Below are 72,089 nucleotides of genomic sequence, written 5' to 3' on the forward strand. Positions count from 1 at the left end.
GAATTTAAAGATGGAGATGGAAGAAATTTACCTTGCCATATTTAATTATTTTTTTCTGAATACTTTTTGCAACAGCTGAAATACAATTTTTTCACAACCCTAATTTTATGTGAACTATATTGACAAAAGCCAAATCAATTAGACCAGGTGAACTTCACCGTGATTAATAAAGGTTCTGGGTCTGTGTAGTCTTTGTTGTATATTGCATTATGTTAGTGTGAGGATTTCACACTAATGAAGACTAGTTCCTCTGCAATTGTTGATTTTCTCTTTTCTCAAAGACCTGACCATGCAAACCTTACTCTCACGAGTAGTACCATAGAAATCATTGCAACTATTTATGTGAATGAGGATGGCAAAAACTGGCCCTTATATTTAGTGGCCAGATTCTGCCAACTTTACTCCTTTGTGTTTGTATCTTCTTCCATATTTAAATCAACAGAACTGCTTGTAAAGTCAGATGCTACTCAAGATGAGTAAAGATGACAGTATCTGGCCCTGTATGATTTACTTCTTCAAACACCTTATAGAGACGAACCTATGTACTGGCCCTGATTCAGCAAACCATTTAAACACATGCTTCAGTTGTATTGAAATTAAGGGATTTAAGCATATGCTTAAGAGTTTTATGCAGTCAGGGACATAGTGAACAAAACCTGTTTATATGGAAAATATAGTTGGATGAAAGCCCCCCATAATTTCAATGCATTGAAATATGCATAGTACAGTTCGATTTATAGTAGACCTCTGCTTCAAGAGCAGTTGATCTGCCAAGGGGAAACAAAATAATTCCACTATATAAAAGGCTTTCCACTGTGCTGTTAAATTCAGCTATAAATTATTAAATCCCACAGCGATTTTTTTAGATCAAAGCAACTTTGTACTTTCATTATTTAGCCACTATTACAGAGGAAACAAATCACCAAATATCCTGCAAGGAAGATCTGAAAATATGATCTTTCATAGTAATTCCAATCTCCTAGTTTCCTCCTTTATTTTTTTGTACTGCTTCCAAACCCTCCTCTGATGGGCTACACTCAGCAACTGAGTTAACATTTCAAATACAAATACTTAAGGTGTGCTTCAAATGCATTCCATGCAACTGTGGGATGCTTTATCAACGCATGCTGGGGAGACGGTATGGGAGAGGAATGGGTTTTGTATTTATTTTTAATAACTTTGTACATGTATTGTGTAATTACAGATAACTATTTCCATATTTTTTAAGACATGCTGCAGCTTTAAGAGAGAGATCTGCAGAAACATACTGTAATGTAACCATCTTATTGGTTGACAAAAATAGAATTGCAGGGTTGCTTAACATCTCAGGCTCTAGGCTCCAAAGACCTTCTGATGGGAGAAAATTTTCAGCAGGGGTATCTTAGTGGCATGTATTAGCAACACTGCTAGTGCAAATAACATGCAACATTTATGCACGGTGTGAATGTTTAGGAGGGCTGAAAGGAGAATGTTGCAAAGAACATGGAAGCCACCCAACAACAGGAATAAGCTCAGGATTCCATTTCATGCACAGCTGCTCTTGGGGAAAGTAAATGGGTAGGCAGCCTCCATCTTACTCCTGCACAGCCATACCCAAGGGCCCAGTAGGGGTGAAAGGAGTGCTATTTAATTCCCACTATTCCCCTCGCACATGCATGCAGTGCAAATCACAATCTAGTTGTAACGCTGGGACTTGCCTGCAACTGATTGCACCCAGTAGAGAACTCCACAGATGTTACCTGACAACTTTTTCAGTATGGGGTCAGATTGTGCCACTCCTATTCATACCGAAAGATTCTTTACATCCAATGGGGCAACCCACAGAGTGAGTTGCTTCTCAATGTGAGTAAGGGAAGCGGAATTGGGCCCTTACTGCAAAACACTTAATCACCAGGGGCTAGACTGCAGCTATGCAACCTTCCCATTGTAAGGAATGCGGCTACTTTAGGAGTCAGAGTAGCAGCCAGGTTTCAGAGTAGCAGCCGTGTTAGTCTGTATTTGCAAAAAGAAAAGGAGTACTTGTGGCACCTTAGAGACTAACAAATTTATTTGAGCATACGCTTTCGTGAGCAACAGCTCACTTCATCAGATGCATTCAGTGGAAAATACAGTGGGGAGATTTATATACATAGAAATATAAATCTCCCCACTGTATTTTCCACTGAATGCAGCCAATGAAGTGAGCTGTAGCTCACGAAAGCTTATGCTCAAATAAATTTGTTAGTCTCTAAGGTGCCACAAGTACTCCTTTTCTTTTTACTTTAGGAGTGTAGTAAGTGCTAATGACTTTTATCAGTACCAGCTTATTACTGCCCTTGCTGGTTCAGCAGTGCTGGCTACGGCACTGAGAATGGGTGGAGACAAGGCTCTGCCCACTCCACATCCTTCTCTATCCAAGAAGGTCTTGCAAGGAGTAGAGGGAAGTCTTATGCCCCCTGATGTCCCGAAATAGCCACCTAAACTGAAACCTTGCCCTAGGATGCCTGGCACACTGCAAGAGTATGCTATTTCCAGTCACCCTGATGCTCTGCCTCAATAACACAGAGCAATGATGATGATGATAAGCCATTAATTTAAAAATTACAGATGTGATCCTGTAACTTGCAAGAATGGTGAGAAGTCCCCCTGAAGCCACTGGAGTTACACCTGAGTAATGATTTGCAAGACCAGGCTCTGTGTTTATTCGGGGTACCAAATGTGGGAAGCATAGAAGAAATAAGATGTGTAGCATTTCAGAATGCAAAACCTGGGTGTGTTGGCATTAACAGGATCAGTAGCAAAAATATGGCTGCAGACTGCCCTTATATCTCCAGAGTTTTTATTTGCTTGAATAGCATATAGCCATTTGGCTTATTGAGAATCATTCATAGAACATTTAATTAAACTTCTGAGAACAAATAGCAAGCTCAAATTCCACTTTTTGTAATCAAGAGGGTGGTAATTATTTATAATTCCATGAAGATTGCTTCCATGTATACTTCACAGCAATTATTGGTTGTATTCATAATTCATTAATGCTGAAGACTGAACATAAAACAGGAATCCATATATTGACATCACTCTGATAAATTAACCATTTTAAAACAAACAGTTGTGCATGCAGCATTGAACCGAGCACCCAGCATTAAAACATAGCATCAGAATTTCAAGCTTACAAGGTCTGGCAATCAAAGAACAGGCCATTATGTAGCAACCTAACTTCATGTTGCAAAGAGAGCCATTGCTTCAGATCCCCTTGTGCTTCAGGAAATAAAGCAATCTCTAACTGTTAGAGATCAGAATAAGAGCAATGTAGGAGGGAGATTATCCCTGCCTATTGTGGCATTCTTACACCTTCATCTAAAGCATCTAGTATTGGCCACTGTCAGAGAGAAACTGCAGAACTAGATGGATGACAGTTCTGATCCAGCCTGGCAAGTCCTATGTTCCTAGATGAAAATGTTTCTCACAATCATGTGGGAAAAAAAATCTCCTTAAAACCCAAAATTGAAATCTCTCTTGATGGGCTCTTTTTTATACAGTTTTTTCCAAGTGGGAAGAACTCTTCATAAAGGACAAGCATCATACAGGGTGCAACATTTAAGGATTGACCATTGTAGTGAGAGATCAGCTGAGCTGAAGTGGGAAGAGTCAGTGAGCCATACTGAGAAGTTGTGCACATGGCCGTAGAAACTCTTGGCCAGACTCCTTTAGATTTCCTCGCACACAGCAGCATGTGAGTGAGGGTAAGTTGGTGCCACACATATCAATGCATGAGAAAAAACTAAAGTTGGGGTAATGTGATTTAACTTGCACCTTCTTACATGCTTCCAACACTCTCTTCTGCACCTTGGTGTACCAGTGATGCCAACTTAGGCTCCAGCTCAGCTCAGTGGACCATATTTCTGCCCTGTCAGCATCATCAGCTTTGACCCCCATTAGCTTCACATCTACTTACCAACATATAACATCACATCTCTGTCACAGGGCATGAACAGCACTGCCTGGCCTGATTTCATGGTCTCCTAGTCACAAACACACACAGTCTGTTTCTTTTTCACCACGAACCCCGCAGTTTCTAAACATTACAGGACATCGCACAGGTCTACAGCAAACAAAGCCTTTCGCACAGCTTTCTCTCCTCCACCAGCTCCCCCACTTCTTTTGTTTTGTTTTCTTTTTCTTTTCTTTATGGTGAAGCAGACTTGACTGAGTAGTATATAGCCGCAACCAACTACAATTCCTCAGTACTGAGTGGTTTATATTCTCTTGCTCTGCCCTGTGTCTTTCAGATAATGTAACAATGTCTTTTAACAACACCCCATTTCCCCAATGTTTTTTACTAAATAACATAATGTAATTTGTATTATCTTAAGAAGTTTGAATTCTTTAGAATGCTTCCCTCTTTCTTTATCAAAGCCCTTCCATACCCACAAAAGGTAAAGAATTGTTTCTTCCACCTTAAGGAGCGCACATTCTCCATCTTTGTGTCTAGCTATTCAAAAAATATTTTTGTTTGCGCTACAATAGCCAGTTAGTATTCTAAACAAAGGCATTTCATAAGTCCTATCCAGGCCCCAAAGTATGCTGTTGTCTTTAACTCTAGGGCACTATTCAAAAAATCATCTTCCTCTTTTCTCATTAATCCAAATGTATTGCCATTCTTTACTTACATTTTTCTGTAGGAGGCTTTTGAATTTCTGTTTACTCAAAAGTATTTCTATGTCAAGCCTTCCATTTCTTCCAGTGTTTTTAGCGACTTTGTCCACCATTTCATTCTCTGATATCCCAATATGCCCTGGGAACCCAGCTATGGCTATAGCTTCAATATAACATACAGTTTCTTGGCACTTCAGTACCAGGCAGCTGACAACAAACTGGAAGAAAATCAAATAAGAACAAAATAAAATAATTAAGGAGCTAGAGTGTTGGATTTATGGGGATGGAGTGGAGTACTTAAATATATACAGCTTGCATAAATTATTACAGAGGAAGTTAAAATGGTTTTTAAGTAGTTGAAAGGTGGGGATGCTAATAGAGGAAGGGAAATTGTTTAATGTGGTCTCAGGAGATAATAACTTGGGATAATGGGATGTAATTAACAAGAGAGATTTAAGATGAACAAGAAAATATTCCCAACATTGGCTATAGAATATCTTCCAACCTGGAAGCCTTGTTGCTTGAGGCCTTTAAATGTAGGCAGGCCCCAGCACCCGAGGATGTGCTTTTGAGAACAATTCTTCATTGACAGGAAGAGAGAGTGGACAACACAGCTCAAGAGATTCTCTCATCTCTAATTCTTTTGGTCACACAGACTCAACTTTCTCCATAACTAAGTACTCCACAAGGTCGATGGGGGTTTAAAGAAGACATGCCAAACCCACTAAAAAAAAAACGCAGAAATTGGGCTTGTTTTTAGCTTAATTGCCTTGTGAGTTGCTTGTTGGCTAATTTTTGGCTTGTTGCTTGTTGTAGCTTGTTGCTTCTTTTTTTTTATCGGCTCAGGAACGGAGGGATAAGTAGGGGCAAGGGGCAAAGGGGGCAGAGAGTCAGGGGTGCACAGTGGGCCCACCACAGTCTCAGACTGCACGCCCGGGGGATATAGTCACATAGAGTGTTGGGGGTCTTTGGGACTGGCTTAGTTTGGCCTTGTTTTGAAATGGGATTAGCATGATTTTTGGCTTATTGTGAAAGTCAGGGTGCTTATTTACCACGTGAAAGTTGGCAACTCTGGTTTCAAGTCCAGCACAACGCAATACATACTAATCTCTGTTTTCCTTCATATGCATTCCTTCCCTTCTACAGCTATATCTACATTGTTGCTGGGACACACGCAAATACGATATTACAACTTAAGTGATATAACATACCACAGCAATGACTGCATGAAGTCAATGGGTCAAGGCTCAATTTATTTTCCATATAATCTCTTGGCTCCTATAATTCAATATTTTCTCCATCTGATGCATAATCTGTACATACTGGTTTTTAATTATTGTTCCTAAGAGGAAAACCCATTGTCAGACTCAGGGAAATGACCTTATATTCCAAGAGTCCTTGCAACCATATTGTTAAACTACCCACATTTGTTTATAACCCCTATTCTGACAGATTTCTGTTTATATTAGAGCATGGCTCAAGCTGCAAGATTTCTTTTTGGATTTCAAATACCTCAATATTTACAGATGTTTGGAAATGGGTGATTGGCTCAGCCCATTATAAAGATAGAGGCATTTGCAAAATTTGTATCTGTGTTCAACTTTCAAATATCCCCAAAGTTTGAGATGCCTGGCTCCATAGCTTTAAAATTCCACATGTTCTTCAGGAAGAGGAATCCAATTTACAGGAACTCACTGTTCTTTAATGGAATTCGCCTTGCAGGGCAAGACACCACCTGAAGGACAGTGGGAGTTTTAAGCCTCAAGGGCCTACTTTTTCCAATCCTTTATATCAGTTTTACACAAGTGGAATTTCTTTGACATCAAAGCTTTACATCAGTGAGAGAGGAAGGGTGGTCTTGTGGTTGAGGCATTGGACTAGAACTCAAGAGATCTGGCTCTGCCACAGATGTTCCTTTTTGACACTGGAAAATCACATCTGGAAAATGCATCCGATGAAGTGAGCTGTAGCTCACGAAAGCTTATTTTGTAATAAATTTGTTAGTCTCTAAGGTGCCACAAGTACTCCTTTTCTTTTTGCGAATACAGACTAACACGGCTGCTACTCTGAAACCTGGAAAATCACTCAGTCCCAGATCTTCAAAAGCATTAAGGACCCTAACTCCCATTGATTTCAATGGAAGTTATGTGCTTAACAACTTTTGGGGATCTGGGCTAGTATCTCTGTGCTTCAGATCCTCATCTGTAAAATGGGGATAAAGATTCTCCCCAAGATCACTCCAGTATCATCAGGTTAAATCTATTTATCTTTGTGAAGAGCTCAGATCCTACCGAGACCAGCACTATAGAAGTGTCTAGCTAGATAAGACTATATCTTACATTTTGTTACAAGCTTAAGTGTGGCATGAGCAACCTCTGAAACCTGGGGTAAACTTGCTCTTCTAGCTCCAAAAATTCAACTTGGAAGCACAAATAAAATAGACATTTATTTTCTTTGGGTACTTTTCCTATTTGTATTACTTCAAAAAGACTTTGATTTTAATAGTATGAGTCAAGTAAAAGATCACTTCAGTATAGGCCCTAAATGATCTCTGCTGCTCATTTGGAAAAAAAAAAAGTTGACATTTCGTATTTCTCACTTTGACAAGTGGCTCTGGCATGTCCCCAGCAACTGCACTTCAAAGACGTCTCATATGAATTTTTCTCATGTGCCTACATGTGTGGTATTTACGTGACAGATATTTTTCTACTGGCATGTGGGTAAACGTGCATTTTAAATGCCTCTATAAACATCAATTTACAAGGCGGATCAGAAGACTTCACTAAGTAAATAATATACATTTAACAAATATATATACAATGTATATACTCTGTTTACCAGATAGCTCAGATATGGCTCTTCTGGAGTGGTTCCAGTCTCTTACATGCTCTGTATGTTGGACATGTGTTTGTGTAATTTAAATAAGTAAAAACCCTAGCAATATACCCACAACATAAATTGTCTAAATATGTATTGTTCCTATGGAGCAGGATAGCAACAAAATTATACATTTTAAAAACAATTTGCAAGTATGCATTTAACTGATAGGCTGGTTCCAAGAAATGTAGAGCATCTAGTTGGAAATGTGTTTGAACAACTTATAGGTATCCACAAATGTCTTATAGATCCATAGGGAAAGAGTCAGTTCTGTGCTTTTAAGAAGTACAATACAGAAAGTGTAACTCACCTTTGCCCCTCCCAGTCCTGCACCAGCAGGCTGCAGAACCCTACAGCCCAATTTAGACATTTCTGAAGGCCTGTCTAAATTATAGCAGCCTCCTCAGGCTATTCTATGGGCCATGGCACTGCTGGGAACCTCCAAAGCATTGCAGACCCAACCTTGACATATGTCTACCTTCTTCAGCACCACATGTCTACACACTCCATATGCCAGGGATCCTCAGCTGGCACCTTACTGCCTGCACCAATGTAATACATCTCCAGCCCAAACTGGGGCATTTAAGGCCCTATACACTGTTCCAATCCTTTTACTCTGAATGTAGGGGCTGGAGAGGCAGGGAAGAGCTCCAATAAATTTTAGGGTCCGAAGGGATTATTATAATCATCTAGATTATTCATAACACGGGCATAGAATTTCTTCCAAAATACATAAAACCTTGTGATTAAACTATAGCCTATCTTCCAGAGACACAAGGTGAGTGAGGTAATAGGATTTGCTGGACTAACTTCTTTAGAAAATATCCAATCTTGATTTATAAGCTCCCCATGATGGGAATTTACCACAGCCCTTGGTAAGCTGTTCTAAAGGATGGTTTATGGTTTAAAATAATTATGATTTAAGCATAGAATAGGAAGTCATTGTCAGCACCAGGATTAGAATTTACTATATCTTTGCTATGATGATCATTTCTGGGGAAATGCCTTAAATTCCTTCTTAAGGGCCATGTTTCGATTTTGGCTATTTAGGTATAACTTGAGTTTCTTCAGATTTACAGCAGTGTAAACAAGTGTAGAATTTCACCCAGATTGTGTGTTAGAGTAAATCCATATAGTAAATGGTGAGAACATGCACAATAAATTCCCAAAGAGACAGCAGGTTTGTTTGCTATAATTAAAGATTTGCGTTAGCAATGTTCATTTGTGAAGCCAGTGCTCATGAACGGCATCCAGTTGCCAGCTTGAGACTGATGTCCTATTTATCTATAGGCAACTCCCTAGTCAAAGTAAAAAAAAAATAATAATTATGACCCCCTAACATATACTGTAGAAGTAAAAAAAAAAAAAAATATCAATGATAATAATGCTAAGTTTCTAGAATTAGTTTGTGTTTCAAACTGTTGAGAAAGAACACTTGACCTTGAAGGGTAAGGCTGTGTGGGAGTGAAATTTTCTTTCCTATAGATTGTATTTACATTTTCACTGCCTCATGATGCCCATGATTGCCTTAGGTGGCCCTCTACAGGAGATGGGACCCAGCAATGGAGAAACACTGATCATTAGCATAGGCAGCATCAATGCATCTCAATACTGCCATTAAATTGTGTCTTCACCTGACTTCGAGTTTTGCAGTTACCATACCCATTCAGTTCTCACTCCCCCTACTGTCAACAAGAGAGTCACTTGTAATCATAGTTTTTGTCTTGAGTACAGCGAGGTGGGAAATGTTTTTCTCTTTCTGTGAAAATTTTTGAGATATCCCAAAATTTTCCCTTACTGAATCAGGACAAAAAGTTGAACTATTAAAAATTTTCACAGATTGAATATTCTGGGTTTGGGTCTGTCAAAATGTTTTGATTATTTCAAATATTTTATTTTGATTCTGACTTTTTAAAAAAAATAAAAACCTTTTTTTAGTCTAAATTTACTAACATTTCAAACCATAAAGTCATTTTGACTAAAAAAAAAAACCCTGAAAATTTTGGGTTTGAAAATGCTGAACAGGACTTTTGTCAATTTCAAAACTTTTTTTTCCAAAAATTCATCTCGTCAGGAGACTCAAAACTGATACTGCTTCAAGAACAGTTTTTTGGTTTCCATTAAGGTGGGGGTTTTTTTGGCAAAAAAAGGTTAATCAAAAAATTCCCAACCCAGTCTAGTGATAGGAGTACCTGTCCATTAAGGACTAGAAAGTTTGGACCATCAAACCATTTCATGATCTATCAACAATCATCAAAAGCTGACCACCTTAGTTAACACTTGTGTGGCCTTCAGTTGGATAAGTCACCTAATGGCAAAGAATTCTTTATCTCATGATCACTTTCTTCAGTCATCCAGTGTAGCAGACAAGATCCTTAACTGGTGTAAATTGGCTTAGCTGGTCAGTTGTATTGAAGTCTATGGAACTATAGTTTACACTAGCTGAGGATCTCATTATATGGGGCTAAATACCTCCATGCCACATATCTTTTTAATAATAGTAAATGTGACCTTTTATTTCTTTGGAACAGCTTAGGTTTCTTGTCTGCTTAGAACACTCATCATTCTTAGCACTTCGCCGTCAATTTGGAATCATGGACAGCACAGCAGAATAGCACATCAATAGCTATTCTGAATTCTTACTTAAGGCAGGTTTCAGAGTAGCAGCCGTGTTAGTCTGTATTCTCAAAAAGAAAAGGAGTACTTGTGGCACCTTAGAGACTAACAAATTTATTAGAGCATAAGCTTTCGTGAGCTACAGCTCACTTCATCGGATGCATTTGGTGGAAAAAACAGAGTAGAGATTTATATACACACACACAGAGAACATGAAACAATGGGTTTATCATACACACTGTAAGGAGAGTGATCACTTAAGATAAGCCATCACCAACAGCAGGGGGGGGAAGGAGGAAAACCTTTCATGGTGACAAGCAGGTAGGCTAATTCCAGCAGTTAACAAGAATATCAGAGGAACAGTGGGGGGGGGGAGGGAGAAATACCATGGGGAAATAGTTTTACTTTGTGTAATGACTCATCCATTCCCAGTCTCTATTCAAGCCTAAGTTAATTGTATCCAGTTTGCAAATTAATTCCAATTCAGCAGTCTCTCGTTGGAGTCTGTTTTTGAAGCTTTTTGTTGAAGTATAGCCACTCTTAGGTCTGTGATCGAGTGACCAGAGAGATTGAAGTGTTCTCCAACTGGTTTTTGAATGTTATAATTCTTGACGTCTGATTTGTGTCCATTCATTCTTTTACGTAGAGACTGTCCAGTTTGGCCAATGTACATGGCAGAGGGGCATTGCTGGCACATGATGGCATATATCACATTGGTAGATGCGCAGGTGAAGGAGCCTCTGATAGTGTGGCTGATGTGATTAGGCCCTATGATGGTATCCCCTGAATAGATATGTGGACAGAGTTGGCAACGGGCTTTGTTGCAAGGATAGGTTCCTGGGTTAGTGGTTCTGTTGTGTGGTGGGTGGTTGCTGGTGAGTATTTGCTTCAGATTGGGGGGCTGTCTGTAAGCAAGGACTGGTCTGTCTCCCAAGATCTGAGAGAGCGATGGCTCGTCCTTCAGGATAGGTTGTAGATCCTTGATGATGCGTTGGAGGGGTTTTAGTTGGGGGCTGAAGGTGATGGCTAGTGGCGTTCTGTTGTTTTCTTTGTTGGGCCTGTCCTGTAGTAGGTGACTTCTGGGTACTCTTCTGGCTCTGTCAATCTGTTTCTTCACTTCAGCAGGTGGGTACTGTAGTTGTAGGAATGCATGATAGAGATCTTGTAGGTGTTTGTCTCTGTCTGAGGGGTTGGAGCAAATGCGGTTATATCGTAGCGCTTGGCTGTAGACAATGGATCGAGTGGTATGATCTGGATGAAAGCTAGAGGCATGTAGGTAGGAATAGCGGTCAGTAGGTTTCCGATATAGGGTGGTGTTTATGTGACCATCGCTTATTAGCACCGTAGTGTCCAGGAAGTGGATCTCTTGTGTGGACTGGTCCAGGCTGAGGTTGATGGTGGGATGGAAATTGTTGAAATCATGGTGGAATTCCTCAAGAGCTTCTTTTCCATGGGTCCAGATGATGAAGATGTCATCAATGTAGCGCAAGTAGAGTAGGGGCATTAGGGAACGAGAGCTGAGGAAGCGTTGTTCTAAGTCAGCCATAAAAATGTTGAGCCAGGACCTGGGGTATTCTATCTGCTACCCAAGATCCATAAACCTGGAAATCCTGGATGCCCCATCATCTCAGGCATTGGCACCCTGACAGCAGGATTGTCTGGCTATGTAGACTCCCTCCTCAGGCCCTTCGTTACCAGCACTCCCAGCTATCTTCGAGACACCACCGATTTCCTGAGGAAACTACAGTCCATTGGTGATCTTCCTAAAAACACCATCCTAGCCACTATGGATGTAGAAGCCCTCTACACCAACATTCCACACAAAGATGGACTACAAGCCGTCAGGAACAGTATCCCCGATACTGTCACGGCTAACCTGGTGGCAGAACTTTGTGACTTTGTCCTGACCCATAACTATTTCACATTTGGTGACAATGTATACCTTCAAATCAGCGGCACTGCGATGGGTACCCGCATGGCCCAACAGTATGCCAACTTTTTTATGGCTGACTTAGAACAACGCTTCCTCAGCTCTCGTTCCCTAATGCCCCTACTCTACTTGCGCTACATTGATGACATCTTCATCATCTGGACCCATGGAAAAGAAGCTCTTGAGGAATTCCACCATGATTTCAACAATTTCCATCCCACCATCAACCTCAGCCTGGACCAGTCCACACAAGAGATCCACTTCCTGGACACTACGGTGCTAATAAGCGATGGTCACATAAACACCACCCTATATCGGAAACCTACTGACCGCTATTCCTACCTACATGCCTCTAGCTTTCATCCAGATCATACCACTCGATCCATTGTCTACAGCCAAGCGCTACGATATAACCGCATTTGCTCCAACCCCTCAGACAGAGACAAACACCTACAAGATCTCTATCATGCATTCCTACAACTACAGTACCCACCTGCTGAAGTGAAGAAACAGATTGACAGAGCCAGAAGAGTACCCAGAAGTCACCTACTACAGGACAGGCCCAACAAAGAAAACAACAGAACGCCACTAGCCATCACCTTCAGCCCCCAACTAAAACCCCTCCAACGCATCATCAAGGATCTACAACCTATCCTGAAGGACGAGCCATCGCTCTCTCAGATCTTGGGAGACAGACCAGTCCTTGCTTACAGACAGCCCCCCAATCTGAAGCAAATACTCACCAGCAACCACCCACCACACAACAGAACCACTAACCCAGGAACCTATCCTTGCAACAAAGCCCGTTGCCAACTCTGTCCACATATCTATTCAGGGGATACCATCATAGGGCCTAATCACATCAGCCACACTATCAGAGGCTCCTTCACCTGCGCATCTACCAATGTGATATATGCCATCATGTGCCAGCAATGCCCCTCTGCCATGTACATTGGCCAAACTGGACAGTCTCTACGTAAAAGAATGAATGGACACAAATCAGACGTCAAGAATTATAACATTCAAAAACCAGTTGGAGAACACTTCAATCTCTCTGGTCACTCGATCACAGACCTAAGAGTGGCTATACTTCAACAAAAAAGCTTCAAAAACAGACTCCAACGAGAGACTGCTGAATTGGAATTAATTTGCAAACTGGATACAATTAACTTAGGCTTGAATAGAGACTGGGAATGGATGAGTCATTACACAAAGTAAAACTATTTCCCCATGGTATTTCTCCCTCCCACCCCCCACTGTTCCTCTGATATTCTTGTTAACTGCTGGAATTAGCCTACCTGCTTGTCACCATGAAAGGTTTTCCTCCTTCCCCCCCCCTGCTGTTGGTGATGGCTTATCTTAAGTGATCACTCTCCTTACAGTGTGTATGATAAACCCATTGTTTCATGTTCTCTGTGTGTGTGTATATAAATCTCTACTCTGTTTTTTCCACCAAATGCATCCGATGAAGTGAGCTGTAGCTCACGAAAGCTTATGCTCTAATAAATTTGTTAGTCTCTAAGGTGCCACAAGTACTCCTTTTCTTTTTACTTAAGGCAGTAGTTGATAGGTTATATTTGCACCAGGAGCTATGTAGAAGGAAAGGAGGTCAATTTACTTAATACAGAATTCCTCTATTTGACAAAGTATTTGCATAGACCTTGAATTCCTACCCTTGCAAGACGCTACAGCTGGATTTTCTAGAGAAATTCTCTAAATACTAAAAGTGGAAATTATAATAGTATTCACTTTCGTTCTCCTCTTAGAAATCCAGTGCTAGTTTTTACAATAAGACAGTTATGCGCGCATACACAAACACACACAATTAATACATTTCGAATTTCTTTATGAATAGCACTCCAAAGATAAACCTTTCAGCACAGCAGTTACAATGCACCCTAGCTAGACTAACAGCAGTAACTAGAGATTTGTTATTTTCATTTAAAATGAAGAATATAACACAGGGCCCAAACCCAAATATATATTTATTTATAATACTTTACAAATTAAATACAGGGATTGGGACATCTGACAGAGATCTTCTGCTTTTACGTAGGCTCACCCTGGATGTTATCTTGACAATTAAATAAAACATTTAGCTGTACCACATAATCAGTTGTTTCAGCATCCACATTACTGAGCACATACACAACTTCAAATAAGACAGAAAAAGAACTTGAGATTTAATGTAGCTGTTTGGCTCACACACTGTCTTTGGTTCAATGATGTTCAACTGAATTCATGAAGACATTTGGCCTCCAGTCTGTGATTCCTCCTTTATGGTGTTTTTCCAGTCTCAATCCCATTGACTTCTGTAAAATTCCAGGAAACTGTATTGAGATTCAACCCACAGATTCAGTCTAGGTTGCTCCAGGCAGCACTATCTTCTCCAGTAGGACTGGGCTGGATCTGACTGGTGCAGAACTCACTATGGATTTGCCACGGGCTTCTAGCTCTTAACTGGTCATGGTGAGGGGGGCAGTGTATTTGTGTACATGCAGGAATGTTTACCCTTAATGAAGCTTCCCATACCTGCTTCAAAATAGCTACTGAGCATGGTTAACAACTTCCTGCCCTCCCTCTCAAAGAGCAACTACTTCTCTGCAGTCACTCAAGTCACTACACTGCCATCTTGTCTGGGAATGTTTCAATATCAACCCTGAGCAAGTAGAAACAGCAGCTTTAATTACAGCAATAAGCCGTTTTTGCCTGAACACCATGAAATAAGAAAAAAGAAAAGGGGGTTACACAAACTCAATAAGCTTGTGTGTGTGTGAAAGGGAGTAACATTCTTTCTTATATGTGATGTGCTTTTTAGTTAACCCCTTGTGGGAGTCTCTCTAATGTGCAAAGATATACAGTTAAGTGTGTTGTTATATTTAAACCTAAAAACCCTCAGCATTATAATAATGCTTTCTGTGCCCAAAGCATCTTAAACAGCCAATCTTATGAAGTAGGTGTTTTGATCCCCATTTTACAAATAGGGAAACTGAGGCACAGACTTGTAAACCCTTTACATAGACATGCTGATGAACAGTGAGTGATCTGAGGTCATAGAGAAAGTTACTGTCAGGCTAGGCTAAAATTTGGATCTAATGATGCTAAGGCTTGTACACCTGTGGACCATACAGCACTTGACCATACGTTTTCCACCACAAACTCACTTGTAATTTAAAAAAAAAAGAAAAAGAAACAATATAGTATTCATGGTGCAAAGAGTTAAGAAAGCAGAATATTTTAAGGAAAAAAGGTCATGTTTTCATATTGCCACAATAGGCCAATTTGTAATAAATGCCATCTGGATTACTGGAAAAATATACAATCATAGAATCCCAACAATGGCCAGATAGAGATAGTGGACTATCAGGTGTTACTGAAAACACAGTTTAACCATCAGAATCTAATTTTGATCTCAGATATGATATCAAGGCACATATTGACATGCACAGTAGCTGCTGTTCAACACTACAGAATGGTGCCCCTGATATTAGAACATGCCTTCAGGGTGGAAGGCATTTTGCCCATTTCCACAAATGTTTGCATTTCTTCCCAACAATTTATTTTACAGATAAGTGCTCGGACACATCCCTTCTCTAGATAATGATGGAACATTCTTGTAAGTAAAAGTTGGCACATTTAAAATATGAGTTTAATTATTCACAAATGGCTCCATACTAGTTAGAAACGGAACAGAAAACTACATTCTGTTTGCATGGTGAAAATAACGTTTTTTAAAGAAAATCAGGCTGGATAGTTATTATAGTGCTAATTAACCCATGTGTTTTTGAAATACTGTGTTAGATCATGTATATATTTCTCCATAGCAGAGCACTAAAGATTTATATGGAATCCAGACCTGCAAGCTGTTATATATATTAAGTTCAAGTGTATCTAGCATGGCCAATGCATGTTGTAGCTTTACACGTTTAAAAAAAAAATCTACTATGTTACCTAGGAGTGAGAAATACTTTCTGTTTTAAAGTTGTTACACAAATGGAAATCTGTGGCTGGTTTCAGACCTCAGCCTAACATTCAACTTTTTACAAGGCTTCCACTGAATTGACACTGGCCATTCAATTGAGTGTACTTTATTGTTTAATTTATGCTGCCATTAATTGTGTGGTGTCGTATTTGCCATTGGCCATCTTTGTGAGAGGCATAAGCCGATGCAGTCAATGGCATTGCAGCAGCTTACATTTGGCCCTATGTTACGGCAATAAAGTCTACCCTAGATGTGGGTTCAATCAAAGACTGCTGGCCAAAATATATATTTTTCTAGGACTGATGCTAAAAAAATAAGGAAGCTCCAGTCTGGAAATGTTTTTATTTCTGCATATGTTTGGCACATATTTCCTATTACTTTTTCTATCCCCCTGGACTAACAGTGCACAGCATCTAAGAACATACCATTAAAACAACTCAGCATATTTTAGACCTCTAATGTGTAGACACTGGAAGAAATGCTCGTAAAAGTGTTTTCACATTGTATGTACTCAGTGTCTCCTTCTTTGAATGCATGTTTTAGGATGGCAATTTTTGTCTGAACCACATTCAGAAAGCCAGCTTCTGCTGTTATTTACAATTGTGCAAGTCCACTGATTTCAGTGGGGTTATTTGGATTTAAAGCAGGATTTGGCCCTTAAAATTTCAGAATACTAAAGGCAAAATACATCTAATAGGATATGTCTCCTTCCATCTCCCATGAGATTACTTCTAAGGAAGAGAACATAGTCTAGGGGGGCAACACACAAGTCAAGGGGTGAAATCTGGATCTACTGACTTCAAAGAGACTAGAATTTCACTCAGGGAGTCCCAGACAGTATCCTTTGCTACTGACCTTGGGACAGGTCAGCAGAGTAAAAATCAAAATCAAGCTTTTAAGTTTGAAGAAGTTGAGCTAAATTTTCACCCCCATTCTTTTTTCCAGGGAGGATCAGAAGCAGAAACACCAAAATAGCTAAAGATGTTGTTCTCATAGCAATTACAGCCTAACTGGAAACAAGGAGGCTGATATTGTCAGATTTTCCAGGCTAGTTTTGCAGACTTGATAGTAGGTAAGAATGTCCTCTGAACAACACCGAGGGTCAGATCCTTGGCTTGCATAAACTGGTATAATTCCGTTGATGTCAATAAAGCAACACTGATTTACCCAAGCTGAGGATCTGGCCCATTTCTGAAATGTTTGGAGACACCCTATCTATAGTGATTAGAGTATATGCAAATTGTCTGCCATATTTGGTAAGATGATCGGCACATATGTAAAACATATTGAGTTAAATTCTGCTTTCTGATTAATACATGCAGTTCCCACAGAAATAGCTGCCATTGATTCTAATGGGAGTTGTGCACATTGTCTTTGAAATCCCACATATCTGCCGTTAAAAAAAAAAAAAAAATAAAGGTCAAACTGGAGATGGGACCTGATATAAATCCTGCAGGCAGCCTCCTCCCCCTCATTAGATGCTCTTCTTGTTTCAAGTTTTTCTGGGTAATGTGACAGGCAAATCAATCTTGCTAGGACAATACTGTCCAGAATGTCATAACACAAGATGGAGATGGCAATTTACTGTCAACATATGCAGAACAACCGCAGCAACCCAAAGCACTTAGACACTTGTATTTTATTGCCAGGAACTTACATATGGATGTAATTAAGTAGCTTATCTCTAGTGTAAAACCTCACATCATACAAATAAAATCCATGAGGAAATCATATTGAACCCATTTGATTACTAACCAGGATTGAATGATGAAAAATAGACTGTTTTGCCTTCAGATTGGTTGTTGAGACATATTAATGATGCACTTACAGTCAAGTTTCCCAGCTGGGGCTCATCCAAAGCCCACTGAAGCCAATGAAAAAATGCCTATTGATTTTGATGGGCTTTAGAAAAAGACTCTGTTCTGTTGATCATGTACTGCAGAAAAGAATATATTATATGAATTCCATATGAAGATGTGAACTCCAACAGGTGAAATAAACATTTTGTTTTCCCAATAGTTTGCAGATCCATTTGTTTCAGGATACGTGTTCTGTGACACAAGACTGGAGGTGATGCAACAGAATCTGACAAGTTGCATCAATATTGACAGCTAGAAAAAGGCTTCTATAAAAATGAGAAATCTATAAGATCAACAGCTCACCCAGAATAGGGAACTTCTTTCTCAGGAAAAATATGAAATTAGATAAATAAAGGTGTTCTATGACCTTAGGAGCTCCCTACCACAGGGGAAAAGATGCCAGGCAAACACAGTGAAAAGTAAAACAAAGAAACAAACAAAAACAACCAACCAAAAACAAAAAAAGCCTGGCAGACTATTTTGATATCAACTGCTGGTGAAAACGATTAAAAAACATCCTGAAAGTCCAATGTTCAGACATAAGTGAAGAGAAAGGAGTCCAAACGCTTGATAAAATTGAATTAGATTTCCAGTCATGAAAGAAGAGGTGCTAGAGCTTGGAGACTCACATGGGGTGTATAAACCCAACACTGGAAAGAAAGGGGTTAAAGAGCTGCTCTGGGCCCATGTGGCTCCACCCTGCCACATCTGCAAAGCTTGCACAGGCTGGAAGAGGAGCTTAAAAGGGGAGCAGAGTAGGTCAGGAGCAGACAGGTGGTGGAGTTGAGTTGAGTTATGTTCTGAGCTCCTAGGAAGGAACACAGCAGGAGCTCTTGCTGCCTGAAGTCTGGTGGTAGTGACCTTGCCAAATGGACAAAGAAGGGACCTGTGACTCTCTGAAGGTCAGAGGCTTTATCTTTGTGTCCAGTTCTTTGAGATCCTGTTGGGAAGAGAGCAGACTGGTAGGAAGTGATCCAGGGAGGCTGCTGCATAGCACTCTGGGGTGTAGGACTTAGCTGCTTACCACTGGGCCCTGGATCAGAACCTGGGGGAGAGGGTGGGCCAGGGCTCCCTTATCTACTCCTAAAGAGGAGCTGATTACGCAATGTTATCTCTGGTGTGGAGACTCTAGCAGAGGGCAGGCCAATTCCACACTCAGACAGTAAGGCTGGAAGAGGCCACCAAGATCATCTAATCTGACCTCACCCACCCATTCCTGAGATCCCCTGCCTAGCCCCAAAGCCATCTCTTTTGTTGGACTCCTTTCATATACCTTGTGACATGTGGGCTTGAACATGTGACCTGGCTGGAGGGCTGAGTCACTGACGGCACAGATCTTTGCAGGGCTAGAGCAGCTCTAAAAAGGGTAGTGCCTTGAAGGAAAAAAGCCTTCCATGTCCTTGTCTGATCATGGGCAGTGTTGGCAGTGAACATTTCCCCTTCACAGAGACCTAATGGGACTTTATATCATATGCTGAACTCAAGATGTAATTGGGAAGCAAGGCTGGATTGATGTTTTTAACAGTGGCAGCAAAGGAGAAAGATGAGTGAACAAAATGGCACCTCTATAAATAATGCCCTTAGTGATTCAAATGGGAACCCAGAACAGACTTCCAAAGTTAGCTGAACATCTTGAAAAAGTTTGGCTAATAGATTCTGATAGCATTTGTCCACTGTCCCATGGAAAGTCTATAGAAAAACTTAGAATAGCACCCAAATTTCCTGAAAGCTACTCCTCCGCCTTCATCACAAGACCAGCCTTCCTAATCTCTTTTTCCAACTTTACTTTGTAGCTGAACCATTGCACAATTGCATTACCCCAAGCTCCTCTCTACATTATTGATCTGAGTTCTATGGGATTGCTGCACCTGACAGAGCTTCAGCAACCTGTAAACTGCTCTAATTAGGTTGGGGACCATTTTGGTTCCCAGACTGTCCAGGATAAGGGAAAGGTTCTTAGAGCCATCTTTACCCCACACCTCAGTTACAATGAGTCCAAACTGAGCACGGCTCAGAAGCTAACACACAGGGGCAGATCCTTAGCTAATATGAATTATTGAATCTCTGACTTCCATGGATCAACACCAGTTTAAACCAGCTGAGGATCTGGCCCATTTTTAGTTTAGCTGCCGTACATTATGTGTAGTTTAATTGCCATCTGTGCTATATCAATGGTAATCCATAACTTCCATATGTTTTAGATGAGTTCTTTTTGGCTAGCCAGTGAGATAGCAGCACAGAGCCTGCCAGAGTGCTAACTGTGGTTTGCACTGCACCTATATTTCTGATTGTACTCATGATTCTCTCTCAGATCTGTTTTGCATTCACTTTCTTCTAATTCTTCATTGCTCCAAAAATACTAAGTGCAAAAGTCAATCTTCAATTACTGGATTCCAGCACAGTTTGGGACATTTTCTGACTGCTTCCAAGTAGCTTTCGTGACTACCATTGCAGAGTTCAGCAACAGAAAAGCCATGGTATAATCCAGGAATCTTTTGCTGCATGTTTACTGTTAAACTAACTTATTGTCATTCTGGCAACTATTTTCCCCTCCTGAGATTGCTGCCTCAAACACTGGAGAAGGAATCAGAGGTTTGGTAAGAGTACAGTGCATAAAGTTCTTCAGCCCATTGATCTTTACCACCAAGATGCATTACAGATGAAAATGTTGCTACAGCTATAGTTATGTCTGCCTGGGTGTAATTCATTTTATGCTATGCATCCATTTTAATAAGGCACACTAGATTTACCTTGGAATTAACACGACTCTTGCTACAAATTATCACTTAATGTTCTGCAAGGTGCTGTGCAAACATATTCAAAACACATAAGCATGAGCACCATTTTACAGATAGAAAACAGACTCAGGGTCTGATTCACATTTGCTCTGTCACTGCAAAGTTAATGCAAAATGCTGAAAAAATCAGAACAATGGAGTTTTACACCCAGGTTACATTGATGCAGATGGTTACACGAGATGCAGGGCAATAGTTAATCAGGCCTAAAGAGATTAAATAATTTGTACAAGGACACACAGCAAGTCAAAGGTGCAGGGAATATCAAAATCAAGGAGTACCCCTATTCTCCAGCATGCCGACTCATATTATGAACAAATTGCAATCATTCAGCTGAAAGTCTGGGTACGTGAAATTAAAGGAGGGTAATGTAATTAATGTAAATAAAATTTGGGCTTATGAAAATAGATCCTGTCAAACTAACTTGTTACCTTTTTTGATGACATTACAAGTTAATGGATAAAGGTAATAATGTTAATGTAATATACTTAGATTTCTGCAAGGCATTTGACATGGTACCACACATTTTGATTACAAATCTAGAATGATATAAAATTAACATGGTAAACATTAAATGGATCGAAAGCTGGCTAACTGATACATTTTGAGACCTATCTGTAAACAGGGAATTGTCATCATAGAATCATAGAACATCAGGTTTGGAAGGGACCACAGGAGGTCATCTAGTCCAACCCCCTGCTCAAAGCAGGACCAATCCCCAACTAAATCATCCCAGCCAGGGCTTTGTCAAGACTGACCTTAAAAACTTCTAAGGAAGGAGATTCCACCACCTCCCTAAGTAACGCATTCCAATGATTCACCACCCTCCTAGTGAAAAAGTTTTTCCTAATATCCAACCTAAACCTCCCCCGCTGCAACTTGAGACCATTACTCCTTGTTCTGTCATCTGCTACCACTGAGAACAGTCTAGATCCATCTTCTTTGGAACCCCCTTTTAGGTACTTGAAAGCAGCTATCAAATCCCCCTTCATTCTTCTCTTCCGCAGACTTCCCAGTTCCCTCAGCCTCTCCTCATAAGTCATGTGTTCCAGTCCCCTAATCATTTTTGTTGCCCGCCGCTGGATATTTTCCAATTTTTCCACATCCTTCTTGTAGTGTGGGGCCCAAAACTGGACACAGTACTCCAGATGAGGCCTCACCAATGTTGAATAGAGGGGAACGATCACGTCCCTCGATCTGCTGGCAATGCCCCTACTTATACAGCCCAAAATGCCATTGGCTTTCTTGGCAACAATGGCACACTGTTGACTCATATCCAGCTTCTCGTCCACTGTAACCCCTACGTCCTTTTCTGCAGAACTGCTGCCTAGCCATTCGGTCCCTAGTCTGTAGCAGTGCATGGGATTCTTCCGTCCTAAGTGTAGGACTCTGCACTTGTCCTTGTTGAACCTCATCAGATTTCTTTTGGCCCAATCCCCTAATTTGTCTACGTCCCTCTGTATCCTATCCCTACCCTCCAGCGTATCTACCACTCCTCCCAGTTTAGTGTCATCTGCAAACTTGCTGAGGGTGCAATCCCCACCACCCTCCAGATCATTTATGAAGATATTGAACAAAACCGGCCCAAGAACCGACCCTTGGGGCACTCCACTTGAAACCAGCTGCCAACTAGACATGGAGCCATTGATCACTACCTGTTGAGCCTGACAATCTAGCCAGGTTCCTATGCACCTTATAGTTCATTCATCCAGCCCATACTTCTTTAACTTGCTGGTAAGAATACTGTGGGAGACAGTGTCAAAAGCTTTGCTAAAGTCAAGGAATAACACATCCACTGCTTCCCCTCATCCACAGAGTCAGTTATCTCGTCATAGAAGGCAATTAGATTAGTCAGGCATGACTTGCCCTTGATGAATCCATGCTGACTGTTCCTGATCACGTTCCTCTCCTCTAAGTGCTTCAGAATTGATTCCTTGAATCGAATGGGTGTGTCTGGTGGGGCCCCATTGGGATAAGTTCCTGGCCCTACACTATTTAACATTTTTATCAGTGAGCTGGAAGAAAACATAAAATCATCACTGATTAATTTTGCAGATGACACAAAAATTGGGGAGTGACAAACGATAAATAGGACAGGTCTCTGATTCAAAGTGATCTGGATTGCTTGTAAACTGGGTACAAGCACTCAATATGCATTTTAATATCGCTAAATGTAAATGTATGCATCTAGGAACAAAGAATGCAGGGTGAGGTGCTGTGGGAAGCAGTGACTGAAAAAGATTTGAAGGTTTTGCTGTATAATCAGCTAAACATGAGATCCCAGTGTGACATTGTGTGGCCAAAAAGGCTGATGCGATCATAGGATGCACAAATGAGAATCTTGAGTGGAAGAAGAGGTTATTTTACACCTATATTTGGCACTGGTCTGGTTGCTTCTGGAATACTGAGTTCAGTTCTGGTGTCCATAATTCAGAAAGGAAGTTGATAAATTGGAGGGGGTTCAGAGATGAGTCATGGGAATGATTGAAGGATTAGAAAACCTGCCTTATAGTGACTGAAGGAACTCAATCTATTTAGCTTAACAAAGGGAAAGTTAAGGGGTGACTTGATTACAGTTTATAAATACTTACATGGGGAACAAATATTTAATAATGAGTACTGTAGTTTAGTAGAGAATGGTATAAGATGAGCCAATTGCTGGAAATTGAAGTGAGACAAATTCAGACTGGAAATAAGGCATATATTTTTAATGGTAAGTGTAATTAACCATCGGAACGAGTGGTGGTGGATTCCTCATCACTGAGAATTGTTAAATCAAGATTGGATGCTTTTCTAAAAGATCTGCTCTTGGAATTATTTTGGGGGAGTTCTCTGGCCTGTTTTATATGGAAGATCAGACTAGATAATCCAATGGTCCCTTCTGGTCTTGGAATCTATGAAGCTATTAAAACATCTGGCCTGATTTTTAAAAGTACTGCACTTCTGGGAGACCTGCAGGATGCCTAACATTTCTAAGAATCAGGCCACTTACTTAGCTGCATAAATATGGACGTCAGTGTCCAAATGTTGGTATCAAGTTTTGAAAATCTTGGCCATCCTGTATGAACTGATGAATCACCTCTTTAATTGGCCTGCGGGGCGTAATCATGAGTCTTGTGTCCTAAGACAACAAGTTGTAACAGGGTATATGATACTGTGCAATCACTGTGGCTTGTAGGAGAAGTAGGTTTATAGAAGATGTTTCCTCTTTAATGGGTGGGAAAACAATAGAGATTTAGAGAGATTAAGGACTGACGTTATGCAATTAGAGATATCATTGCTAGCCCCAAGTGCCAAATGCCTATAGTTTAAAGAAAATAATTGTATGATGAATAGGGAGGCCTATTTCTATGGCTGTTTGTTTACATCAATTAAGTGTCTATTTGAAAATCAATACCAGCCCTTGTAAATAAATTATCCAAAATTGTCAACCATTCTTAATAAATAACTGGAACATGGCAGATCTGACAGCACATGTAAGCATTATCATAACTTTATTTTAATAGACTGCTGATTTAGCAGATGTTATCAGATTATCGTTCAGCCTTTTTCCATCTCATTTAAATCCCTTATTCTCCAATGCGTCATTGGAGGGAGAGATTTGGTGGGATAACTCACATGACTGGAGTACTGTCATGGATGGATATAAACTGTTCAGGAAGGACAGGCAGGGCAGAAAAGGTGGGGGAATTGCATTGTATGTAAGAGAGCAGTATGACTGCTCAGAGCTCCACAGAAAAACCTGACATAATGACACGTTTCAGAGTAGCAGCCGTATTAGTCTGTATTCACAAAAAGAAAAGGAGTACTTGTGGCATTTTAGAGACTAACAAATTTATTTGAGCATAAGCTTTCATGAGCTACAGCTCACTTCATTGGATGCATTCAGTGGAAAATACAGTGGGGAGATTTATATACACACACAGAGAACATGAAACAATGGGTTTTATCATATACACTGTAAGGAGAGTGATCACTTAGATAAGCCATCACCAGCGGGAGGGGGGAGGAGGAAAACCTTTCATGGTGACAAGCAAGGTGGGCCATTTCCAGCAGTTAACAAGAACATCTGAGGAACAGTGGGGGGTGGGGTGGGGTGGGGTGGGGGGGAGAAATAACATGGGGAAATAGTTTTACTTTGTGTAATGACTCATCCACTCCCAATCTCTATTCAAGCCTAAGTTAATTGTATCCAGTTTGCAAATTAATTCCAATTCAGCAGTCTCTCGCTGGAGTCTGTTTTTGAAGTTTTTTTGTTGAAGGATAGCCACTCTCAGGTCTCTAATCGAGTGACCGGAGAGATTTGAAGTGTTCTCTGATTGGTTTTTGAATGTTATAATTCTTGACGTCTGATTTGTGTCCATTTATTCTTTTACGTAGAGACTGTCCAGTTTGACCAATGTACATGGCAGAGGGGCATTGCTGGCGCATGATGGCATATATCACATTGGTAGATGCGCAGGTGAACGAGCCTCTGATAGTGTGGCTGATGTGATTAGGCCCTATGATGGTGTCCCCTGAATAGATATGTGGACAGAGTTGGCAACGGGCTCTGTTGCAAGGATAGGTTCCTGGGTTAGTGGTTCTGTTGTGTGGTGTGTGGTTGCTGGTGAGTATTTGCTTTAGATTGGGGGGCTGTCTGTAAGCAAGGACTGGCCTGTCTCCCAAGATCTGTGAGAGTGATGGGTCGTCCTTCAGAATAGGTTGTAGATCCTTGAGGATGCGTTGGAGAGGTTTTAGTTGGGGGCTGAAGGTAATGGCTAGTGGCGTTCTGTTATTTTCTTTGTTGGGCCTGTCCTGTAGTAGGTGACTTCTGGGTACTCTTCTGGCTTTGTCAATCTGTTTCTTCACTTCACACTGCTGAATTAGTAGGGGAAGCAAACGTGGATGGGAACCTGGGAGGCAGTGACCATGAGATGGTCGAGTTCAGGATCCTAACACTAGGAAGAAAGGAGAGTAGCAGAATATGGACCCTGGACTTCAGAAAAGCAGACTTTGACTTCCTCAGGAAACTGATGGGCAGGATCCCTTGGGAGAATAACATGAGGGGAAAAGGAGTCCAGGAGAGCTGGTTGTATTTTAAAGAATCCTTATTGAGGTTGCAGGAACACACCATCCTGGTGTGTAGAAAGAATAGTAAATATGGCAGGCGACCAGTTTGGCTTAACAGTGAAATCCTTGCTGATCTTCAAAACAAAAAAGAAGCTTACAAGAAGTGGAAGATTGGACAAATGACCAGGAAGGAGTATAAAAATATTGCTCAGGCATGCAGGAGTGAAATCAGGAAGGCCAAATCACAACTGGAGTTGCAACTAGCAAGAGATGTTAAGAGTAACAAGAAGGGTTTCTACAGGTATGTTAGCAACAAGAAGAAGGTCAGGGAAAGTGTGGGCCCCTTACTGAATGGGGAGGCAACCTAGTGACAGAGGATGTGGAAAAAGCTGATGTACTAAGTGCTTTTTTTGCCTGTCTTCATGAACAAGATTAGCTCCCAGACTACTGCACTGGGCACCACAGCATGGGAGGAGGTGACCAGCCCTCTGTGGAGAAAGAAGTGGTTCGGGACTATTTAGAAAAGCTGGACGAGCACAATCCATGGGGTTGGATGTGCTGCATCCGAGAATGCTAAAGGAGTTGGCAGATGTGATTGCAGAGCCATTGGCCATTATCTTTGAAAACTCATGGTGAACGGAGGAGGTCCCAGATGACTGGAAAAGGGCTAATGTAGTACCCATCTTTAAAAAAAGGGAAGAAGGAGGATCCAGGGAACTACAAGCCAGTCAGTCTCACCTCAGTCCCTGGAAAAATCATGGAGCAGGTCCTCAAGAAATCAAGCACTTGAAGGAGAAGAAAGTGATCAGGAACAGTCAATGTGGATTCACCAAGTGCAAGTCATGCCTGACTAACCTAATTGCCTTCTATGATGAGATAACTGGCTCTGTGGATCAGGGGAAAGCAGTGGATGTGTTATTCCTTGACTTTAGCAAAACTTTTGACACCGTCTCCCACAGTATTCTTGCCAGCAAATTAAAAAAGTATGGGCTGGATGAATGGACTATAAGGTGCATAGAAAACTGGCTACATCATCGGGTTCAACAGGTAATGATCAATGGCTCCTCATCTAGTTGGCAGCCAGTGTCAAGCAGAGTGCCCCAAAGGGTCGGTCCTCGGCCGGTTTTGTTCAATATCTTCATTAATGATCTGGAGGATGGCGTGGATTGCACCCTCAGCAAGTTTGCAGATGACACTAAACTGGGAGGAGTGGTAGATACACTGGAGGGGAGGGATAGGATACAGAGGGATCTAGACAAATTAGGGGATTGGGCCAAAAGAAATCTGATGAGGTTCAACAAGGACAAGTGCAGAGTCCTGCACTTAGGACGGAAGAATCCCAGGCACTGCTACAGACTAGGGACCGAATGGCTAAGCAGCAGTTCCTCAGAAAAGACCTAGGGGTTACAGTGGATGAGAAGCTGGATATGAGTCAACAGTGTGCCGTTGTTGCCAAGAAGGCTAATGGCTTTTTGGGCTGTATAAGTAGGAACATTGCCAGCAGATCGAGGGACGTGATCATTCCCCTCTATTCGGCATTGTTGAGGCCTCATCTGGAGTACTGTGTCCAGTTTGGGGCCCCACATTACAAGAAGGATATGGAAAAGTTGGAAACAGTCCAACAGAGGGCAACAAAAATGATTAGGGGGGCTGGAACACATGATTTATGATTTAGGAGAGGCTGAGAGAACTGGGATTATTTAGTCTGCAGAAGAGAAGAATGAGGGGGGATTTGATAGCTGCTTTCAACTACCTGAAAGGGGGTTCCAAAGAAGATGGATCTAGACTGTTCTCAGTGGTAGCAGATGACAGAACAAGGAGTAATGGTCTCAAGTTGCAGTGAGGGAGGTTTAGGTTGGATATTAGGAAAAACTTTTTCACTAGGAGGCTGGTGAAGCACTGGAATGGGTTATCTAGGAGGTGGGTGGAATCTCCTTCCTTAGAGGTTTTTAGAGTCAGGCTTGACAAAGCCCTGGCTGGGATGATTTAGTTGGGGATTGGTCCTGCTTTGAACAAGGGATTGGACTAGATGACCTCCTGAGGTCCCTTTCAACCCTGATATTCTATAATTCTGTGCACAAACCCATATACCTGTTTTACTTTCGGTTAATTAGACCTTCCTATGCTGATACCAATGCAGAGGCTCATGTGTTCTTCTAGTTTTTTACATAGATAGTTCAAAAATGTATTCACTTTTTATTTTATTTTAATTTATTATCCTGTAAACTGTGGCAGAGGGTAGCTCCTTTTAACCTAAAGCCATAGAAATGTGATACTCCATACAGTCTATTTAATAATCTTGAATTTTGCAAGTGACATTAGCCAGGTATTGATAATTTCAAGTGACTTTTATCCTTCCCTTTATTATTAATAAAAACCACTTGGAAACCTTGAAATTAAAATGTTTCTTTCTGAATTCTTTCCATTCGTGTCTCTCTTACACACACACACAAACACACACACACACACACACACACAGATTTATAATTTGACAGAGGGGCTGCTGGCACCAATTGCTTGTATTCCTTCGGGGGGGGGGGAGAAGGGAAGAGAAATAAACCTTTACAAATCCTTGGATATTGCAAACAGGTTTAAAAAACAAAAAATCAGTCACATTTTGAGCTAGGAGCCTTGACAGTACAGCTTACCACATTCATATTCAACATCCTATAATTCTGTTTGTTATACTTTTGCCGTTGGCTAGATAAAGGTGTGAGAGAGTTGCTAATAACGACCATCACCTTTTATTTATTTTTAAGACTGCATCTCTACTTAGGTTTGTATGCTTTTGATTTTCAAGACATAATATTATCGGTCAAGCTGTAATGTCCATGATAAAGGGGCCTGTTGCCAGAGAGAGATGGAAAGAAAGATATCTAAAAAGCCTGTGACTTTATTTTTCTCATCTTTTTCACCCTTGTTGTCTTCATTAGTCTCTGTTGCTTTGTTGGTGCTGATGAGCATCTCTCTCTCATTCTCTCTCACATGGCAAGATTCACTGGTATACTTCGGCTTCATCAAGCACCTGGAAAAATGGTTTGTCTGGTCAATCAGCTACTGTACATCTCTGGAGAAGTGCAAAGAAGTTAGAGGCTACTAGCAAACTTGGCCCGTTGTTGAGATATCAATGTAAGTGGTCTAACCTTATGATTTACTCCTAATGTATAATTATAATTTCATATTCAGAGCCAGAGGTAGATCAATGCATTTCTTGTCAGGTGATTGCAAGGAAATAACAGAGTTCTCTGGCTGCAAATATGTCAATAACAAATGGATAAACTAAACAGTAATAAGTCACCAGACCAGATGGTATTCACCCAAGAGTTCTGAAGGAACTCAAATGTGAAATTGCAGAACTGCTAACTGTATTCTGTAACCTATAATTTTAAATGCCAATTTTTAAAAAGGGCTCCAGAGGTGATCCTGGCAATTACAGGCCGGTAAGCCTGACTTCAGTACTGGGAAAACTGGTTGAAACTATAGTAAAGAACAAAATTGTCAGACACATAGATGACCATAATTTGTTGGGGAAGAGTCAACATGGTTTTTGTAAAGGAAAATCATGCCTCACCAAACTTTTAGAATTGTTTGAGGGGGTCAACAAGCATGTGGAGAAAGGGGATCCAGTGGATATAGTGTACTGGGATTTTCAGAAAGCCTTCAAGAAGGTCCCTTACCAAAGTGTCTCAAGCAAAATAAGCTGTCATGCATAAGACGGAAGGTTCTTTCATGGACTGGTAACTGGTTAAAAGATAGGTTTCAGAGTAGCAGCCATGTTAGTCTGTATTCGCAAAAAAGAAAAGGAGTACTTGTGGCACCTTAGAGACTAACAAATTTATTTGAGCATAAGCTTTCCACCGAATGCATCTGATGAAGTGAGCTGTAGCTCACGAAAGCATATGCTCAAATAAATTTGTTAGTCTCTAAGGTGCCACAAGTACTCCTTTTCTTTTTTGGTTAAAAGATAGGAAACCAAGGGTAGGAATAAATGGTCAGTTTTCAGAATGGAGAGAGGTATATAGTGGTGTCCTAGAGGGGTCTGTATTGGGCCCAGTCCTATTCAATATATTCATAAATGAACTGGGAAAAGGAGGAAACTGTGAGGTAGCAAAATTTGCAGATGATACAAAATTGTTCAAGATAGTTAAGTTCCAGGCAGACTGCGAAGAGCTACAAAAGGATCTCTCAAAACTGGGTAGGTGGGCAACAAAATGGCAGATGAAATACAATGTTGATAAATGCAAAGTAATGCACATTGCAAAACATAATTTCAACTATACATACAAAATGATGGGGGTCTAAATTGGTTGTTGTCACTCAAGAAAGAGATCTTGGAGTCATTGTGGATAGTTCTCTGAAAACACCCACTCAGTGTGCAGCGGCAGTCAAAAAAACAAACAGTATGTTGGGAATCATTAAAAAGGTATAGATAATAAGACAGAAAATATCATATTGCCTCTATATAAATCTATGTTTTGCCCACATCTTGACTACTGTGTGCAGATGTGGTAGCCCCATCTCAAAAAAGATATATTGGAATTTTGAACATCAAAAGATGGGTAAGGAATTGGTTAAAGGGGAGACTGCAACGGGTCCTACTGAAAGGAGAACTGTCAGGTTGGAGGGAGGTTACCAGTGGAGTTCCTCAGGGATTGGTTTTGGGACCAATCTTATTTAATCTTTTTATTACTGATCTTGGCACAAAAAGTGGGAGTGTGCTAATAAAGTTTGCAGATGATACAAAGCTGGGAGGTATTGCCAATTCAGAGAAGGATCGGGATATTATACTGGAGGATCTGGATGACCTTGTAAACTGGAGTAATAGTAATAGGATGAAATTTAATAGTGAGAAGCGTAAGATTATGCATTTAGGGATTAATAACAAGAATTTTAGTTATAAGTTGGGGACGCATCAATTAGAAGTAACGGAAGAGGAGAAGGACCTTGGAGTATTGGTTGATCATAGGATGACTATGAGCTGCCAATGTGATATGGCTGTGAAAAAAGCTAATGCGGTTTTGGGATGCATCAGGAGAGGCATTTCCAGTAGGGAAAAGGAGGTTTTAATACCATTATACGAGGCACTGGTGAGACCTCACCTAGAATACTGTGTGCAGTTCTAGTCTCCCATGTTTAAAAAGGATGAATTCAAACTGGAGCAGGTACAGAGAAGGGCTACTAGGATGATCCGAGGAATGGAAAACTTGTCTTATGAAAGGAGACTTAAGGAGCTTGGCTTGTTTAGCCTAACTAAAAGAAGGTTGAGGGGAGATATGATTGCTCTCTATAAATATATTGGAGGGATAAATACAGGAGAGGGAGAGGAATTATTTAAGCTCAGCACCAATGTGGACACAAGAACAAATGGGTATAAACTGGCCACCAGGAAGTTTAGACTTGAAATTAGACGAAGGTTTCTAACCATCAGAGGAGTGAAGTTTTGGAATAGCCTCCCAAGGGAAGCAGTGGGGGCAAAAGATCTATCTGGTTTTAAGATTCTACTCGATAAGTTTATGGAGGAGATGGTATGATGGGATAATGGGATTTTGGTAAGTAATTGATCTTTAAATATTCAGGGTAAATAGGACTAATCCCCTGAGATGGAATATTAGATGGATGGGATCTGAGTTACTACAGAAAATTCTTTCCTGGGTATCTGGCTGGTGAATCTTGCCCATATGCTCAGGGTTTAGCTGATCACCATATTTGGGGTCGGGAAGGAATTTTCCTCCAGGGCAAATTGGAGAGGCCCTGGAGGTTTTTCACCTTCCTCTGTAGCATGGGGCATGGGTGACTGGAGGGAGGCTTCTCTGCTCCTTGAAGTCTTTAAACCATGATTTAAGGACTTCAATAGCTCAGACATAGGTGAGGTTTTTGTAGGAGTGGGTGGGTGAGATTCTGTGGCCTGCGCTGTGCAGGAGGTTGGACTAGATGATCAGAATGGTCCCTTCTGACCTTAGTATCTATGAATCTATGGAATTGGAAAAGGTTCAGAAAAGGGCAACAAAAATGATTAGGGGTATGGAACAGCTGCCATATGAGGAGAGATTAATAAGATTGGGACTTTTCAGCTTGGAAAAGAGATGACTAAAGGGGGATATGATAGAGGTCTATAAAATCATGACTAGTGTGGAGAAAGTAAATAAGGAAGTGTTATTTACTCCTTCTCATAACACAAGAACTAGGAGTCACCAAATGAAATTAATAGGCAGCACGTTTAAAACAAACAAAAGGTAGTATTTTTTCACACAATGCACAGTCAACCTGTGGAACTCCTTGCCAGAGGATGTTGTGAAGGCCAAGTCTATAACAGGATTCAAAAAAGAACTAAACAAGTTCATGGAAGAAAGGTCCATCAATGGCTATTAGCCAGGATGGGCAGGGATGGTGTCCCTAGCCTGTTTGCCATAAGCTGGGAATGGGCAACAGGGGATGGATCACTTGTTGATTACCTGTTCTGTTCATTCCCTCTGGGGGACCTGGCATTGGCCACTGTCAGAAGACAGGACACTGGGCTTGATGGACCTTTGGTCTGACCCAGTATGGCCATTCTTATGTCCAAGCTCACTATCCTGACAGTGAGACTGATACCACCATACAGCAAGTACAATATAGGACCAAAAGGGAAAACTCACTCAGCTAAAATGAACCAATTTTCCTTCGTCATTTTGTGCTCCATGAAGCAGGGGGGAGGAGGGGGATGCTTTTTTCAATCTTTTAATGGAAGAACAAAACCCTTGTTGCAATATCTCCGCTCAGTTTAGCTGTCACTGTTGTAGGCTGAGAGAATAGGATCCATTTTCAAAGTGGTCAGTGGTGAGCTAGCTGTACTGCTCCTATTGATCTTAAGGGTCTGACTGCCACGTATGCTGAGTAATAACTTGTGTCATAAGTAGTGCCATTGAAATCATTACTTATGGACAATCATGGTCAGATCCTCGCTGGGATAATGGAGCTATTGCAATTTGATCTGGCACCAATTGTAGAGTAAGGCACTGTGCAGCAGAAATAGGTGTGGCAGACCCTAAGTCCTGCATAACTCTATTAAAAGTTCACTGTAATGAACTTGCATTAGAATATATGTAACTAATAAGAACCTTATAAACAAGTAATAAAACCAGGCATGAGGCATCCAAAACCTCAAGGCCAATAATGTCACAGAATAAACAGGATTAGAGTAGAGAGGAGGGCATGTGAATTAAGTCCTGGCAAAGAGCTGTTGATGTGGCCATATCATGGGAATCAGTCTTTATAAATATACACTAAAAGGTCCCCAAAAGAGACTTCCTTTACTCACATCAATATGAAATCAAAGTGAGTTTGAACGTCAAAGGAGGGTGTTTATAAACATGAAGCAGAAAGGAGGCCATATGCCGGACAAGTTCTGCTTTTGTCCAACCATCCATTTTATTCTAAACATCAGTTTAAAAGACTTCTTTGTGACCCTTTTAGCTCATTCTGCTGCATGTTGACATAGTTGACACAAATACATAGGCTAGATGTTTAGTTGCTGTAAACTGACCTCTCTAGTGAATCCAATGGAGCCAAGCCAATTCACATCAACTGAGGATCTGGCCCAGTGTCAGCTGTCATTATTAGACAGCCACACATGTTAACAGGGAAGTCAAAGCCACATTATAACTATTCTGAATGTTAAAGAGCGAGTACAGTTACATGTGAAGTAGGAGAGTAGGACAAAGTTCACACTAACACTTGTGATTAACCTAAAATTCTAATCACCAGCATGATCATAACTCAAAAAATGATTACTAAGCAGCTTATGGCTGCTTTGCATGGATGTGCTAGTCTCAATGGAGAGGACACAGAACCCCTTTCCTAGCCTTTAGACTCAATGCACAGATGCAGCGACAGCTACAATTTGGCTGCAAAGCGTTTGGAAGCACAGGGCTGAAGCTGAATAGCATTGCAAGAACCAAGCCAAGATCCAGAAGGGACATGTCTCTAGCCCTGCTTCCCCTGTGGATAATGACAATGACCTTGCTTCCCAGCAAATCCAGAACTGTGCTGCAAACTGATGGAGCAAGAGACAGCAAGTTTCTAGCCCTAAGCAGGCTAGAGACATTATGCTTGCTGCTGGTTTCTGCAGACATAATGGGTAACATTCTCAACTGGAAGAAGAAAAGGAGTACTTGTGGCACCTTAGAGACTAACAAATGTATTTGAACATAAACTTTCGTGAACTACAGCTCACTTCATCGGATGCATTCAGTGGAAAATACAGTGGTGAGATTTATATACACAGAGAACATGAAATAATGGGTGTTACCATACACACTGTAACAAGAGTGATCAGGTCAGGTAAGCTATTACCAGCAGGAGAGCAGGGGGTGGGGGGAAGGTGTGGGAACCTTTTCTAGTGATAATCAAGGTGGGCCCACCTTGATTATCACTACAAAAGGTCCGTCCCCCCCCCGCTCTCCTGCTGGTAATAGCTCACCTGACCTGATCACTCTCATTACAGTGTGTATGGTAACACCCATTATTTCATGTTCTCTGTGTATATAAATCTCACCACTGTATTTTCCACTGAATGCATCCGATGAAGTGAGCTGTAGCTCACCAAAAGCTTATGCTCAAATACATTTGTTAGTCTCTAAGGTGCCACAAGTCCTCCTTTTCTTTTTGCGGATACAGACTAACAGGGCTGCTACTCTGAAACCTGTCATTCTCAGCTGGATCTTTGTTTAACTGACACCTTATCCCTGTGCTATTCTTTTTTTGTCAGATTTGTTACCAGGATCTGTTACTCTGTAGTTTCCATTCAACCCCTGTATTTCAAGCTGGGCTGTGAGATCATAGAATATCAGGGTTGGAAGGGACCTCAGGAGGTCATCTAGTCCAATCCCCTGCTCAAAGCAGGACCAATCCCCAACTAAATCATCCCAGCCAGCTTTGTCAAGCCTGACTTGAAAAACCTCTAAGGAAGGAGATTCCAGCCACCTCCCTAGGTAACCCATTCCAGTGCTTCACTACCCTCCTAGTGGAAAAAAGTTTTACCTAATATCCAACCTAAACCTTCCCCACTGCAACTTGAGACTATTACTCCTTGTTCTGTCGTCTGCTACCACTGAGAACAGTCTAGATCCATCCTCTTTGGAACCCCCTTTCAGGTACTTGAAAGCAGCTATCAAATCCCCCCTCATTCTTCTCTTCTGCAGACTAAATAATCCCAGTTCCCTCAGCCTCTCCTCATAAATCATGTGCTCCAGCCCCCTAATCATTTTTGTAACGATCTTGTCAACTTTAACCTCATGGTAAAAAGATACATAATAAAGTAAAGAATGAACCTACTCCTACACACACACACACACACACAACATGAATTAAATTATACATGACCCTGTGCAGAAAAAAATACCTCCAAGATTTTGCAGCTAGTTTGGTGCTACAGTTGGCTTCGAAGGATGGTGCTCCAGTTAGCATGATTCCAATTATAGTATTAGCTTCTTTAGCATAGGTTCCACTCCACTTAAACTCTGTGACCTCATCTCACTTGCAACAGCAATATCCCTTGTCGACCATAAGATCTTTCCTCATTGCTGCGAGACTCCACTCCTTCGGTAGAAAAATGCTCATCAAAGAAGTATGCTGGCTTCATCATCTACTATATAATAATCCATCAGCATGTATACTGTGGAGAATAGACCCCTAATATGCACTGAATATTCTCTTAGAAAATTGTGTATTGTATTGGATCATTACAATGCATATAATCCCACTTCCTCCCCAGAAATGACTTCAGTTGTTTAATATTATTAACTAGAATCAAATTAACATAAATTACATGGCTTCAGTGTTTTATGTCTCAAAATTATTGGTTCACAGTGATGCATCAAATATAGAAAGGTACAAGAGAAGAAACAAAACAATGTATACATTTTAATGTATGTATTCTATTTTTGTTTTGAGTAGTCTGCTTCTTTCATAAAGGACCAGAAAAGTTTGGTAGATTTCCAAGTTACTGGACGCAATCTGTGCACATCAGAACTGAGTAGGGGAGTTGAGCCAGAGGCTCCCATTTGAAGTGCACGCTCTGTGCTGCGTCAAACTTCAAAGACTGCAAATAAGCGGAACCAATTTTATGCTGCCAGAACTGCGATGCAGTGCCATTCAGAAGAAACTTGCAGTGAAAAGAAGCATATAACAAAACCAAATCAAAGGAAAAACAGTCAAGTTGTTGCTCGGAGCAAGCCACAAAGTGAAGCGTGCAGGACAGATAAGGACAAAACATGGAAAAGACATTATTTAAAGGGTTCCTTCCAAACATATGCTAAGGTGCCCTTGGGACAGGAAGTCAAACTGTATCTTGGGCATGATATATTTTATTTCAAGCTCTCCCTAAAGTTTGAAGATTTAGAGCAGGCTGGTCCCCTCAATGGCAGTAGTAATGTCTGTATGCCAGGAGACCTCCATCCCATGGGAGGACAATTTTGACTCCATGATATAAAGCACATTACCTTTTCAGTGACCCTTTAATGCTGGCTGCAGTTTGCTCCTTATATCACCTTTATATAGCTCCACTCCCTTTGGCTGCTGCAGTAGTTCTAAACCTATTGCTGAAATAGCCTGTCAAGGGATTTCCTGTAATGCAGAGGACTAGGTCATCTTGAAGGTCAAGCCCAGTATCTTTGCTACATGCTCAGCCCCTGTATGCCCCCAGTTAGTGAGACAGAGGCCTATTGGCTGAACAAACATGCTAACACTCGGTTTTCCAAAGTTCACATTGAAATAAATAACCTTCATATTTTTCTAGGATTCAGTGGCTTAAAAACTTTTCAGGACCTTTATTTACATATTCTGTAACATAACATGCCAACAATTACTTTTAATAATACTTACATGATATAAGGGGACTGCTACAGAGTAGCTGCAGCCTTTTCCATTCCCTTTTGGGATTTCTCTAAGCAGATCCTCACTTTCTCTAATCATTTCCTCATTTAAATTCTATACTATTCAATGTTACTTGTACACTGTAGAAGGGCTGTACTAGTTTGTAGTTGGGATCAATAATTATAAGTAGGTCAAGATTTTATCTTGCTTTGTTTATCCCAGTAGCACAGCAGAAAAAAGACAACAGTGAAATTACATTTTTACATTAAGAGCCCATTTCTCATCTCAGACTCTTACTTACCACAGTGGGGAGTGCTAAAGACAGCCCTTAGCTAGATGAGATAGCTGGATATGTATCCCTAAGTATACACCTCCATAGATTCGGACTTTACAAATGATGTGGGGATATACATTTATGAACAAGATCAGGATGGACAAATCAGTTTGGCAAAAATAACAGCCATCCTGAACCCCAGTCCAAACATGATGGGTTTTTTTTTTGAGGGTTCAGGAAACATTTTTGAGGGTTCAGGAAAAAAAATGATGTTTGAGTATGTTCACCTTGTCTGGGAGTCAGAGAAGAGGTTAAGAAGGAAACAATTCTGTTGGATAGGCCACCCATAAGCTCCTAGCTGAGCTGCTCAAATTTTGTTTAGGCCTACTTTGTAGTTGTGGCTGAATTCAATACCTGTACAGATGGGACGTTGTTTTTTTTTCTATCTAGACTTGGTGTCTCATGTCTACCATGATAATCACAGGCCTCATTCGGGTGACTTCAGGCCCTACACACTGAGCTGGGAGCACTCTGGATTTTGATTTTGGGCAGGGTTTGGTGAATATGGAGAAGTAGATGACATTTCATCATGACCAGACTACTAACTCCTACAGTTTGTGGTCAGGGTTCACCTTTCCTACTGTTGAGGCAGAGGACCTATTTTATTGGCTCGCCCACAGGGCCTGATCGGTCCAACTGAGCATCAGATTTCTCTAAGGGAGAATACTTTGCAGCTGGTTGACCATTTTATTTATCACTTGGTAGGACATTATGGACCAAATTCTCAGCTGATAACCAGACAACCGCTGACAGCAATAAGAGCTAACTTGGTTTATGCCAGCTGAAAATCTTTTGATAAAATGCCTCCAGCCTAGGAAATATGTTTTGCATTCCATACTGTGGTTATAGAGAAGACAAAGAAAATAATTTGCTCTTCCACCACTATATCTGCAGAGTCTTATCTGCTGGCGCTCTTCCAGACTGTGAACAGCTTTGCTGGGTCCGTAGACAATGCCAGATTTTTGGCATGGGGAAGAATTTTCAATCTACATCAGGGATCAGCAGCCTTTGGCACGTGGCCCACTAGGGTAAGCCCCCTGGCAGGCCGGGCCAGGCCGGTTTGTTTACCTGCCACGTCTGCAGGTTCGGCCGATCGCAGCCCCCACTGGCTGCGGTTCACCATTCCAGGCTAATGGGGGCTGCGGGAAGCAGTGTGGGCTTAGGGATATTCTGTCCGCTGCTTCCCACAACTCCCATTGGTCTGGAATGGCAAACTGCGGCCAGTGGGAGCTTCCATCGTTCGAACCTGCGGACGCAGTAGGTAAACAAACTGGCTCAGCCCACCAGGGGGCTTACCCTGGCGGGCTGTGTGCCAAAGGTTGCCGATCCCTGATCTACATCATGGTCAAGACTGATTGAATTTGGATTGGATTGGAGGTCTTCATAGAGACAGTTTTACATCTAGAGAAGGGGAAATAAAAAGTGCATTTTCTGTCTGAATTTCAGGCAGTTTTGGTATCTGTTAGAAGCAACAGGGAAACTTGCGCAGGGTATCTGAAACTTGGACACAGGTTATAAAATTAAACAGGAGGATCCTACAGGTATTGGTGGAGGCGTAATTAATGCGTCCCTGTGGCAATGCCAAGTGATTGCTTCTTTCAGAGAAGCAGATGTTAGCTTCTTGAGCAAGAGCCTATCTCTTGACCACAGATACTCTCATATCTTCCCAGATTATGAAGAAGTGGGTATAGAAGTAATTCTCATATCATCTGGAACCTACAATATATTTTATTTATAAGGCATCCAGCATGGTGGTATCTTTGCACACAATAAAATAAAAGAAGAAAGTACTTTTTAACTTTTCAAACACAAATAAATATGTAACTAACAAAGTCCATTGGAATTGTAAGAATACAAAAAGCCCAAAGTTCCAGGTCTGTCAGATCCACATACATTAAAACTACAAAACAGATCAGGCAATCTGGAGAAATCTTAGTCTCTGAAATTCAATATGGGAGTGCATTTGAGCAAGCTCTTACAAACCCAGCCTTTTTGCATGTTATCACAAGTTGCTTGTTTAAATTAAGATAGACTGTTGGATTGGGTAGAAAATCAGTCTGTCATTTTTATTGGTTTTGGGATTATATCAAGAGTTTACCATGACAGGCCAAGTGCTACCAGCTATAAATTTCCCTTTCAGATGAGCTGAGGGGAAAGTTTCTACAGTTTATCAACATATTGTCTTCTGGAAAGTTGGAAAAATACCCTGCTACCTGTGCCAGGTAATATGAACTAGATATTGAAGATTGCTAAGCCAATACTAACTGACTTGTGTCACCATAGTAAAATCAATGTATGGGCAATAATAAATTACTGCAGAGGCTGGGAATGAAGGAAACATAAAATGCCATGGTTCAGCAAATGAGACTCTCTTATGTTACCCACAGGCCATTTAAGGGTGATTGCACCAATGTTTTTAATTATAAATCAGTGGAAATGGCATTATTTCATCTGTGTGTGTTCTTTGCAGATCAACAAGATATTCACTGGAGCTGTGATTACTTTCATCATAATGATTCTTCCTTGGTAGGAAAATCTTGAGTTTGGGGTTTGTTGTATGATTTGTCATGCTTCTTTAAATAGGATAGCTGGAGCTACCATGTGGATTTGGATTTCTACATTAATAACATTTATATACAGTACCTCTTAGATGAAGTGCAAATAATAGTACTGAGTATTTCATCCATGGATCTCAGAGTGGATTACAAAATAGGGTCAATGCCTGAAGTTGAGTTGCGCTGACTTTCCCAAGTAGCAGACCCTGAATGAGAACCCAGGTCCGTTTACTCCCACTCTTTTGTGAAGCCATCTTTTATATAAATAAAAAGTTATATAGGTTTTCAGGTCAACTACTAAGAGCCATCAGACTTTTGCTATTATCAAACTCTATGACAATACCTGTGTGGGCAAAGAAGGGGGATATGGAATTGTATCGGTGTCAAATTTACATTTAGATGAAACATTTAATATATAAAGAGTTATAAAAAGAAGTATGTGCCAGGGTAAATAAGGGGTATCTTAATGTCCTATCAGTCAGAAGAGTGAAATGCTTGCAAGTTTCATGGAAACAATTTAAAAACTCCATAATAGAGGCTCAAACTAAATGTATACCCCATATTAAATAAAAACAGTAAGACAACCAAAAAATGCCACCTTGGCTAAACAGTAGAGTAAAAGAGGTAGTGAGAGACAAAAAAGCATCCTTTTAAAAAGGGAAGATGAATCCTACTGAGGAAAATAGAAAGGAACATAAACTCTGGCAAGTTGAGTTTAAATGTATAATTAAACATGCAAAAAATAATTTGAAGAACAACTAGTAAAAGACACAAAAACGAACAGAATTTTTTAAAGTATATCAGAAGCAGGAAGCCTGCCAAAAATCAATAGGGCCACTGGATGATCAGGGTGCTAAAGGAGCACTAAAGGAACACAAGGCCTTTGAAGAGTAGCTAAATTAATTCTTTGCATCCGTCTTCATGCAGAGGATGTGAGCGAGAGTCCTACACCTGAGCCATGCTTTTAAAATGAAAAATCTGAGGAACTGTCCAATACTGAGGAGTTGATAGAGGAGGTTTTGGAACATAGTGACATATTAAACAGTAATAAGTGATCAGGACTGAATTGTATTCATCCAAGATGTCTGAAGGAACTCAAATATGAAATTGAAGAATTGCTAACTGTTAGAGGTAACCTATTGCTTAAATCTGCCTCATTACCAGTTGACTGGAGGATAACTAATGTAACACTGATTGTTTTAAAAAGGCTCTGGAGTCAATCCTGGCAATTATCAAATACATAGATGAACATGATATGTTGGGGATGACTCAACTTGGCTTTTTTAAAGGGAAATCATGCCTCACCAGTCTATTAGAATTCTTTGAGTGTATCAACAAGCATGTACACAAGGGTGATCCACTGGATAAAGTGTAGGTGGACTTTCAGAAAGTCTTTGACAAGGTCTCTCACCAAAGGCTCTCAAGCAAACTAAGTAGTCTTGGGATAAGAGGGAAGGTTCTCTAATGTATCAGTAATGGTTAAAAAGTAGGAAACAAAAAGTAAGAATAAATGGTCAGTTTTCATAATGGAGAGAAGTAAATAATGGTGTCCTCCAAGGATCTGTACTGGGACCTGTCCTGTTGAACATATTCATATATGATTTGGAAAAGGGGCTAAACAGCGAGGTGGCAAGATTTGCAGATAATACTAAAGTACACAAAATAGTTAAGTCCAAAACTGAGTGTGAAGATTTGCAAATGGATCTCACAAAACTGGATGTCTATGCAACAAAATGGCAGATGAAATTCAATATTAATAAGTGCAAAGTAATGCACATTGGAAAACATAATCCCAACTATACGTACAAAATGATGGGGTCTAATTTAGCTGTTACCATTCAGGAAAGAGATCTTGCAGTCATTGTGAATAGTTTTCTGAAAACATCTGCGTACTGTGTAGTGGCAGTCAAAAAAGCTAACAATGTTGAGAATCATTAGAAAAGGGAAAGATAAGAAGATAGAAAATATCATGTCACTATATAAATTTATGTTACCCCCACACCTGAAATATTGCATGCAGTTCTGATCACCGCATCTCAAAAACGATGTATTAGAATTGAAAAAGGTACAGAGAAGGGCAACAAAAATTATTAGGGATATGGAACAGCTTCCATATGAGGATCTGATATGGATGCATCCGATGAAGTGAGCTGTAGCTCACGAAAGCTTATGCTCAAATAAATTTGTTAGTCTCTAAGGTGCCACAAGTCCTCCTTTTCTTTTTGCAAATACAGACTAACACGGTTGCTACTCTGAAACCTGTCATATGAGGATAGATTAATTAGACTGGACTTCTCAGCTTGGAAAAGAGATGACTAAGGGGGGATATGATTGATGTCTATAAAATCATGACTAGTGTGGTGAAAGTGAATAAAGAAGTGTTATTTACACCTTCATTTAACACAAGAACCAGAGGTCACCCTATGAAATTAATAGGCAGCAGGGTTAAAACAAGCAAAAGGAAGTACTTCTTCACACAACACAGTCAACCTGTGTTGCCAGGGGATGTTGTGAAAGCCAAAATAATACCGGGGTTCAAAAAATAATTAGATAAATTCATGAAGATCAATGGCTATTTTTTTTGCTGTTAATTTTTGAGTCTTTGGCTAGTTGCTCTTCAGATTCTTTTTTGGCCTGCCTAATTATATATTTACTCTTGACTTGCCAGAGTTTATGCTCTCTATTTTCCTCAATAGGATTTAACTTCCAATTTTTAAATTATGCCTTTTTTGTCCCGTTTCTTTTACTTTCTTGTTTAGCCATAGTGGTAATTTTTTGGTCCTCTTACTGTGTTTTTTAATTTGAGGTATACATTTAATTTGAGCCTCTATTATGGTGTTTTTAAAAAGTTTCCATGCACCTTTGAGGCATTTCACTTTTGTGACTGTACCTTGTAATTTTTGTTTAACTAGCTTCCTCATTTTTGGGTAGTTTACCTTTCTGAAGTTGAATGTTACTGTGGTGAGCTTCTTTGGTGTTTTTCCCCCTCTCAAATATGTTAAATTTAATTATATTATGGTTGCTATTACTGAATATTTCAGCTATATTAACCTCTTGGACCAGATCCCATGCTTCACTTAATACTAAATGAAGAATTGCTTCTCTCTTTGTGGGTTATAGGACTAGCTGCTCGAAGATGCAGTCATTTACAGTGTCAAGAAACTTTATCTCTGCATCCCATCCTGAGTGACATGTACTCACTCAGTATGGGAATAGTTGAAATCTCCCATTATTACTGAGTTTTCTATTTTCATAGCCTCTCTAATGTCCCAGAGCATTTCACAATCACATCACCATCCTGGTCAGGTAGTCGGTAGTCTATTCCTCCTGCTATACTCTTGTTATTCAAGCATGGAATTTCTATCGGTAGAAATTCTATAGTACAGTTCGATTCATTTAAGATTTTTTACTATATTTAACTCTGTGCTTTCTTTCACATATAGTGACACTCCCACACCAGCATGACCTACTTTGTCATTCCTGCATATTTTGTATCCTGGTATTACCATGTCCCATTGAGTATCCTCATGCAACCAAGTTTCTGTGATGGCAATTGCATCAATATTACATTTACTTTATGACAAAGGAGAATTTTGAGGAGAGATTTGAATGAGGATAATGGGGTAGCTTTGTGGAGGTTTATCGGGAGCTCCTCCCAGGTGTGAGGAGCAGCATGGGAGAAAGCACAAAGGTTCTTCTTTGAAAATGTAACAAGTGGACAATGGAGACTGACATCATGGGCTGATCAGAGCTGAATGTTGAGGGCTCGATAGCAAATTTGAATTGACTTCAATGATGCTATGTTGAATCACAGCAGCTGGGGATTCAGCCCTATGGATCTGAGCTTGTCTAAAAATGTTTTTTTTAATAGCAAGAAGAAAATGCAGCCGTCAGAAAAATGCCCTAATCACTAGCAATTCCAGCTCCAGTGAACAAGCCCGGTGGGCTGACAAAGTAATGGCAGATTCAACCTTTCATTCACCTGCTAGGCTCTAGCCCAGATTATTTTACCTTGGCTTAAAGTGATGTTTACTAAGTCACTGCTTTGAGGCTACATCCAGAGCCGACTTCTCCCTTTGATGCCGTCTTGAAAGCTGGGTTTTACTGAAAGTAACCTTTGGAGCTTGAGATAACCTGTTGAGTGAGAGAGCTTAATTGAAAGAGACAGAATTACAAGGCATCTAGCTAGGCCATTGGGTCCACAAAGTGATGATTTCATTAGAATACTGAGCCTCTTTAGACCTGTCAAATAAAAATATGCCCACTCCTGCCCCTGTGCTGCTTTGAAGCAGATTGAGAGTAGGCGCCCCGAAGCAAATTGAGAACAGGCATATTTTAAAGTGGTGGGACTTCATTCCTAAACACAGCCCCAGTGTTTGTATTGTAATAGCGCAGACATTATATTGCCTTTGTCAATAAATCTACCTACCCTCCTCCCCCACCCCTAAATTTCAAGGAAAGTTGGAGCCTCTGGAGGAAAAAGTGCAATTGGGAGCCTCAGTTAGACCCAGCTCTGGAGTGGAAATGGGCACATTTCAACATCTCTAAGCTTTGTGAATTTACAAGGAGAAGATTTTGTGTTCTGAGAAAACAAAATGACTATGTAGCTTTTAATAGAAGATGCCCTATTTGGTAATCTCTCTTCTTTAGATGTTTCAACTTTATCATGCAAATCATAGGGAAACATAACCCAATTTGATTAAAGTATAATCAAATAATCAAACTGCCATGTGCCCTCTGGCACATTTCACTCAGTATCCAAGCATGTGTTTGTTCCCTAATCCTAAATACACTTTCTCTGCACCATCCTGCCTCTCCAGTTACTGCTGTAATTTCCCTTCTCTAAACACTTTGACTGAGGCCCTGGCTTTCTGTCTGCCAGCTCTCCACTGTGTGTATTTCATTCTGGCTTTTTGCTCCCTCCTGTCTCCTGAAACTGCACTCACCAAAGTTACTAATGATCTTATCCAATCTTCCAATCTGCAATCATTCTCCTCTGCCTTCAGCACAATGGATCATCAACTGCTAGCCGGACCGAAAGGGGGAATTTTTTAAAGGAGAAAATATTTCTCACTGCTATGAGCTGTTGTATCCATTTTACAGATAGGTAAATTGAATTACAGAGAGAATAAATTGCTTGCATAGGGCCACACAATCAGTCATGGCAGTAAACTTGGAACTAGATTGCAGGCTTTCTGCATCCCAGTGCTTAATTTAGGGCATCCCAATACTTCTGTGGGAGTTGTATTAGATCCTTAATTACCAAAGAACTCTTCCTCCCTGTAGTGAGCAAACCCAGAAATGTCCTTTCAGTGGACAAAAATATGCTCATTTTTCCCAGTTATTCATTTCTTTCACAGAGAGGTCAGAACCGAGCCATCAAGAAGAGTTTGGCCAGAAAGGAGGTGATGCTAGAATTATTGGAGTTTCAAATAAATATAAATAGCATGAATCAGATGTGGGGTTTGGTAGATGACTTAAAAACAAAACCACCACAGAGCAAGTTCATCACTAAAGACTGTGCAAATATTTTCTGAATGAGACCCTTTCACGTGAGATGTTTAATCATTGTTTTAATTTAACCAATGAGGTCATTTTCAGCCCTGTTTTCTTAAAAGTCAAATTGATGTCATTGGGGAAACATGAAGGCTTGCAAGCTTTTGTGAACCTTAAGGAGTTAGCACAGTGTCACCTAAAGTAATTCATATGGCTGTAATTCATGATGTGATTTAACAGTTTCAAATATAACATTCAAAAAGATAAACAACAGAAAAAATCATCATTCCCAATAATTAGTGGGATATTTCATACCAAAACATTTCTATTTCTTCAGGACACAGTTTATTGAGTAGATTCACATCTTGAGTCTCAGCATGTTTGAAAGTTTTATTGGAGTTCCTTGTTTTTGTTTCTTCTGTTCTTCAAAGAGGCCTCTATAAAGATTCTGGGGCCAACCAGTCTTCATAGTCACTTGTGCAACATAGCAGCACAAGAGATCAAGGAAGACATCAAGGACAGACTTCAGGATGTTTTAATAAAAAAAACTCAGGCCTTTAACACACTTAAACCTTGTCCAGGACTTAAAGCAGTCTTCCCCTGGTAAACATCCATGGTGAGGCTGGAGGCAATTTTGCTGCCTGCTGTCCCTTGGGAATGAATGCGTCTTCTGGTGCAGCTGCCTCTATGGGTTCATGAGGGTTCAAGCTGCACGCCTTATTCCAAAAAGATAAATAAAGATTGCCCACAATATAATCACCACTATAAAAAAATCCCTGGCTTGGTGTCCAGTATAGAATTGATACTGCAGGAGTCATCTTTGTATAGGCAGGCAGGCAGGCAAGCAAGCAAACAAATAAATTCTGCTTATATTCATTTACACATTACAATTCCATAAGCTTTCCCCAAATATTATGCAGATGGAAAACTAGACCTCATGCTGCCGTAAATCAGTAGTTGTGCTGTGGTGGCAGGAGAAAACAGTTAAGGGGTTTGTTTTTCTTCCAAGAAAATCATACTTTTCAAATCCATCTGAACCAGAGCCAAAGGATTATTTCTTATCTGGCTGCAACAAACGTTCTTTCTAGCAGGGATGTGTGGAAAAAAATACCCAACATACTGAGCTCAGGCAAATTGGCTCTTTAGGGATGAGATTTAGGCACCTAAATTCCATTGCTGTTAAAGGGATTTGGACTCCTACCCTCCTTACGTTTCTTAGAAAATCCCAGTCTAAAACTTTGCTGAGATTGTCCTGCATTGTAATAAACAATTTTCTATGGTTTAATGAGGGCTACCACAGGTGAAATCAAACCGGGAATTTCTACCCACATAAATCCTGAGTTGGCAATTTCCAAATGAGTCTGAAATTTTAGAAGTTTAGACCTTTTTAAGAAACTGCTGCTTTCTAGCTACATTACTGTTGTAGCATTCATTGTTACCGTACTGGGTTCTTGCAAATCTCAGAACGATACAGTATTTTATAGTAACAGTGGCAGGGAAATCTTTGCAAGTAATACATGGCATAAAAACATCAGTGCACAGAGATGTGCTGGAGGGGGATGGGCTCAAAATCCCTGAATTCCTGTATTTGAAATTATGGCTACCAAAGTGAAGAGATTCTTGGAATAGTTTCTCTTCTTCTAATGCAGGGGTGGCCAACCTGTGGCTCCGGAGCCACATGTGGCTCTTCAGAAGTTAATATGCAGCTCCTTGTATAGGCACTGACTCCGGGGCAGGAGCTACAGGTGCCAACTTCCTAATGTGCCAGGGGGTGCTCACTGCTCAACCCCTGGCTCTGCCACAGGCCCGGCCCCCACTCCACCCCTTCCCGCCCCCTCCTGAGCCTGCCGTGCCCTCCTCCTCCTCCTCCCCTCTTCCCCTCAGAGCCTCCGGCATGCCACAAAACAGCTGATTAGGAGGTGCGTGGCAGGAGGGGGAGGCACAAATCGGTGGGGCTGCCGGTGGGTGGGAGGCGCTGGGAGCGAGGTGGGGGAGCTGATGGGAGGCTGCTAACGTATTACTGTGGCTCTTTGGCAATGTACACTGCCAAATTCTGGTAAATTCTGGCTCCTTCTCAGGCTCAGGTTGGCCACCCCTGCTCTAGTGGCTTTCTCCTTTGCTGGACACTGCTCAGTTATCCCTCTCAGAGAAGATTTATTCCTGGGGTTTTGCTGAGCAAACACTTTGCCTTTGAAATAGACCAGATTTCACCAACTCTCTCTCCAAAAAAAAAAAAAAAAAAAAGTCATGGTAGAGACTATATCCAAAGCTTCCCAACCCATTTTCACCCACAGAGACTGCAGACTACACAAGCTGATCACTATGTTAGCCCACCAGTGTACTTAGTATATGTTTCCATAACACTATAAACATTTCCATCAAGTCCACTTTGTTTGTGTGCCCTATTGTGTTGACTACCTCCTCGGTTATAGCTGTCAGAAAGCTTATTCATTTTAACAGGAAAACAAATAGTTTCCTGAGGCCTCCTACATTTCTCCCTGTGGCTTTGATTCAGGAGAGTATCCCTATTCTCACTGAAGCCTCGGGAATGTGCTTTTTTCAATTATGGCCTATGAACTCATGTATCCCTGCAACATGGGATTTACCACAGGCTAAGAGGATATTTTTCTGGGAGCCCCTTGTTCAAAGTTTAGCAGCCCCTTCTTACTCATACTAAACAATTGGGACCGTGTATGTAAAGGAGCAAGATGTCTTGCACCTTCATATCCTCGTGAGAGTTGAGGGTGCTCAGCACATGGCAGGAAATGCTTAGCAACATTCTGGATCAGGAGGAGAAGGTGTGGCCGCCCATTGGCAATGGGAGATCCTGGGGGAACTGGGTTTTGCAAAAACTCTCAGGCTTTTTCTGTAGGTTTTTAGAATCTTTCAACTTTTGCAAAATATTTTTTACAGGAGCTGAATGTCTGTTTTTCATTCTAGTTTGAAAACAAGTCTTCCCCTTCATCTAGGATTCCCAGGGAATAACGTAGACACCACGCACAGGCCCACTTGCATTTTGCCAGAGCCAAGTGGAAAACTAATTTCAAATTTTGTTCTAAATCAAGAACCTGCTGTTTCTGAATTGGTTCTAAAATGAGCTGAGCTTTACTTTATATATTTCGCATAGGTGAAAGAAAGATACCCACTTTCCACAGACTGGGATCAAGTGTGTATCACTTTGCTTAGTTCTTATTCACATAAACATCTCTTCCAGATAGCTTTCATTTAGCTCCTTCTAAGTCTGACTGAATAAAATTTTTAATTCAAAAATTTTTGAAGACAAAGGAAGGCCTATTTCTTTAACTGGATGTTTTTGTGGCCCCGTTGTAATTTCTGCAAAAATGTCCATAGTTTGCTCAAATTTATTGTTTGGTTTAATTGCCACTTCAGCTTTTGTTTTCTTTTTGTTCTTTGGTTGGTTTTGGCTGATTTTGACTGGTCAGTTTAGGCTCATGGTGGGACTTTTTCCTAAACTGAATATTTGTCTTTTTTGAACAATTACTGATTTTAAAAATGGGGGAGAAAAATCAAGTTTCCATCAAAAATTTCATAAAGCCCCAAACTAGTCTAATTAGAAAATGAATGGAATGAAGATGTTTCAGAAACTTCCACGATTGTTTACAAATAACCAGCCATACCTGTAATTGCATAAAAATAACCAGCCATACTCTGCATCTTAAGAGGAGTAGAAATTAAGCATGATTTAGAAGAAAAACTATTTCTTGACATCAGTGACAGAGTGAGGAGTCAGACTTTTATTTACACCGCTGACTAATAAAAATGCAGCTATCTCATGCCTAGAATATAGCCCGAATAGATAACATACAAATGAAATGAGCAAACTGAACATGTGCTGGGAGAACACAACCCCGGCGTCCACATATGGAGGATTATCTTGAAGGATGACTGATAAAAATAACCCTCCAGCAGATATTTTTTTAAGGAGAAACACACAGGCTTTATATTAAAGGGCTCTGCTAACAGTCACTTCCAGGCTCTTTCCCATGATGATTTTAACCTATTCCATGTGGCTGGTGAAGGTGGTTAAAAGGTTTTGGGGGAATGCAGGGAGGCATAAGTCTTCCTCACCCATTTCTAACTCTCTGTGGAAGTTTCCCATGGGATTATCTAAAACTGATTTAATCAGGACAGACACATTTCTCTGTTGAAAGGTACAAGAGAGCTGGATTCTGCTGCGCAATGCTTTATGGTGAAGGTTCACATATTATACAGGAGTCACTTCCCATTTGTCAGACGTGTTGGTATAATAGCACATACTGCAAATTGTTAACAGTTTGGGATGGGCAAAGGTTTGGGTTCAATGCGAAATGGAGAAGAGAGCAACATTGCTCCTAAAACACCTTGAAGACATCTTCAATCTCGAGAGCAGCAGGGGATGTCATTACTGGGCTGTGGGTAGTCATGCCTAATGGCTAGAGCCGGAGTGCCCTAACCACTGGCTATTGGCTATTCTGGGGCTCTCTCTTCCCCCCTCATCCCTCCTCCCCTCAAAAATTCATACTGGATCTGACAAAAGTTTTGCTGACATTGCTACAGTTCCACAAAATGTTTCAGTTTTGATGAATCCACATTTTCCAATGAAAAAACAGTTAGACGAAACACTCCTGATCAAAAAAAAAGAAAGAAAAGGAGCACTTGTGGCATCTTAGAGACTAACAAATTACTCAGATAAATTTGTTAGTCTCTAAGGTGCCACTAGTCCTACTTTTCTTTTTGCAGATACAGACTAACACAGCTGCTACTCTGACTCCTGACCAGTCATTTGAGTTTAGGGCAAACATCTCTGTCAGTTCTCATTTTGTGTGTACCTGATCTCCTATCTCTATTAACAACAGACTTCTAGATAACATAAAAGGCTTGATCCTCAGCTAGTGTAACTCAAGATAACTTCAAATACATAGTTTACACCAGCTCAGGATCTGACACAACCTATACTTTACAGTTAAAGGAAAGCAAGCCATTCTTTTGGATTAGGTTTACTTCTTTCAGGCTGCTTCTCACAGTGCAAGGCCAGATACTGCAGTACGTATTCAATCATAATTTGCAATGAAGTCTCAGTGAAGAGCGAAGAAGAGCGAAGTTTTGCCTGAGTAAGGACAGCTGGGTCAGGCCCATAGATTTTTATCTCTTTAAATTGCTAACACATGTACTGATACTAATAACGATGATTAAGAAATAGGAAGAAACAAATATCAGTGAGTACTGCTTTTTTTTGGATGCACACTGTTTGCATTACATTTACCAGATTGCAATCTAATGCTGAGACATTGTCAAAATCCTGCGTTCTAATTTTTCACCTCTTGTAAAACTTCATGCTTTGCCCATGTGGATTTGCATCTCAGCGTTTTACAGTGTGTTTGTATATGCTGTGCATGGGCTTGCTAATGACTCTAACGATTAGATATGAGCAAATAATTGATTCTTCAGTTCAAGAGCCAAAGTGAAAAATCCCCCTCAGCCCCCAAAAATGGTTCTGTTCAGAAAAATTGTTGTCCCGGTTTTTCATTTTGTTTTGTTTTGGGCTGTTTTTACCTATTTTGGATTTTTAAAAATATATGTTTCTGTATTTTGAAATGAAGAGTCAAAATGTTTCTTTGAAATGAACCATTTTGATTTTTTTTAAATAATTTCTCCTATTTCAGCCTGAACTGTTCACCAAATTCTAAGGGAATTCAAGGATAGCTGATGTGCACCCCAACAATGCATTTTTGGGGAGAATTTACTATTTGCTGAAAAAAAAATTCAGCCACCTCTCCTAAGGATAATTATTCCTCAGGTGCAAGTGGAGAGTAATCCATATAAAAATCTAGGATTGAAGCACTCTGAATAGAACTGTGCAAATAATTGATTTTTCAATTCATTGGAAGTTCTAGGGGAAAAAAAACCCTGTTTTAGGTTGAACCAAAACAGATAGTTTGTAGAAATGTCAGTACATTGAAGGAGTCAGTAAAATTTTGTTTTGGATTGATCAAAACATTTTGTGGGACCCAAAACTAAGTATTTCACTTTCATCTGAGATGTAAGAGAGCTAGGTACAATCCCCATTACAGAGCAGGGACTTGAATTCAAGTCTCCCTTTTCCCAGGTGAGTGTCCTAACCACTGGGCTATTGGCTGTTCTAAGATGGGGCTTTCTCAATCCCTTTTGCAAAACCAGAGAATGCTTTAACAACTGGAGTAAAGATTATAAGAGAGGGATGCCCCCAAATGAATCTTAAGCCCCATTGTGAATCTAGTCTGAAAAAAATCAAAATATTTTGTTCTGATAATGTCAAAACAATCACTTCAACATTTCTGATGTTCTTTTTTTTCTGTTTTGATCAATACAGATTGCTGAAATGGACACAAATTCGTTAAATATTTCAGTGAATGAGAACTGCCTGAAAATTTTCACCCAGCTTTAGTAATCCTGAACTTGGAAACAATCTGGCTCCAAAGCTAAACATTGCTACTGATCCATATCTCTTTATGCTCGGCCAAGCCAAAACGCCAAGCTGCAGAAAGATGCCAGAAGGAGGTTGAAGATTTGACTCCTGATTCTGTCTTGATACATGGCCCTGTAACAGTGGTTGATAGAATAGTTTCCTAATTTGTCTTTTGTACTGCAACTCTGTGCAGGTGTCTGTACATACTCTAACCTATTTCTCAATGGCTAAAGTCAACACTCCCTATTTCGCTGCCAGTTGCAGTATAGTTGTGTAAAGTAGCAGTAACTTCAAAGGAGTGACTCTGAAGTAATGTTATTGTAACCAGGTGCAGAGTTTAATTTGTTTATTCTTTAACTGAGGCCTCAGAGGCTTTGGCTGGATTTCTGAGGCAAGGGGAGGAGTAAGGGTGTGTGTGGGGGGGAGCATCTTATTTCCCTCTTTATCCCTTTGCATGAGCTACCTGCATTGCAGCATAGATGTTCATGTTCTGGCTAGAGCCTCGGCCCTGAGACCCCACAAGTAGAGAGAGGGTCCCAGAGCCCAGGCTCCAGCCCGAGCCTGTAATTTTATAACCCCACAGCCTGACCCAGGCAAGGCTGAGTCAGCTGACCTGGGCCAGCCCCAGATGCTTTTTTTGGCAGTGTAGAGATACCCTACCGGTATGTCTACACTGCAGTGTAAGCCCAGGTTTAGCGGGACTAGAGTCAGTGGATCCTTGGTTTGAGAACCCAGGGCTTGAATGTCTAAACTGATTGCCAAACCTAGGTTAAGAATTTTTTACCCCAGGCCAAACCCAGGGCTCCAATGTCCACGTTACAGTACACAGACCAAAATACCATCAGCGATATCCTGGACTTCCCAGAGCCCTCCTGAAACGTGGCTGCTGTAACCCTTTGTTGCTGGTGCAGTGTGGAAAATCTTGGCTGTCCAACCCACATGTTACAGGAAGTTTGAACAGCCCCCCAGCACTGCCTGCCGAGCTGTCACTTTGCTCTGCACACTGCTAGCAATCAGAGCCAGCAACATGGAGGAGGAACCATTTGAAGACCTTCTTTCCCTTGCACTTTCACTCCTGTTTCAGAAAATGGGCAGAGCTTTCCATGAGCTGCTGGTGGACATTTTGGCAGCGTTTTCTGCACCTGACAAAGCTAATGACAGAGCAGAAGAAGGAAGAGGAGGAGGAAGGAGACATGGCCCACTCAAACTGGCTGATTCTGCTCACAACACTCAGTGTAGCTGCTGTTGTCCCCTATGTAGATTGGTGGTTCTAGCACAGGGCCAGTAACACAGACTGGTGGGATCACTTTGTCTTGCAGACCCTGGATGACAAGCAATGTGTCCAGAAATTCTGCATGAAGAAAGCTACATTTGTAGAGCTCTGTGAGCAGCTTGCCCTGACCCTATGAAGACATATGCATGAGGGTGGCCATGCTGCCCCAGAAGTGGGTTGCTATTACTCTCTGGAAGCTGGCTACCCTGACTGCTATAGGTACATTGCCAAATAGATTGGTGTTGGAAAGTCAACTGTGGGTAAAGTAGTGACAAAAGTTTCTGAGTCAATCAGGCATGTGATTTTCCCCAAGGGTATTCCTGAGGTAACTGCTGACTTTGAGAGAATAGGGTTTCCTAACTGCACTGGGGCCATGGATGGTACTCATCTGCCCATATCATGCTCTCCTCAAGGAGCACGTGAGTACATAAACTGCAAAGAGTACCACTCCATTGTTATGCTGGCCCTCATGGACCAGAGAAGCTGATTTATAAACATCAATGTGGGCTGCCTTCGAAAAGTTCATGAAGCCAGAATTTTTCACCCTTCAGGAGTCTACAGTCATGGACAGGCTTGGACATTATTCCTACCAAATACTGTCCTCACCATTATTCTGAGGGACTCCCTCATACCTGCTTTTCCTTCAGCTTATGAAACAGTACCCTGATTTCTGAGACACTGCCAAAAGAAGGTTTAATTATACTCTTAGAAGGTGTAGGTTGTTTATTGTGTGTTGGGAAACTTTCAAGCCAATTGACGATGTCTACACACCCAGCTGGATTCCAGTGTCGTCAGTGCTGTGTGCATTACTGTGGCTTGCTGTGGTCTTCACAATCTTTGTGAAGCCAAAGGTGAGCCATTTCCCTGTGAATGGACCTATGAATGTGAAGGACTGCTGAACCCAGTTTCTTCAGCCAGAAAGTGCACCTTCCATAGCTGGAGTTGGACGCACCCAGGCAACAGAAGTCAAAGATGCTTTATGCACTCTATGACAGATTTGCCTGCAAAATGGAACAGGGAGAATAGTACTTTTATGAAAGTGCTTGTTGGCAGAGGAGGGAGTGGTTGACTGCTTATGAGAGGTTTCAGTGCTTGGGACGGGATGGGGGGTTGATTTCCACGTAACATGAGTGACCTGATTGGTTATCAAATGGGGGAATGAGGGTTGATTTACAGTATGGATTGATGTAACAAAGCAAGTACTTACTCCTGCACTGAAATCCTGTCCTCAAGCTATGCACTCAGTCTGAGCCTTTCCGCTTGCCTCTCACCACGCCTTTCCTCTAGCCATGAGTCCCCCTATCTTTGTTACAGGGCCTACTTGTGAGCCTTATCCAGAACTTCAACCATAAGTTAATCCTTTTGGAACGGTGCATGAAGGTACGTAGACTCAGGCTACTGCTGCCCTGTGGGTGAGCTGAGGAGGTACTGCACCCTGTAGAGGGCAAGGGGCCTGGACTAGGACAAGACACAGAGGGTTATTGTCTGAAATAGCTCAGGGCAGGAGCACTGACAAAAGCATTGTGGAATTTCAAGGATGTAAATTGTTTGGTTTTAAACCTGAACTTTAATATGTTGTGAGGGGGATACTTTAGACCACAGAAGCTCCCTGGAAACAGCCAAGTTAATCACACAGGAAGGCACGCAGACACAACGGGAAATTTAAAAATCACACCTGCTTTTTTTTTTCTAAAAATTACAGCACAGCTTGGTCTGGTGGGCAGTTAGTGGCCAAGCTATAAAAGGTTCCTCTATGATTTTAGGCATTTCACATTTTGGAGCACATAGCAGTCATTGTGGTGCCCAGTTGGTAAAGAGAGAGGTTATTCCAAGCTGCCAGTGGGAAACCAGCAGTGTATGCCACTAAAGTATTCAACTGTATAGTAACTGAACAGCACCTCTTCAAGTAGAGTGGGTTGGTCAGCTACCAAGGGGGACCTGGAAAATACAACGTTGCTCGAAATGTGGCAATTTCTCTGGAATTCCTGTTAACGGAAAAGTTTGCAGCTCTCAGAACCCAGGATTGGATCAGTATCCACAAGGGAATCAATAGGATGTTGTGTTGGAGTCCACATGGCTTAGCCTGTTATGACTGCATGCAAACATACAGAACTCCAGTGCCATCTCCCTTAACCCTACCCTCTGACACATTTTTGGACAAAATTTAAGACCGTAGTTGTATTTGGGACAAATGATTTCATCATCTATGGACTACATTTAACTGAATGGACTGGCTTTATAAGTGGAACACATTTCCACCTCCCCCCCGCAGGGCGTTGTTTTCATGAGGCTTGTTACACAGTTGAGTGGCTATATTTTACAGGGATAGCAGCATAAGGTAATTATTTTAACAAACAGGAACACCCTAGCAAAACTGTGTGCAACAAATTCACTTTTCAAGGCTTTTTTAACTGTTTGCATTTCCTGGTCACCATATTGAATGTCATATGCCGGGGGGGTGTTGGGGGCGAGTTGCTGGCATACAATTTGCCAATAGCACTGGTATGCTGCTAGCCTGCACTTGTAACAACTTTTGCATTGGTTCACCAAATGGAAATCCCTCCCGTTCCTATATTAATAAACATTAAATTGGAGCCAGACATGTACCAGGCTTCTGCCTCGTCCCTTTCTGCTGCCTGTCTCATGGCCAGCCATTCCTGGGGGGGCGGGGGGCATCGAAAAGCTCTTCCAGGTGCAGCCCCGAGATGTGCTGCTGCTGCTCCTGTGGCAAAGCCTCTTAAGAAACCACTGTCAGCAGCAGAGTCACTTCATGGGCCTCATTTGGCACCTGCTGCTCCCATCAGTTCCCATGCTGGAGGCCGGCGCCATCAGGCTGCCATCCTGGTTGACCAATTCATCATACACTCCCATCAGCGCCATGCTTGGTGCACTACCCAACACCCGCTCAAGCTCATCAACTGGGCATGACATCAATGAGTTGCCCAAGGTACAGGTCTGGTTCCTGGTTTTCCGGTAATTAGTCTTGAGCTGCTTAGTCCACTCACTGCCGGTCCAGTACACTTCCAACACTGCCAGCTTCTTCGCTATATGCTGGTTTGCATGGTTGTTTCTGATACTCTTATTAAAAGCTCCTTCTGCTGGTCTTGCACTAGAGATTTTAACCAGAATCTGGCTGTGTTCCCATGACCATAAAGCAGTGTGCTTTGCAAAAGACTTCTTCTGGTCAGTATCCATTGCAAACACAGAAGGGTCTCAGAAGGTTGCAGCTTGGCACTCAGAATACAATGGAAGGGTTAAACACTGACTCACCGAGCTGCTGTACTACAACAAGGGGTTATTGCTTCCCTTTCCCTGGAGTAAATTGGTGATTCTTAGAAGAGAGAGGACAAAAGAGGTTGGCCCATGAGATTGTGGGATACTTTTGGCAGTCTCCCAGGACTTGAGTCTAGGGGTGCTGTATCTACACTGCAAAGTGATAGGGCTTGAACCCTGGGTCCTGACCTTGAACCATTCACCCCCACAGGGTCCTAGGACCTTTGGTCCAAGCCCAAGATATTTGTGTGTAGACAGAAGGGGAATTAGGGTTCAAGTCTGAGTATGAACCTGGGCTGACACTAAAGTGTAAGCATAACCAATGGGGCCATTACTTCCCTTCTTATGCAGTGTCAGGACATGGTTAGGCAGGGGTGGAGAGTGGGCGGAGCCATGGCTTTCATCCGTCCCCACAACATGTCAGCTCAGCTCTGCTTGCTGGAAGAACAGGGAAGTCATCTGCCTCTACTGTAGATTGGTACCAGGTTACATCCCCTTGGATGTTTGCGGGGAGCCAAGAACCACATTGTGATCAGGGTCTGCTCTGGGGGCAGCACAGGTCTGTTCAGGGATGTTGGCAAAGACACACATTTGCCCAAAGGCAAAACCAAAACTAGCCAGCAAATATTTTTGCTTAGAACTCCCCTGGGTTCAGCGTTTATCATTGTGGATTGCACCTGTTTCACCAAACTCTAGTTTACAATAATAATTACTATTATTTCAATATACAGGAGAATATTTATCCCATCTGCAGGTTTAATTAATTACAATTAGATATAAATTTGTAATTGTTGCTACCTATCCAAGCCATACAAAAGAAGAAGAAGATTAATTACAAGAATGTGCCATTTGAAGCAGAGCTATTCAGCTAATATGAGATGCATTTTCGCATTCGGGTGTTTATGAGTTTAAATCCCTTTTGTATTCACCCTTTAGTATGAATGGTTAAGTTCTGCCAAAGCCTTTCGGTGCTTGGTAAATCCCTGTGGTTCTTTCATAATATGCTGAATTAATTCGATAAGCCTTGAGCTCTGTAACTGCAGGGTAATTCAGCATTCAGTGTTATTTTATCTCCATTGCCAAAAGGTGAAGGGGGGAATAATTTTAAGGGAGTGGGAATTGTGATGGGAGAAGCTTCACACAGTTCTACTAATAAAAAATTAAATAGACCTTTAATACACCACCCCATCCTAGGGGTAAGGATAAACTAAATAAGAGTGCACTGTGGGTTATGTTAACTAGAACATATGTAGCAAAGAGAAATATATATGGCAAAGGAAAACATTCCTAACAGTGAGATCTATCCAGATCCAGTAACAATCTAGCTTGACAGTGGAACAGCCTCTCAAGGGATATGGTGGAAGTGCAATGACTTAAGTCAATTCAAACTGTATGGGAAAAGGTCCTGGAGTGTTGGCCTGGAACTGAGAGCACTAGGGACTAGGTCCTCAGAGATTGTGTCTCATGCCCTGCTTTTTCTCGGGACCATGTAAACTGTAGGTCATCCAGTCATTTCTGTGCTTCAGTTTACTCACCTGCAATACGGGTGATATGACTACCTCATAGGGGTATGATGAGGCTAATATATTTGTAAACTGCTTCGCAATCCTCAGATGAGAAGGGCCATAGGAATGAAACACTCAGAAATTATATTATCAGGCAAAATATCTGCACATTCCTAATGATGTTTGGACACTTTCCAGGCATAACTGCGCCTCCACATCCGTGGCACGGCTCTGACCCATCTTGTGCAGCTGCAGCCCTCTATGGCACGCAGGCACAAACGTGAATCAGATGGAAGGGACGTGTGAGTGTGTCAGGCTTGCTATTGACATTCTGTACCTTACAAGTGACCCGAACACCTTGGCCAATGGCACCAGAATTACTGGTGCCTCAGAACTGAAGTAGTGGCATTATGCAGTCATGACCCTTTGAAGAATATTTATTCAGGGAGACATTAGTGTAAGTAACTGACTCATGTAAATTGCGGAACATGGAGCAGTATGGGGCAGGCATTTACCTTCTTTATGTGCTGAACTGAGTTGAAGCTAGAGCTAGGAGATGATTTTCATAATGAAAATTGAGGTTTCAGAGAAAACAAAGGGCAGGGTTGGCAGGAAAAGGACTCAGAAGATTTTTTTTAAAATATGATCAATGGGAAATTATTGAACAAAAATTACAGAATGAAAGCTTTTCATAATGTCATATTGAATTGGAATTTTAATTTGGTTTGAGTTTTCAAAAAACAACATTTTTTGAAATCTTGGATTTTTGGTTTCCCCCATCTCTCCCTTTCCCCCCATTTTTTGATACTCAATGCATAGAATCAATTGTATCTAGGTTTGGTTTGTTGTTTTTCAAGTCTCCAATCTAATTTCCTCAGCTGTGGAAAAATTAGTATAACAAAGGGAAAAAATGAAAAAAAAAATGAAACAATCCTAGACATCTTTCATTCTATTGAACTCAGTGGCCAGTGGGGAAAAAGGAGAAGGGGGAAAACAAAATTTCAAAAAATTTCAAAACTATTTCATTTAAAAAAACACCCACCCAATATTTTGTTCCTTTTGAATTCTGCAAAATGGACGCAAGTTCAATTTTTCAATTTTTTTTTGCCAAATTGTTTTTCCATTTTTACTGATCTCTGAATAGGGGAATAACCTGTTCTAGATATGTTAGAAGAGAGAGAGCATGAGCATTGTGGGGTTTGAGTAGATGCTGTGTGACTGCTTTTGTGTGTAAATGTTACTGTTTGGTGTTCAAATGCAGTTAGCATGTTCTTAAAGTGGACATTACAGTAGTCCAGATAAATTACCATGTAATAAACTGGTCCCCTTGGAATAACACTGAATGCAGAGGGATTGTGCAGCTAAATGAACTCCTTACTTATTGCATCATTAAGGTCTACTTTTATTTCTGCCCAATAATTTCTTAGAAGCAGTGTATCTACTTATTTATTCCACATAGGGAGACAGATATAGAGTCCCAGTTCAGCTCGCCAGTGCTCTTCATTTTTTTTTTTTTAGGCCTTTGCTTTAAAAAAAAACATACTGGAATTCTGCAAATCACATGTAAGCAGGCCTACAGCAAATAAGTAATATCAATTACTTTAGTGCATGAACTAACAAAGTAAGTTCTAAATTTTGGAACCTACTTCTGTTTATATATGTGTGTGTGTGTGTGAGAGAGAGAGAGGTATCTATATAAAAGTCAAGTCTTGAGTAAAAGCAAAAGACTTCAGGAAATAAAATAAAATCATTAACAGTGATATGAAACAGTCTCCATCTGTCATTTATTCCCAGTTCGGCAAAAACATTGAAAAAGCTGAGACATTTTGCAATTTAAGAAGAAACCAAGCTGGATCTTTCAACTATTTCTTCTGGGAGTACATTGAAGCCCCAAAACATCAACAGAATATCTAACACACACACACACACACACACACACACAAAGGTAAGTGGATTCACACACAAAAAAAGTAAAATAATTGATTTATAGGCTTTAGAAAATCTGCCTTACATTTGCTCCAGCAGTACAGTATTGTAGCCATCCTATTTCAAACTATACCGGGCTATCTAATTTATATTTCTCAATTAAAAGATTCATATTTCTTTTCCTTCAGAATTGCTATTAAAAAGAAAATGGAAATATTGGAACCAGCTTTTAAAGGTAATTCGAAATGTTTTTCTTTTGGCTGTCAATATAGATTTTTTCACCCCACCCCAGCCAACCTGTCTGCTCTTGCATATCCTCTTAGGCCTTCCCTCTCCTCTTTATTAGACATTACTCATTAGACCTTCCTCCTTCACTCTCACAGAGCCCCTCTTGCTCATCATCATAGGACTATCCTTCCAGACTTTCCTTTCCCAAGGCTATTTGCATTCCTTTCAATTAGTCCTAAATGAGGTCTTTCTAATCTAGTGGTTTAGGTTAGAAACAGAAACACCCTATTATCCGAAAGGGAGACCCTTTGCATGACAACTTCCAGCTGAAAAAGGATGATTAATGAGTGACATGAATACCTCTAGATCAAGCAAGCTGTGCTGGTTTTGATACTGGGTGGAACTATTCTTTTTTCTTTATTCCTTGTACCAATTGCATAATTTACTTAGAAAAGTCTGGGCCCATCTTTACCATTATTATTTTATTATTTAATATTTATATCTCTGTAGCACTCAGAGCTACAATCACACTTCCATTGTTATAGGTGCTGTACAAAACAAAGGAAGACACAGTCCCAGCTCCAGAGGGCAGGGTAAAGGTGGCCAAGAGTTCATGGGATATGACCCAGGCCATTATAGTCTGGCAAACTTATGCTAAACCAAATGGTCAAACATGGTCATTTTTAAAAGGACATAACATTCCATATGTGGAAGATAAAGTCATTTCCATTAAGTGCATAAATGCCTACGACCCAATATGAACATCCAAATTCAGGATCTTATTAAGGCAAAGCTGATAGCCGAGGGTGCAGTGTCTTTCAAATAATTTTGTTCCTATTTTTATCTATGAGTCAGGGTGCAGCTACCTAGACCTGTGCATAAATACTATTGCAATGGAGGAGCACTCTGATTCCAGATTCTCTACAGTGTGGGTGCACTACTCCGCTCTTTTCCAATTAGTGTACATTATTAAAAGGTTGATCCTTTTAATATCTAGGAGTAACATCTACAATGTACCAGGAGCCGTGGTCTCTCTCTCTCTCTCTCTCTATATATATATAGGTTCTGCACCCACTAATTCTTTTAGAGACACCAAAACATCCCTTGGATAGCCACCAGCATGTGTTCCATACCAGTCTTCAAGCCTGAGCCTCACAACTCACAGTCACTGTCCATCCTGCTTCCTTGTCTTGGGTAAAATTCTGATGTAATCTGAGGAGCCAAGAATCCTGATTAAGGACCCAATCCTACTGAAGTCAATGAGACTGACTTTCTCTTTCTCTGATCTTTGAAATGTGCACATGGGTTTCTGAAAAGCCATTGTGCCTCAGCACATCTGCTCTATATCCAAATAACTTTTAAGATGACTGCAAACAGTCAAGCTGCAGGAGGTGTACAGCCAGCCAGCTTGCTGTTTCTTTTTCTGTCTTCTTTGTGGCTTTATCAATACACTAACTCCTTAAGATGGGGCTCAACATAGTCGATTTGCTTTCCATTCTGGGTATATGTGTCTGTCATCCTCAGGCAACATCTGAGGGATTTGCACCTCATCTTCCCTCTCTAACGTTGCTCCTGATTCCTAAAGAGAACAAAGCGGAGTAACCAGGATCTTACTTGCTGGCAACAGAATAACGTTTTGTGCAAAAAGCGTTTTTTCTTTATGCTTCTGTTTAGACTGTAATGGATAAACTCCTGGAGTTTAAGGGCTGGCATCCATGGAAACATAATATTTGTAAAAAGAAAAGGAGTACTTGTGGCACCTAGAGACTAACAAATTTATTAGAGCATAAGCTTTCGTGAGCTACAGCTCAATGCATCCGATGAAGTGAGCTGTAGCTCACGAAAGCTTATGCTCTAATAAATTTGTTAGTCTCTAAGGTGCCACAAGTACTCCTTTTCTTTTTGTGAATACAGACTAACACGGCTGCTACTCTGAAACTTGTCATAATATTTGTAGGCTGGAGTCATAGGAAAGCTGCGTGACTATAAATGTTCTGAAAAAAAAACCCTTGTCTTTATTTTAAGTGGAGAAGGTGGAAGGTTTCTGCTCTGACAGTCATGTTGTTTGAAACAAATAAATGTGCATGAGGGCATGTGTATGCTGAACTAACTGTATCTTTCTAGATGTGTTCTGTGCAGGATACCGTTGCACGCAGAAAAAGATCAGTAAGAAATATCACAAATATATCAATATCTCTGTCTGTACTTCCATTGCTCCTTACTCCTTTTAGTGGAGATAATGCAGTGATAGTAATCCTGGAATACCTGTACTTTTTCCCTGGCACCTCATGCAAATTTTCTCCAAAAAAGGGGGAGGCCAGACTTTCAATGGGTTCAATTCAGGACCGTATTTCTCCCTCCCATCTTTCTCTCTGTCTAGCTATACGTATCTGGGCACTTATCACCATGTTAATCTGATATGACATCTGACCACTGGTATGTTACCATACAAATAGGCTTAGGCTCCCTCCATTCCATGTCATCAACTTCTGGACTTTCTGCAGGAAGGCCAGGGTGACAGACCTCATTCTACTTGAAGGAGCTAGCAAGTTGGCCTTGCTCCTCTCCGAAGTCTCTCCAAGACTGCTTCTGCTGAGCAGTTAGCTTGCCTTCCTTGTCTTCAGCAGCAGGAGTGGAAAAATACTCCTTCACTGGCATGTTGAGTAATTCCTTTTCTCATACTTATTTCATTCGGCCAATACAAAAATCTCCCTGCAAACTGTATTAACTGAAGTCAGCAGGTTTCTCACAATTCTGCTCAAGAAAGTGATCTCCCACAGCCTGGTTTGGGTTGATGCACAGATTACACAAGGGGTATGTCCCTAAAAATCACCATAGAGTGCTCTACAATCAGACACATTTAAAGTCAACATACTACAGCACTGAGATACACCCCATATTTCCTATTCCAAGCATTAACTCTTCAGGGCATCAGCCTTGTCTTCCCATGTGTTTGTACAGTGCCTAGCCCATAAGAACCCTGATCTCGCTCATGGGCCCTATGCATTGTCATAAACAACAAGAACTAAGAATATTACCACTTTATAAAAAGACTTGTCCTTTTAAAATGGAAACCACTGTATGTGTTTTAATACAGTATACTACAGAAAGAGCAATACATGCTCTAAAGCATTGTTTATCCTTTCTTATTGTCATAGATATCTTTAGCACTACAGGCTACTAAAATTTCCAAGTGGACACTTCTTCTTTCATACATTTCCTGAAGGCCTCAACTTTCAGATGTTCAGCTTTTCAATTGAAGGGGGGAAATAATTCTGTTTCCCATATTTTAACAGCTAACTTTTTCATTTTGTGGCTTCAACCTAAGTTCCAAAGTTATCTTAGTGATTTAGTCAAACCTCTGGTTTATTCCCCCCCCCATCTAGAGAATGTGCTTCTTCTCTCTATTTTGCTCTGCAGATACTCTTTGGTTTGGCCTCATGGAAGAATCTTAGTAAAAAAAAAAATAAAAAAAAAATAAAGCTTTATAATCCTCTGTTTTTCTAACAAATGAGCCAAAGGTATTTCAATTTTTTATGTCAAAATTCCTTTTGTACGCAAAATTAGGGACTGTGTTGTATCAAAAAGATATTCACTGCTCTCTAAAGGCAATAAAAGTCCAGCATAATTTAAACACAGATACAGCAGAGGCCCTGAAGTGGAATAATTGACAGATCTGGAGATGAGGTACAACAGCAAGGTCTGTCTAAGAAGTTATGGGTGCTCATCAATATTGGGCCAAGTGACTAATAAATTAACCATCACCCCAGGTAGGTTAGAGTTAAAAAGCCAGATTCAGTCTTTGGGTAAGAGGAAACAATTCTGTTGCCTTCAGTGGTGTATCACATATATCCACCAGGGGTAACATTTTCAAACACTTTTAAATGACTAATGACCCTAAGTCCTATTTTCAAAAGTGACTTAAGCACCTTCAGCTCATTGACATTCAACGTTATGCAGGCTTCTAAGGCCCACACCCTCAAAGGTATTTAGGCTCCTAACTTCCATTTGAAATCAGTGGAAGTTAGGAGCCTAAATACCTTTCAGGGTCTGGGCTTACGTGCCTAAGTCACTTTTGAAATTGGGACTTGGGTGCTTTTAAACATTTTATCCCAGGTCTAAATTTGGCCCAATAGCTCTGGCATAGCAATATGTGGTACATACCAGAGGTTCATATTCCTGATATTTGCATTTATCTCAACCCCTCCCCCGCAAAAATCTTCAAAATGCCAATCTTGCCCATTACAGACAACAGTTGCCAGGAGCACTGATGACTATATTTTGTTGAGGGGAATGGCATTTTAAGGTTAAAGATGGTGAAAGCCAATAAAACAGCTGCAAGTGGATAGACCAACCTTCCACACAATGGAATGTGTCAATCAGTTTACTGCCAGAGTCATGAGTTTTCCTTTAACATTGTTTGAAGACAGCCAGTGTAAAGGAGCTCATTTATCCATATATAAATTCCAAGTAATTCTTGACAGCTTTCTGTAATACTAAATTCAAAGGAAACCATTAAGCATCCGTAGTAAGGTTGCAGAGTGGAAGTCACTAGGAGAGCATAAATGCTGGGTAAGAAGAATGCAGGTTCCAACAGCAATATTAATTCAGCTGCAGTGGACATAATGGATGTTTTATAGTAAATGTTTTCTGACATATATACACTATATTAAGTTGCAGTTAGACAGAAAAAAACAACCCTGACTATACGTACAACGTAAATGAATTAACATTGTTGTTGGAACCTTAAATTTAAAAGCAACCACATCCTATGCAAATTCCACTGCCAGTCAATATATCAGTATTCCCCATAGGGTCAGAATATCTTTTCTTAATGGATCCATTGTACCACACTTCCTCTCTCATTGCTTGTTTTAACTCTGAGATCTAGCAGCTTTGTTTTATAGGTGCCAAGATTTTTCATAGTTAGAAGAATTACCTTCCAAAAATTCAGCATGTGCTACTTGGTTTCTGCCTTTTGAAGATAGATCTTTTCTAATGCTGCATCTGATTGATGGGTCAGCGCCCATAATGAGCTGAACATTGGGCATATATTTGTCCTTGCACATTGTCTTCCTTTCACCATTAAGCACTGGCAAGAATGAGACATTTGAAATGAAAGAACATCTTGTAAAACTTCTAAAGCCTCAATTTTATGCTTTAGAGAACATTTTAAAGACTTTAAGATGACAGAACTAGTTGCAATGAGGTGAAAAATAAAGCTTTAAGGAGGGACTGCAAATAAAACCTGGGCATGTTAGTCACATCACGTTATGCTTTGCAGATCAGCATTACCCAAAAAGAAGAAATTAAAACAATGGAAGATTTGGGAGAGGTGATTTTTGTGGTGTAGTGGACAGGAATCAAGACAGTTGGGAGTCAAGACAGTTGGGTTAAGTTCCTGGCTATTCCATTACTTTCCAGGCAGCTTTTGGCATGCCACTTCCCTCTCTGTGCCTCAATTTCCCCATCTGTAAATATGGGATAATGATATTGACCTCCTTTGTAAAGCGGTTTGAGATCTACTGATAAGAAATGCTGTGTAAAAACTTATTAAATATTCTTCTCTATATGGTTGACCAACCATCAGGTAGATCAGCAAAGACTCTTTTTAATTAGTGGTTTACAACCTGTGATCTGCAGATCCCTGGGGTTCTGCAGACTATGTTTAAGATTTCCAAAGGGGTTCACACCTCCATTTGAAAATTTTTTGGGGCCTGCAAATAAAAAAAAGTTGACAAGCACTGGGCTACATATAAAAAAATGGGATAAACACCAGAAAACACCCAAGACATGGGCTTAAATGTAGCCAGAGCTGGCTCAAAAATTACATGAAAAAACAAAATTTCCATACACAAAATTAAACAAAATGCAAACCAGTATCTGAATGAAGAGCAGCTAGAGCTGAACCGAGGCAAGACTGAGAAGATACTGGTAAGTGGGGGAAAGTGCTTCAAAGAACTTGTCTTCTCTATAATATCCTCCACTGGCAAGGGCTTTGTCAAGTCATTCCATGATTTTGGGGACCTTTTTGGTGCTCACAGTGGTAATGAAGACCCAAAGATTAATGGTGAGAAAAAAATTCCACTTCTGTCTTCAATTGGCTGGAATGTTATGTCTCAATCAATCGTACACAGACCCGGACACTCTGATCCAGGCTTTTATGACCTCCGGTTTGATTACTGCCTCTGCTATCTCACGATAAGGCCACATGCCCTGAGAAACCTCCAACTGGTACCAGGTGTAGTAATTTGTCTACTCAGCAACACAAATTACAATAAGCACATCCTCATGCTCCACCATCTGCACCAGCTCCTTATTCAATAGATCCAATTCAAGGTTACTGTCCTGAGAGTCAAAGCCAAGAATGGGCTTCACAATAGCTACCTAAGAAATATACTATGCTTCTGTGACCATGACCTATCACGGCAACTAGAGTCCCTTGGTACCATCACTCTGTTGACCAACAATAAGAGGCTCATGACTTGTGAGACAGAAGTTTCACAGCAGCTGGACTTAGCCTAGCCTGATTTTCAGAGATGTTGAACATCCACAGATAGCATTAACCTAAGTACCAGTTAATCTGATTGCTCAGCACTTCCAAAAATCAGTTTATTTACTAGGTGCCTCAATATGGAGTCAGATGCCAAACATTAGGCATCAAAATCTGAAAATTTTAGCTTAAGTAATTATTATACAAATAATCTTTCAAACAAAATTACACCCATGTGTGCAAAAACTTATCTTTTCTTAACACAGATGATTGTGAATCTTAGTCAACACCATACTGGCATTAATCAACTATTCACAGTTCATTATTTTCAATTTAAAGATAATGTTTAAGAAGTAAGAATAAGATTGAAAACTGGGTTTCAGCCTAGAAGTTAACTCCTTATTACCAGAAAAGGTCTCTAAAGTTGCTAAGGTTGGACATGCTATATAAATCAAATAAGTAAAATAAGAGATCTCTGTGGAATGGATAAGACTCTTTTTCCACACTGTTTTTTCCATCAATGTTGGAGTGCCTCAAAAATGAGAGTGAAAGATGCACTAAATGGCAATGACTATTTAGTGACTCCTTATACATGGATCATTGACAGAGCCATTACAGTGGGTCTATCATGCATTTACCTACTAAAGGCCTCTCCAGTAGGACTGTCATTGGCATAATAAACCCCCAGTCTGTGTATCACAGCCTAGGAAGAACTCTTTAATAAGTGACCAATTGCTAAACAGTAAACCAACCACATCAGCTCCTATGGCTCTCATTAGCCAGAAAATACCAGTCTATGAATTCTTGCCATCCCGTCAAGGTATCTTAAGTAGCAAACTCCACCACACCAGCTCCAACTGGGTTCATGTCAGATCTCACAAACTAAAGATGGATAGGCCTGGTGTGTGAATGGGAAGAAGCATTGGAGGACTACAAATGGTGTTTGTAATTCAGTCGCTGGCAGATTCAGATTCCTTACTGAGTCAGTATCTCAGCATAGCAACAGGAACACTACTACTGTCTTTAACAGTAAATGTGAAACTGATTTCCTAACCCAGGGTGCCCACCTATATAGGATAGGGCCAGAGAGGCAGAAAAACTTTGCAAGGTTCCCCCAGCAAATCCATATATAGTACAAGAATGATCTGGAGGGGGTCTGGATTTTCAGTTGACTGGAAAGTATTTCTGAATGTACATGAATTTGGTGAATAGTTTCGGGCTAGATTCACAAAATGGATGGAGGAGGTGCTGCCCACCTTATAACTTGTAGCCCAGCGGTTAAAGCACTCAGCTCAGGAGAAGGATTTGAACGTAGGTCTCCCTATTCTCAGGTGACTGCCCTGACCACCAGGTACAGAGTCATTGTTACTCTCTTGCTCAATGACTATTCAAATATTTTATACAAAGTAGAACAGCTTCAACAGGAGAGACTGAGAGATTAACTCCAGCGTAGATAACTCAAGTTAACCCTCTCTGAAGACATAGCCTATGTGGTACTGCTGACCACTTGCCCCTTCCCTGCTGCACAGCTTCTCCTGGAGCCTTGCTCCCATTGGCAAGGTCTCCCTATAGCTGTTCAGCGGCAGCCAAAGAGAGGACAAAAGTCTGGTGGATCTTCTGGGGACAGTATCTCAGGATCCCCTCACACTCCCACTCTGCTGCAAAATCACTTCCCGGAGAGCATTCACAAAGGGGCATCCTGGGTTGCTAGGGAACAGGGGATGGTGCTGTGGACATAAAGGAATAACTGTTGAAAAACTTTATTGCATTCTGGAGCCTGACCAAATGGCCTGCTGCATCAGGTAATGGTATGGTCCTATGTTTAGGTCTCTGCATTACCACACAAGAATCCTCCACTGGATTTCTGAACTCCATTCTCTTGTTCTCATGAGAGAGGAACACTGTGGAGTTCACAACAGGGTTTGTTTTCACTGACCCAAAGGTGGTATTTTATAGTGAGATTAAATCTAGCACATTAATGATCTCACTGTAGAATCTTAAGTGGAGACAAGGCACATGTAGTTTTTGGTAGCTAGACAAGACCAGCATCGTATCCCCACCTGTGGTTGACGTTTCCTAGTTTACCCTGCAGTAGAAATACAGGTGCCTTTGCTCCATTTGATTTTACAGCGGGATAGCAAATGCCCATTAGTTTTCCTGTGGTAAAAACACAAGGTTTTTTTGTCAGTGAAGACATAGCCTATTTTGTAACATAGACACTCCACACACATTGGTTCATAGTAGGGGCTTGCTTTAGGGCTCAGCATGAGGAGTGGCTATATTAGCATTTAAAGTCCTGTTAGTTAACTCTAATCAATTGACGACTTACAACACATCCAAAAACTCTTGTCTAGGCAGGTTCACTAATCTCATCTCCTATGGAGTGACAGGACAGAAAGAAGTGCCCTGCAATGATCACGGAGTAACATTAATACAGGTCGCTGGCAGGCACTGGTCGCTGGAATTTATTTATAGGCTTTTGTACAGCGCTTATTATTCACTTACAATTACCCCACGGGGATTTTGCTGAAGACTTCAGGATCCTCTTGAAGTCCACTGAGGCTGCCTTAAATCTCTCCCCAAATCCACTCAGGGCTCCACAACAGATAGCTAAGGAACACTTTAAATTTTATTGATTGCAGCAGCCTGTACATTTCATCATCTTCCAGGCAGGGACCTGTCTTGTTATCCATTTGTAAAGCACCAGCTGCACTTTCACACATCATCCAAATCCCCACTGAAATCAAGGGAAAGACTTTGAAAGCTTCGAAAGGTTTTGGCCCCAATCCTGCTTCCACTTAGTCCAGTGGTGCTGGGTCAAGCTCTATATAATAAATAAATTAGTATTATTCATAATGACTGTCACTAATTGTATTGGTAATTTTTTGTTGCACCCTTTATAGTTTATCACTATAAAGTACCAAAAGTTATCTTTTATAATGAGTATGCTGAAGATGAGTTGCTTCTTTCGAATATTTTGCATAGGATACACAAAGGAGACAAGTACCATTTTTCCACAGTTCTTTTCCATACTAAACTGTCTATGAAAAAACTAGAGAGAACCTTTGGATACTGACCTGATGCTATTTCTATTCAGGAAATGAAATAGTTTTTTTGGATGCTTTAACACCAAGATGAGACCAGTTTGAATTCAAAACTGTAGACATAGTTTGCCATCTTGTGGCAAACATGTTTTTAAAAACACTGCACAGGGTCTTTGTTGACTAAATAGTCACTTACCATCATCCATGGGCAAAGTCTGGTCCAAAGTTTGGACTTCAATAGAAGGAGGCACATTCAGACCTAGTGTAAGCAAATGAATTTCCATTTACTTCGGTGTGCTGTGGGTCAGGCCGACTAAGAATTCTTACTATTTCTTTTTCTTATCTGCATGTATATGTTAGCAATTTTTCTGAGAAATAAAATTGTCTGAGATGAAATAATGACTGCAGTGCTGTGCAAATCTCATCCTGTTCATTTAGGGCCTTATTCTGCCACTTCTGTTCTGCGGGCTATTGGCTGGAGGAGTCAGGGAGGAGTTCAGGGTCAGAGGGGTGTCTGCGTTGCTCAGAGGACTCTAAGGCCTGGTTTATACTACGAGTTTATGTCGGATTTAGCAGCATTAAATCCGAATTAACCCTGCACCTGTCCACACAACGAAGCCATTTTTTCGACATAAAGGGCTCTTAAAACCAATTTCTGTACTCCTCCCCAATGAGGGGATTAGCTCTGAAATCGACATCGCCGTTTCTAATTAGGGTTAGTGTGGATGCAATTCAAAGGTATTGGCCTCTGGGAGCTATCACAGAGCACCATTGTGACCGCTCTGGACAGCACTCTGAACTCGGATGCACTGGCCAGGTGTACAGGAAAAGCCCCGGGAACTTTTGAATCTCATTTCCTGTTTGGCCAGGCGAGCTTATCAGCACAGGTGACCATGCAGAGCTCATCAGCAGAGGTGACCATGCAGTCCCAGAATCAAAAAAGAGCTCCAGCATGGACCGAACAGGAGGTACTGGATCTGATCGCTGTATGGGGAGAGGAATCCGTGCTATCAGAACTATATTCCAAAAGATGAAATGCCAAAAAATTTCAAAAAATCTCAGAGGCCATGAGGGACAGAGGCTACATCAGGGACGCAGCACAGTGCCGCATGAAACTTAAGAAGCTCAGACAAGCGTACCAGAAAAACAAAGAATCAAACGGACGCTCCGGGACAGACCCCCAGCATGCCGTTTCTACACTGAGCTGCATGCAATTCTAGGGGGGACCGCCACCACTACCCCACCCCTGTCCATGGACTCTGAGGTTGGGATACTCTCCAACATGACTGAGGATTTTGCAGATGGGGAAGATGAGGAGGAGGACGAGCTTGGGGAGAGCACACAGCACACCATTTTCCCTGACAGCCAGGATCTTTTTATCACCCTGACTGAAATACCCTCCCAACCCAACGAATCCGGAGAAGGGACCTCTGGTGAGTGTACTTTTTAAAATATAATACATGTTATAAAAGCAAGTGTTTTTTAATGATTAAGTAGCCCTGAGGACTTGGGATGCCAGTGCTGCTACTGGAAAAGTGGCCAGTACTGCTACTGGAAAAGTCTGTTAATGTGTCTGGGGATGGAGCGGAAATCTTCTAGGGACACCTCCATGAAGCTTTCCTGGAAAAGCCTTTGCAGAAGGTTTCTGGGGAGAGCAGCCTTATTCCATCCTCCACAGTAGGACATTTTACTACACCATGCTAGTAGCAAGTAATCTGATATCATTGCATGACAAAGCCTGGCAACTATAGTCCTGGTGTTTGCTGGCATTCAAGCAACATCTGTTCTTTATCTCTCTGTGTTATCCTCAGGAGAGTGATATCGTTCATGGTAACCTGGTTGAAATACGGGAATTTGATTAAGGGGATATTCAGAGGTGGCCGTTCCTACTGGGCTGTTTGCCTGTGGCTGAAAATAAATTCTCCCCGCAGTTAGCCACACGGTGGGGGGGAGGCATTGGTGCTGAGCTGTTCACGTTTGGCTAGCAGGGATCTTCCTTGATATCAGCCAGGTGGTGAGGGGAGGGGAAAAGCGATCATCCCAGAGAATTGGATGGGGGGAGGGGGTTAGTTTGGTTTCTGCTGCTGCACGTTAACAGGAAACCTGCAGCAGTAAATGGCCAACTCAATGGGCTTTGCTTGGTATGGGAAAGGAGGGGGCTGCTGTTATGAAGGTTGCAGCAGCCGAAAGACTATGGCTTACCATGGCTGCCTGCAAGCCGAATTCTGTTGCCCGGCCCTGTATGTGTGATCTCTAACACCAAAGCCAGAGGCACTCAATATAAGATGCAAAATGCGACCTTGTACCAAAATCACATGTGCTATGTAATGTGAATAGTGTTGTTCACTGTGAAAGAGTATAGCCATTGCTCTGTGAAATGTATCTTTTTAAATACTTCACTCCCTTTTTTTCCAGCAGCTGCAAATGTTTCAAGCCTCCCAGAGGCTATCTCAGATAAGGTGGCGAAAAAAACGCACACGCAATGACATGTTCTCTGAGCTCATGCAGTCGTCCGGCACTGACAGAGTTGTGTGGAGGGACACAATAGCAGAGTACAGGACGGTGGCCGATGAATGTGAGGAGAGGTGGCGGCAGGAAGATCAGAGGAGGCATGAGGATACTGTGGGATCAAACGGACATGCTCCGGCGTCTGGTGGAAGTTCAGGAACGGCAGCAGGATCACAGACTGCCGCTGCAGCCCCTGATTAACTGCCCTCCCTCCTCCCCAAGTTCCATAGCCTCCTCACCCAGATGCCCAAGAACGCGGGGTGGGAGGCTCTGGGCACCCAACCACTCCACCCCAGTGGACAGCCCAAGCAACAGAAGGCTGGCATTCAACAAGTTTTAAAGTGGCCTTTTCCTTCCCTCCTACCCTCCTCCCACACCCCACCTGGGCTACCTTGCGAGTTATCTCCCT

At 41.1% G+C, this 72,089-nt stretch overlaps 1 long non-coding RNA gene across 1 annotated transcript; it reads left to right on the forward strand.

The window, feature by feature from the left end:
* The first annotated feature begins 18,679 nt into the window (after positions 1-18,679).
* On the forward strand, positions 18,680-51,786 carry LOC122456797. Its single transcript, XR_006275869.1, has 5 exons — positions 18,680-18,804; positions 28,743-28,878; positions 39,075-39,156; positions 39,405-39,460; positions 51,335-51,786. It is a non-coding gene; the product is annotated as an uncharacterized LOC122456797 (long non-coding RNA).
* The last annotated feature ends 20,303 nt before the right edge of the window (positions 51,787-72,089 follow it).

The sequence above is a fragment of the Dermochelys coriacea genome, chromosome 1 (assembly GCF_009764565.3).
Source record: "Dermochelys coriacea isolate rDerCor1 chromosome 1, rDerCor1.pri.v4, whole genome shotgun sequence".
NCBI lineage: Eukaryota > Metazoa > Chordata > Testudines > Dermochelyidae > Dermochelys > Dermochelys coriacea.